The 72,089-nt window shown below is 32.5% G+C and overlaps 4 protein-coding genes and 1 long non-coding RNA gene across 5 annotated transcripts; 2 read left to right on the top strand and 3 right to left on the bottom strand.

Annotated features, from left to right (window-relative positions):
- Positions 1–21,721: 21,721 nt before the first annotated feature.
- LOC114381664 lies at positions 21,722–22,750 on the bottom strand. The gene is made up of 4 exons (XM_028340906.1): positions 22,679–22,750; positions 22,317–22,595; positions 22,005–22,109; positions 21,722–21,922 (listed from the first exon to the last, which is right to left on the bottom strand). Exons 1-4 carry the CDS (start codon positions 22,748–22,750, stop codon positions 21,722–21,724), a joined length of 657 nt encoding a protein of 218 aa, XP_028196707.1.
- A 5-nt stretch (positions 22,751–22,755) lies between these two features.
- On the bottom strand, positions 22,756–24,477 carry LOC114381663 (protein MAIN-LIKE 1-like). The gene is made up of 3 exons (XM_028340905.1): positions 24,319–24,477; positions 23,432–23,854; positions 22,756–23,337 (listed from the first exon to the last, which is right to left on the bottom strand). The coding sequence occupies exons 1-3, from the start codon at positions 24,475–24,477 to the stop codon at positions 22,756–22,758; spliced, it is 1,164 nt and encodes a 387-aa protein (XP_028196706.1).
- Positions 24,478–25,457: 980 nt separating this feature from the next.
- LOC114381006 (transmembrane emp24 domain-containing protein p24delta4-like) lies at positions 25,458–28,020 on the top strand. The gene is made up of 4 exons (XM_028340167.1): positions 25,458–25,831; positions 26,506–26,712; positions 27,106–27,182; positions 27,559–28,020. Exons 1-4 carry the CDS (start codon positions 25,613–25,615, stop codon positions 27,701–27,703), a joined length of 648 nt encoding a protein of 215 aa, XP_028195968.1. The 5' UTR covers positions 25,458–25,612; the 3' UTR covers positions 27,704–28,020.
- Positions 28,021–56,136: 28,116 nt separating this feature from the next.
- Positions 56,137–58,499, top strand: LOC114382182. Its single transcript, XR_003660204.1, has 3 exons — positions 56,137–56,210; positions 56,291–56,370; positions 58,281–58,499. It is a non-coding gene; the product is annotated as an uncharacterized LOC114382182 (long non-coding RNA).
- Positions 58,500–66,287: 7,788 nt separating this feature from the next.
- LOC114381007 (cation/H(+) antiporter 19-like) lies at positions 66,288–70,048 on the bottom strand. Its single transcript, XM_028340168.1, has 3 exons — positions 69,662–70,048; positions 68,255–69,256; positions 66,288–67,685 (listed from the first exon to the last, which is right to left on the bottom strand). Exons 1-3 carry the CDS (start codon positions 69,851–69,853, stop codon positions 66,438–66,440), a joined length of 2,442 nt encoding a protein of 813 aa, XP_028195969.1. The 5' UTR covers positions 69,854–70,048; the 3' UTR covers positions 66,288–66,437.
- Between the last annotated feature and the right edge of the window lie 2,041 nt (positions 70,049–72,089).

The following is a 72,089-nucleotide window of genomic DNA, read 5'->3' as shown; positions in this document are numbered from 1 at the left end:
TCAAGTTTGCATTTCTCTCTTCCCTTAAACTTCTTTTATTTATTTCTATTTATCTTTTGCTTTAAAGAAGTTTATTTTGAATTGTCTTTTGAGTAATTCATGTTAAGTGTGCATTGTTAATCCAAAAAGAGAGAGTGAAATTTTAATTGGGGAATAGTATTTGTATCTTAATTCAACCCCCATTCTTAAGATAACTGATGTCATTTGTCTAACAATAACTTAAAGAATATATATATATATATATATATATATATATATATATATATATATATATATCACATCACAACTCTTGTACGCAAAATGAAAAAAAAGACATTTTTTGTTGATACACTGAGGAGCCTTTTAATATGAAGAACCTAAACAAGATTTAAATTAAGGAAATGAAAAATTGATACACAAATAAAATTGTAGCTCGCCATATTTAAAGGAGGGTTCACTAAGAAGCTATGCACAAGTTAGTAATAAGTTCATTTGAAATACAATAAATCACACTAAAATAGGATTGAATAATGTGTTAGATAAACTTTAGTAGATTTTTTTTTGTAATGGAAGTGATTTGTTAAACAAAGCAATTTTCCAAGGACTATCGTCCAATAACAGGAAATTTTTTCTGAAGAAAACATGGATTGTTGTCTAGTGGTTTGCAAAAGATAATTCTTGATGTAAAACTTGTGTGCAATGATGTGTCAATAATATGCTTCACAAATACTTTGACAATCTAGAGGAGAGGAGTAAAACACTTAGTTTTATACTAGTTCACTCAACCTAAACTACGTTCGGTTCTACTTTACCAACCAATAAAGGTTTCCACTAATCAAATTAGATTACAACAAATATTCTATCTTGTCACTCCTGGCTTACAAGTATTATCTAGACCATTACTGGCTCACCCCTTAGACTTCCTTGAATTTAAGAACACCTAAGTATTATTTAGTCACTAAGTCACTCCTGACTTTCACAAACAATAGTTTGAAATAGAATCGGAGATTCTCAACACTCACAAAGCGTGTTTACAATGAAGATCTTAATATCAAAAAGTAGAACTTTGTAATATAAAGAATATACTCTCTAAACTTAGTGTTTCTCTATTGAATGTGTGTCTTGATCACTTTTCTTTTCTTGTTCATCTATTTCTTTCCGCAAGGTCTTGATGTCCTTTTACACTGAGAGATTTGTAAATCAATGACAAATCTTAAGTATTAAAAATATGATCGTTGTTGATCCTTTGTTCTCTATTTCCATCTATTTGCAGTTGATGCGCGTCTTGATTGATTTTGGATCAATACTTTCTAAATTTGTCCTTCATAGCTCAACATAACCATTGAACATATAAAAGAAAGGATAATATAGATTATCAAATATGTTCCTTTTAATACTATCATTTAACATGACACAAATTGATTTACTTTAATAAACATAGATATTTAGACGTGTGTTTGGATTCATTGAACTATAGTTAATTAATGAAGAACGATTACATCTTTTATCCAGTGGATGAGGCATGCAGATAAATACAAATCTTACCTTGTGTTGTTTCCATTGATCAATCCTGTTAACTTACATATAACCAAACAATTAACATAATTTATATCTTTGTTTTCATCAAAACATTAAGAGATGCATGGATCGTCCAATGATGGATCATCTAGTTCTAACATCCTTCAATTAAATTTTTCATAAGTTCCTTATTTTTATTATTTACTCTTAGATGATAAATTACTTATATTTTTAAGAGCTTCTTATGCATATGATTGTTTGGCCTAGTTTTTTATTTAAGGAGAAAAAATTGATAATAAGTTGGGTGTCAAAGACTACCTTAGAGTCATCAAAATGGGTCAAAACCCATGAGCCAACTTGGCCCATCACAGGTTTGGGTCAAGTTGAGTTGATAGAATTTATTCCATTCTATTTATGCAAAATACTAATCTAGTCCACCTAAGACCCGATCCTTTGGGTTGAACCTGTTAGAGTTTTGTGGTCTTAGTTCCTTTGTCCCACATCGCTTGGTTTGTAAAAACTTGTGTCTCATAAGTGTTATATATAGAGACACCTTGTAAGCTTTAAAATGTGCAAGTAACAAGAAAGTTTTCTTAGTGTAGCTGTGGATGTAGGTATATACATTGTGTGCCGAACCACATTAAAACTTTGTTTCCTCTCTCTCTCTCTTCTCCTTATTCCTTTCTCTTCTTCTTATTGCTATATACTAACATCTAGTATCAGAGCTTTTGGTTACTCCACGGGATTTCCTTAGTTTAGAGGAATTAGTGGGAGCAATGGCATTAGAAAAGGGGAAGGTGAAAATCGAGAAGTTCGATGGCAAAGATTTCAGCTTTTGGAAGATGCAGATAGATGATTATCTATATAAGAAGAAGTTGTATCAACCCTTATCAAGGGATGAGCCAGACGACATGAGGCAAGAAGAATGGAACTTGCTAGATCGACAGGCTCTTGGCGTGATCAGATTGACATTAGCCAAGAACGTTGCGTTCAACATTGTAAATGAGAAGACTACTGCAGGCTTAATGAAGGCGTTATCAGATATGTATGAGAAGCCGTCTATAGCCAACAAAGTATACTTGATGCGTTAGTTGTTCAACCTCAAGATGGGAGAAGGTAACTCTATAACTGATCATATTAATGAATTTAATACTATTCTTGCCCAGTTGGAGTCAGTGCAGATTAAATTTGAGGATGAGGTGAAGGCATTGATTCTATTGTCATCACTACCGGATAGTTGGACTGCAATTGTTACTGCAGTTAGTAGTTCTACAAGGGAGAACACATTAAAGCTTATTGACATCTGTGACTTGATCTTAAGCGAAAATGTTCGCAAGAGAGATTCAGGACAATTTTCTAGTCATGTTTCCAATTTAACATTGAGTACTAAAGGCAAAGGAAGGACTACCCAGAAGGGTCAAAATGGTCGAGGCAAATCAAAGTCAAGAGGGAAAGGTCAGACAAAATTTCGAAGTGACATTATCTACTGGAATTGTGACAAGAGAGGTCATTTTACCAATCAGTGCAAGGCACCAAAGAAGAACAAGATTCACAAAAATAAGAAGCGTGATGATGATGAATCTGCAAATGTAGCAACTGATGAATTTGATGATGCATTAATTTGCAGTTTGGATAGTCCTGTTGATTCATGGGTTATGGACTCAGGTGCTTCATTCCACACCACTCCCTCTAAAGATTTATTGTCTAACTATATTTCTGGAAGGTTTGGGAAAGTTTACCTTACAGATGGAAAATCTCTTGACATTGTCGGAAGAGGTGATATTGACATCGAGACCTCCAGTGGATCCCTATGAACATTGCACAATGTCAGACATATTCCTGCCTTAAAGAGAAATTTAATATCTATATGGAAGTTGGATGATGAGGGGCATTACACCAATTTTGGAGATGGAGCTTAGAAGGTAACAAAAGGCAATCTCGTTGTGGCTCGTGGAAAGAAGCAATGATCTCTTTACGTGATTACAGATGAGGATATGGTAGCAGTTACTGAGGCTGTCAATAATTCAACCCTATGGCATCAAAGACTTGGACACATAAGTGAAAAAGGAATGAAGCTTATGGCGACAAAGGGTAAGCTATCAAGCCTAAAGCATGTTGATGTTGGTGTTTGTGAACACTGTATCTTTGGAAAGCAGAAAAAGGTTAGCTTCTCAAGGGCAGGGAAGACTCCTAAAGTTGAAAAGCTAGAATTGGTGCACACAGATGTTTGGGGGCCAGCCCTAGTGAAATCTGTTGGAAACTCACGCTATTATGTCACCTTTATCGAAGACTCTACCAGAAAGGTATGAGTTTATTTTCTTAAAAATAAATCTGATGTGTTTTCTATGTTTAAAAGGTGGAAAACAGAAGTTGAAAATCAAATAGGTCTAAAGGTTAAAAGTTTGAAATTTGACAATGGCGGGGAGTATGATAGTCAAGAGTTTAAGGACTTTTGTTCAGAACATGGGATCATAATGATTAAGACAATACCAGGAACACTAGAGCAAAATAGTGTTGCACAAAGGATGAATAAAACCTTGAACGAGAAAATGAACTGTATGTGGATCCAGTTTGGCTTGCCTAAAGCATTCTAGGCAGAAGCAATAAACACAACAACATATCTCATCAATAGAGGACCATCAGCTCCTTTGAATTATCAGCTGCCCAAAGAAGTATGGTCTGGAAAGGAGGTAAAACTTTCACATTTGAGAATTTTTTGTTGTGTTTCATATATATTGATAAACTCTAATAGTAGAGATAAATTGGATCCGAAGGCGAGGAAGTGTTATTTTATTTCTTATGGATCTGACATGTATGGCTATAGGTTTTGGGATGACCAAAATAAGAAAGTTATCATAAGCAGGAATGTCACTTTTAATGAGAACTTATTTTATAAGGACAAATTTTTTGCAGAACTTACATGTGCAGGTAAACTGTCAAAAATTTCTGAGAAAGCAACACTTGAAGAAATTTTAGAAAGTGATGTAGTCAATAGAAACCAGATTACAGGCGTAGAGGTTGAGTCAGAACCAGAACCATCAACTCCTCTAAGAAAATCTAGTAGAATTTCAATACCGCCAGATAGGTATTCCCCTTCATTGCATTATTTGTTGTTAACTGATGCTGGTGAGCCAGAATGTTTCAGTGAGGCTACGCAGGGGAATGACTCTATTGAGTGGGAGCTAGCAATGAAAGATGAGATGACATCCCTTCAGAAGAATAAGACGTGGTCTTTAATTAAATTGCCAGAAGGAAAGAAAACTTTACAGAATAAGTGGGTCTATAGGCTAAAGGAAGAATCTGATGGTAGAAGAAGTTACAAGGCAAGACTTGTGGTGAAAGGGTTTCAACAGAAACAAGGAATTGATTTCACAGAGATTTTCTCTCTAGTTGTAAAGATGACTACCATCAGAGTTATTCTGAGTATTGTAGTTGCAGAGAATCTTCACTTGGAGCAATTAGATGTTAAAACTGCATTCTTGCATGGGGATTTAGAGGAAGACATTTATATGACTCAACCAGAAGGTTTTGAAGTGCCAGGCAAGGAGAATCTTGTGTGCAAGCTTCATAAAAGTTTATATGGCTTGAAACAAGCACTGAGACAGTGGTACAAGAAGTTTAATAAGTTTATGTGAAACTCAGGATTCAACAGATGTGACATGGACAATTGCTGCTACGCTAAGAAATATACTAATAGTTATGTTATCCTTGCCGTGTATGTTAATGACATGTTGATTGCAGGATCTAGTATGGCAGAAATTAACAGGTTGAAGCAACAATTGGTAAGAGAATTCTTAGAAATAGACTAGAAGGAATTTTGAAGCTATCTCAGGAGAAATATATACACAAGTTGTTTGACAGGTTTTACCTTGAAGATTCTAAGACCAGGAACACCCCTTTGGGATCTCATTTGAAGTTTTCAAAGAAGCAATCTTTGTAGACAGATGAAGAAAAATGTTACATGTCAAGAGTACCATATGCATTAGCAGTCTGGAGTTTGATGTATGCTATGGTGTGTACCAGACCTGACATAGCACATGTAGTAGGAGTTGTCAGTAGGTTCCTATCAAATCTAGAAAATGAGCATTGGGAAGATGTAAAGTGGATACTCAAATATCTAAAGGGTACTTTAGGGATATGTTTATGCTTCAAAAAAGGCAATCTCACTTTACAGGGATTTTCAGATGTAGACTTGGGAGGAGATTTTAATACCAAGAAAAGCACCATAGGCTACATTTTTACATTGGGAGGTACTGCTGTGAGTTGGAAGTCTAAACTTCAACATAGAGTTGCTCTCTTAACCACGGAAGCCGAGTACATAGCTATCTCAGAAGCAGCTAAGGAGATGATTTGGCTAAATAATTTTCTCAATGAATTAGGGAAAGAACAAAATAATGCTTCAATGTTCAGTGATAGTCAAAGTGCTATAAGTCTTGTTAAGAATCCAGTCTTCCATTCTAGATGCAAGCATATTCAATTAAGATACCATTTTATTAGGGAGTTGATAAATGATGGAGACTTATCTTTGCAGAAGATCTTAGGATTAGAGAATCTAGCAGATATGTTGACTGAAGTTGTTACAACTGATAAGCTGAGGCTTTGCATTACCTTAGTTAGCCTTCAAGGATAATTAAAGATGAAGGCGCTACACTAGGTAAAGAGTCGATGAACTCATTGCTTACAAGGAGCTGCTAGAGTTTGGAACTTAGACCCCAAGTGGGAGAATTGTTAGAGTTTTGTGGTCTTAGTTCCTTTGTCCCACATCGCTTGGTCTGTAAAAACTTGTGTCTCATTAGTGTTATATATAGAGACACCTTGTAAGCTTTAAGATATGCAAGTAACAAGAAAGTTTTCTTAGTGTAGCTGTGGACGTAGGTACATACATTGTGTGCTGAACCACGTTAAAACTTTGTGTCCTCTCTCTCTCTTCTCCTTATTCATTTCTCTTCTTCTTATTGCTCTATACTAACAAAACCCGTGATAGGATGGGTTCACCCACGAGGGTGAGCTGTGCATAAAATATTTTGGTCATGTTTCTATATAAAGATTTAATTTTGCCACTATGGTTTGTATATTTGGTATCAATATATGTATATCCTTGTTTTCTGATTCTAACTTTGAATTTGAATGAGCATCATTTTTAATTATGAATTACATTAAGGTTTATTATGTTATTTTAACTATAAAATTGATTTGACTTTAACTAGTGATACTAGTGATAAACTAGTCTGACTATAGATAAAACTCCTAACAATAGCTATCCTAGGGGTTTAAATAAAGGGTATAAACCATATATAGGAATATCTAAAATATGAACTTTAAGTTTCTTTGACATTGCTTTCCATTCTTTACCATATTTTCATCTTTAGACGTACAACTAGCTTTGGTGCCATTTTTAGACTTGTTAGACTTTATGAATACCCTTTTTGATTTACTCCAAGAGGCTCCTCCATTGCCAGAAATTAAAGTGAAAAAATGAAACATCAAACAAAAAATGAAACAAATAGAAATTCATGGCATTCACAAACCTTTGAAAAGAAGCATACATTTTTCCTTCCTTTTAAAATTTTCCAACACTTGTTTTCCATTTCTTTTTAGTCAACTTGATATAATCATATAAAAATGTGAACTAAATTAGTCCGAACTCAATTTTTTAGTTTGGCCTTGTTTAGTTCACATTTTTATATGATTATATCATGTACCATAAAAAGAGAAGGAAAACAAGGGCCAACAAATTTAAAAAGGAATAAAAAATGTTTTCTTCTTTTAAAAGGTTTGTGAATGACATGAATTGATATATTTTTCATTTTTTGTTTGATGTTTCATTTTTTTACATAATTTCTAGCAATGGAGAAACCTCTTGAGTAAATAAAAAAGGGTATCCATGAAGTCTGACAAGTCTAAAGATGGTAGCAAAGCTAGTAGTAAGTCTAAAGATGAAAATACAGCAAGGAATGGGAAGAAACTCGAAGAAACTAAAAGTTAATATTTTAAATATTTTTATTATATATGGTTTGTACCCTTTTATTTAAACACATGTGATAACTATTGTTAGAAATTTTATCTATAGTCAGGCTAATTTACTCATAGTAAGACTAGTATATATGCTTGTATGTTTTAAAGGTGCTAAATATTTATTTTTTGGAACATGTACCTTGTTTGGGATTATATGTAAATAATTTTATTCTAATAATTGTAATATTATGTTTTATGTTTTAGACTTATATATTATGATGTAGTTGGTGTATAAAACTTTCTTGTTATATAAAATATAGACACAGGTTATGGAAATACTCCCTACAATGTTATAAAGTGAATGCATGAAACATGTGGTGATGTCAAGTGGATCAGTTAGTGATCATTAAGAGGCATATATATATATATATATATATATATATACACGCATTAAATTAATTAAATCTCATCTTAATTCCTGTTTTTAGTTACAAATAATACATTGAAAGATACAATATGAAATAACAACTACACTAAGTTATTACAAAGCTTGAAGTGATAGTAATAGTAAATATCAACAAAAGAATAATCATAAATAAAAGTAAAAATGAAAAGCAATATAAAATCATGCATTCAAGCACATCAATGGAATCAAATTTGAGACATACAATAATTATAAACCTTAATTAAAACTTTAACATGCTTATAGAGAACATGTATACACAAGGGAGAAATAAAATTTAATAATAAACTCAAATCATGGTTCCACATTTTAAGACATGACATATATGGAGATGAATTAAACTAAACATGAAAAAAAAGAACTAAAGAAATTGGTGCGCTAATTGTTAAGGAAATAACTAACGAATTAGAAAATAGAACAACTAAACAAACTAAAAAAATGGTACATAAGTATGCGCAACTGTAGGGACTTTGATAAGTTGAGTGTTTTACCTACCTTTTGAATAAATACTATGAATCTAATTAAGAAGGAACTTTAATGATAAGGAGAAAAAGAAAAAAAAATACCTTTTTGAAAAAGACATTCACTAGGTAACTCGATGGAGTGAAACTATAGATAGATCAATGGCAAACCAATAATTTTATGGTAATAATAATAATAATAATAATAATAATAATAATAATAATAATAATAATAATAATAATAATAATAATAATAATAATAATAATAATAATAATAATAATAATAATAATAATAATAATAATAATAATAATAATAATAATAATAATAATAATAATAATAATAATAATAATAATAATAATAATAATAATAATAATAATAATAATAATAATAATAATAATAATAATAATAATAATAATAATAATAAATAATAATAATAATAATAATAATAATAATAATAATAATAATAATAATAATAATAATAATAATAATAATAATAATAATAATAATAATAATAATAATAATAATAATAATAATAATAATAATAATAATAATAATAATAATAATAATATAATAATAATAATAATAATAATAATAATAATAATAATAATAATAATAATAATAATAATAATAATAATAATAATAATAATAATAATAATAATAATAATAATAATAATAATAATAATAATAATAATAATAATAATAATAATAATAATAATAATAATAATAATAATAATAATAATAATAATAATAATAATAATAATAATAATAATAATAATAATAATAATAATATAATAATAATAATAATAATAATAATAATAATAATAATAATAATAATAATAATAATAATAATAATAATAATAATAATAATAATAATAATAATAATAATAATAATAATAATAATAATAATAATAATAATAATAATAATAATAATAATAAAATAATAATAATAATAATAATAATAATAATAATAATAATAATAATAATAATAATAATAATAATAATAATAATAATAATAATAATAATAATAATAATAATAATAATAATAATAATAATAATAATAATAATAATAATAATAATAATAATAATAATAATAATAATAATAATAATAATAATAATAATAATAATAATAATAATAATAATAATAATAATAATAATAATAATAATAATAATAATAATAATAATAATAATAATAATATAATAATAATAATAATAATAATAATAATAATAATAATAATAATAATAATAATAATAATAATAATAATAATAATAATAATAATAAATAATAATAATAATAATAATAATAAATAATAATAATAATAATAATAATAATAATAATAATAATAATAATAATAATAATAATAATAATAATAATAATAATAATAATAATAAATAATAATAATAATAATAATAATAATAATAATAATAATAATAATAATAATAATAATAATAATAAAAAAAAAAAAAAAAAAAAAAAAAAAAAAAAAAAAATAATAATAATAATAATAATAATAATAATAATAATAATAATATAATAATAATAATAATAATAATAATAATAATAATAATAATAATAATAATAATAATAATAATAATAAATAATAATAATAATAATAATAATAATAATAATAATAATAATAATAATAATAATATAAAGAATTGATGTATTAGGGAAACCACCAAAGAAAGAAAAAAGTAGTACATGTTGTACTTACAACGAGATTGAGGTTTCCTTCTCCTACTTCTAAGATGACATATCCTCCTCTTTTTGCTTCTCAGTGTAGGGATTTGCTTCATTCTCAGAAAAAAGGGATATCTGTAGAGACATTCTGATGCACAAGTCAAGCATGAGTTCTAAGAGCAGGTATAAGATAGAGTAATGATAATAGAGTGACTAACCTCTTCGTGGTGACCCTTTTACATACTGAGAGTTTATCTCTTATTAAGGAAAAAATAATATGAGATTACCTGATCTATATCTGGAGCGGATCCTAAATATTGTAGAGATATGCTGATCTTTTCATTTATTATTTTTTTAATTTTTGTTGCTTTCTTGATTTTGTTATTTAAGTCAATCCCTGTGTGGTCGACATATGCTTCATGTGGGTGGGGGAGTCCAAGAGGTACTTTATCACCCCTTGTACACAATCCACCCAAGGCTCAAGTCGATAAGGATGAAAAAACTTAACTTTCATCATATATAATGAGGACTAGATACTCTTTTTTCTCTTGTTGTGGAAGAGGTCCTAGAAGTACTTAGACATCCCTGAGATACATGTAGTCAACCCAAAAAAATGAAAAAAAAAGGGGCAAGGGAGAGTGTTATGAACTTAGAAAAATTGAGTGTTTCAACCTACCTTTAAAACAAATGCTATGAAGTAATTAAGAAGAAACTCAAACAACATGGGTGAAAAAAGTACCTTTTTCGCAACAATCACAACTTATTGGCAATAATGGGGGAAACGCCTCATTGATCAACAACACACCAAAAAAACTTGAAATCTTATGGTTCTAGACAATACAGGAATAAAGAGATAACTCTAGAGGAAATCAAAGAAGTATCAAAGTGAAATGCGGAATCGGCAACAATGTATTGAACTAGTCATGACTTAGGGTTAGGTAAATGAGATTTTATATAAGGGGAATGGGCCAACCTTGGTCCAAGTTCGGAAGTGCAACAACTCAAGACCCATTGCTATAAATGGCCCAACAAACTTTCAAAAAAAATATATAATTGTATAATAACTTATCTATAATATTTTTTTTAAATAATTAAACTAAAATTGTGATTTTTTTTTACATTTTTATATTTTAATTCAAATTAAAATGTGACACATCATTTAAAAATATCAATTTGTTAGCTGATAATTTTTCTTGTGTGTTAAAAGACCTTGGTATCATGTCACATAATATTTGTAGGCAAGTTTTATCCATATCTTGTGGTTTAAATTTTTCTTATTGTTTAAATGAAAATCTTTGGCTTAGTTAAAAAATAATATTATTTTACACTTGATATAAAATAAGTCTTTAAACGAGCTCACGGGTCAGGCAAGCTATACAAAATTTAGGCTCAAGCCTAAAAAAGTAAGCTTGTGACAAGTAACAAGTTTAGACTAAGGCTATAAAAATATAAAAAGGTCAGGTCTAAGTATAACTAAACACAACTATTATGGTATGATTTAATTAATTTGTGTGCATATGAATATATAAGTAAAACAATATCTTTTTTTATATATTTTTATATTTAATATACATATATTATCATTGCATTAATATAGTATACAGAATAAATGTAATAATTATATTTGTTATATAAAAACTATTTTACATAACATTAAATATTGCATTTTTTTCAATATAGTATATTGGTTAAAATTAATAAATAATGATAATACATACATATATATATATATATATATATATATACATATATTAAAAAAATATTTGTATAATATACATATATTATCATTACATTTATGGACTTCAATCAATATACTATACTATATAAATGCAATAATAAATGCTATATAAAATCTAATTGTATTTATATATTTAAACACATATTAAATTAATTAAACCATAAAAAAATTAAATTAGTTAAATCTTATCCTAATACTTATTTGAAGTTCTATTAAATTGCCCAGGGGTTAGATTTAAGGTGTTATGATGTTGGTTTTACCATCTTACAATATTTGTAATACACATTATGTTTTGATTGGAATGATAAGCTAGATTACAATATGTGTAACAAATAATACATTGGAAGACATAACATATAATAGTAATTACCAGTAAGTTACAAAGCTTGAATCAATAGTAATAATAAAAATCAACAAAAGAGGAACCATAAATAAAAGTAGAAATGAAAAAGGAATATAAAATCGTGAGCACATCAATGGGTTCAAATTTGAGATATACAATAATTAGAAACCTTAATCAAAACATGTATATAAAGAACATATATATACAAGGGAGAAATAAAATTTAATAATAAAATCAAATCATGGTTTCACATTTTAAGACATGACATATATGGAGATGAACTAAACTAAACATGCAAAAAAAAGAACTAAAGAAATTGGTCTTTTAATTGTTATGGAAATAACTAAGAATGAGAAAAATAGAACAATTAAACAAATTGAAAAAATGGTACATAAGTATGAGAAGTGGTAGGGACTTGGATAATGAGTGTTTTACCTACCTTTTCAATAAATATTGTGAATCAAATGAAGAAGAAACTTGAATGATAAGGAGAAAAAGAAACAAAACACATTTTTGAAAAAGATCTTCGCTTGATAGTTGGAGTGAGTGAAACTATAGATAAATGGCATGCCAATAGTTTTATGGTATAATGGTTGAAGAAAAAATGAGAGGAGAGAAAACTCAAAACAAAGCAAAGCAATCAAATTGAAAAGAGGAACCAACAATGATGAACTAGAGTAGTGAAAACTTCTGGTTAGAAAAAATAGATTTTATATGGAGGTATAAAAGTAAAATCAACATAAGTAAAGGTTTTGTTTGGATAAACTTCTCTAGAAGTACTTATAGGAGAAGAAAATAAAAGAAAAAAAAATGAAATCAGTTTCTTTATAAGTTATGAATAACTTATGTATAAGCTAATTTATAAAAGTTCTCTCATATAACTAATCTAATAGATGATTTTTATCTTATCTTTTAGTTAATTTTAGCATATGGAGAAGTTCATTTATTTTTTTTCTTCTTATTTTTCTTTTCCAAGAAGTGATTCTTGATAACCTTATCCAAACTAGCCCAAAATATTAGTTTTTTTTTTTTTTTTTTACTTTTTTGGAATGGTTTGACATTTTGACATCTTACTCATCAATCATGAAAGATTGATGATAATAGTAGTAAAAACATGTCAAAGTGAAATTGAAACTAAATAACACTAATTAAAATGTGAAATCAAAACTATTAATAGAAAATTAGAAAAATGTCAAAAAAGGAACAATCTTATTGGATCAAATACATGAAACAAATAATACATTGAAAGACATCAATCATGTGTTCATATTTGAGGTATAAAATGAACAAGAAATTAATATCAACTTAAGCTTTAACATTCTTACATTTAACATAAATACATAAGGGAGAATAACAATAATGCAATTTTCAACAATAAAATTAAATCATGGTTTCACATAATAAGGCATGACAAATATGAAGTTAAAGTAAACAAAACATAAAAAAATAAAGAATGTATTAAGGAAACAACCAATGCAAAGAAAGAAAAAAGTAGTTGTACTTGCAACGAGGTTGAGGTTTCCTTCTTTTACTATTAAGATGATATCTCTTCTTCCTGGTAGATACTCTTGTTGTGGAAGGGATCCGAGATGTACATGGACATCCATGAGACACATGTAGTCAACCCCAGGAAAATGAAAACAAGGGCAAGGGAGAATGGTATGAACTTGGACAGCTTGAGTGTTTCAACCTACCTTTAAAACACATGCAATGAAGTAATTAAGAAGAAACTCAAACAACATGGGTGAAAAAAGTACCTTTTTTGCAACAATGTTGACTTATTGGCAAGAATGAGCAAAACTTTTGATAGATCAACAACACACCAACAATTTTGTGGTCTTATAGTTCAAGACAATAGAGGATAGAGAGATAACTCTAGAGAAAGACAAAAAAGTGTTAAAGTGAAATGAGGAACCGATAATAATGCATGACTTAGGATTAGGTAAATGAGATTTTATAGGGGGGGGGGGGGGGTTAGGGCAAGCCTTGGGCCATGTTGAGAGGTTTCATAACTCATGATTCATTGCTATAAGAGGCCCAACAAACTTTCATAAAACTATATAATTGTTTAATAATTTATCTATATTATTTTGTTTTTTAATAAACAAACTGAAGTTGTTATTTTTTTTCACATTTCCATTTTCATTCAAATTAAAATGTGACACGTGATTTAAAAATATCACTTTGTTAATTGTTAATTTTTTCTTGCCTGTTACATTTGTTAATCCTTACTCAAATTATTTTGACTCATTGTAACATAACAATATGTAATAGATATGTGATAATATACTTAAAGTATTCCTTGTAAAAAAACTATTTATTTTTTTAAGAAGTTAACTAACACAATTATAAAATCAAAATATAAAGAAATTAAAACTAAAATATGTAAGTTTTAATATGAAATAATACTTTGTCGATGATAGATGATAATGACGGAGCTAGAACAATTTCTTTAAGCGACCAATGTAAAAATTAAATTTAATTATAAATATAGAATTAATATTTTAAAATATATAAATGAATTTAAATTATAAAAAAGAATGTGTCAAGTTTCATGTAGATTTACTCGAATCCGACAAAAATGTAACAAGAATTGGGATGGGTTTAAAAATATATAAACTCAACTATTTTAAACCTAAATTTGTCCAAAAGGCTATGTGGATGAGGAGAGTCAAACCCACCCTCAACTTGGCATGTTGTCATGCCTACCTTATTTATAGATATTTTAGTGTATGTAATCTTTTTTGGAGATGTAAATTGAATGATAAATGATAACATAAGAGTAAATTGAATAAAAGTATGAAATATTTTCTTGGGATTTGTAAAAATATTTTATTTATTTAAAGCAATAAAATATTTTTTTTATAAAACTACATGTCTATTTTGTAATATATATATATATAAACATAAGAGGACCTTATTAACTATTTTGTCTCAGGTCAATAAAATCTCAAAACTAGCCCTAAAAAAGACTTTATCTTGTTTGGTTTTGTTTTGATATCCTATAGTGTGGATTGATAATTCCAAAAATTAGAAACTTATTCATACATAACTTTTTCCTTGACATTAGTACTTAAAGCCGTCAAAATGGGTGAAAACTCGAGGACCAACCCAGTTCCCTAACAGGTTTAGCCTAAGTTGGGTTGGAAAAATTTAGTCTATTCTAAGGGACATGCTAGGTGCACCCAACAAATTTTTGAATGGGCAAAATTGCCCTTGTGCCAATTTGTTCATCCGGAAGAAGGTTCTTCCATATAAACTACCGAAAGAAGTAATTCTGGGAGTTCATATGGAAGAAGGTTCTTCCAGAAGAAGAACTTCTTATTCTGGAAGAAGAACCTTCTTTCGGAAGAAGGTTTTTATTGGAAAATATTTTTAAAAAAATTAATGGGCCAAAACTCGAACCCAAGATTTTGAGATTATTATGACAATGCTCTGACTAACTAAGCTAATGAATCAATTATGTTATAAAATAAATAATATTAGTATACATAAATTATTACTATACATAATTATCACTAACATTTCTAATGCATATTTAATGTGCATGTAAATTTGAATAATAAATATTGTGACAATTGAATTGAATTTAAATCATATAAATATTTATTGTGCATATTTAATGCGCATGTCAATTTGAATAATAAATATTTACTTATGTAATCCGTATATTTTTAAAAATAAAAAATATTTATTATGACAACATTTTATTTGTATTACAAAATTTAATATATATTAAATAAATATTATTTATTTTATAACAACGTGAATTAAATATGCATTAAATTTTATAATAATAATCCGAATTTAAAAAAATATTTAATGCAAGCTTTGGTTTTCTTTAAATTTTAATGACAATTTTTCCCCTGTCTTGTTTTTCTTTAAATTTATTGCGCCTGCTTCTAGTTTTACGTTTCCTTTGTGTTTCACTTTCACTTTCGTCCTGTGTGTTGGATGGTTTTTACAAGTTTGTTGGAAGTAGTTGTTTGGTGAAGGTTAAATATTGGTCGTTTCTATCGTAGTTGCTCTTCTTATTCCCTCGGAGGTACACATTTTATGGATTTTTTTTTTGTATTTTTTTTTTGTGTTCATATGTTACAGAAGTAGTAAAATGTTGAGGAAGGTTATTCAATAAAAACTTCTTCCGAAAGAAGTTCCTTCTTCCGAAAGAAGCTCTTCCAGAAGTTGATGCTACTTATTCTGGAAGAAGTTCTTCCGTAATAAGGTGTGTCAGCTTCCGGAAGAACCTCTTCCGCTATGCACACTGCTTCTTCTGGAAGAAGTTCTTCTGGAAACTGTATTTTTTTTAATTTTTTTGGAATTGTGTTTTAAAATTTGTGAAAAAATTAATATATATGAATATTATAATTTATAATATTTGTATTTGATAATAATTTAGGTATATTATTAAATTATTTAGATAAAATAATTGTATTTTGTTGTAGTAGTAAAATGTTTTATTAGTTGTTAGTTATAGTGTTAACTTTAGTTTAAGTAAATAATTTAGTTTTAATTTAGTTTTAACTTTTGTATTACTTGTGTATGATGCATAATTTAATAATATGTCGTTAAGATGGACGAAGATCAATGGACGTATGACTATATGATGTCACAAGAAGTTCATATGGATTATGATAATGAAGAAGAATGTGGTGTGAATGAACCACATGTTGATTGTTCGAATGCTTTTAATACCTGTCCGGTAATCATGTTTATTAGTTTGAGTCATTTGGTTGAACGTATGTTTCGTATAAAAATTAATATGTCGGAGTTGCGTTGTAGGTCTTTGGTACTCGAGATGATGTTTTGCAGTGAGCTCGAACAGTTGCCCATGAAAATGGATTTGTTGCAGTGATTATGAGGTCTGACACAGATACTGGTAGTAGAGGAAGAAGTTCATTTGTGTTAATTGGGTGTGAAAGGAGTGGTCTGTACAAGTGTAGGAATAAAGAATTCGTTAGAAGAGACACTGGGAGTAGGAAATGTGGTTGTCCCTTCAGGCTTCCTGGGAAACCAGTGCATGGAAGGGAAGGTTGGATGGTGAAGTTGATTTGTGGGATTCACAATCATGAATTGGCCAAGTCCTTAGTTGGACATCCATACGCTGGGCAATTGACTAAGGATGAAAAGAAAATTATTGCTGATATGACAAAGTTGATGGTGAAACCAAAAAACATCTTGCTAACATTGAAGGAGCACAATGCCAATAGTTGCACCATGATCAAGCAAATTTACAATGCAAGAAGTGCATATCGTTCTTCAATAAGAGGAGCTGATACCAAAATGCAACATCTGATGAAGCTTCTCGAACGTGATCAATACATTCATTGGCATAGATTGAAGGATGAAGTTGTAGTGCATGATCTATTTTTGGTGTCACCCAGATGCAGTAAAGTTATGCAATGCATGTCATTTGGTGTTTTTTTTTATAGATAGTACCTACAAAACAAATAGGTACAGAATTCCACTACTTGACTTTGTTGGGGTGACACCAACGGCGATGACATTCTCTGCTGGGTTTGCATATCTGGAGGGTGAGCGTGTTAATAATATTGTATGGGCTTTGGAATGGTTTCGAGGTCTATTTTTAAGAAATGATTGTCTCCCTATTGTTATTGTCACTGACAGAGACCTAACACTGATGAATGCAGTGAAAATTGTGTTCCCGGAGTGTACAAACTTGTTGTGCAGGTTTCACATCGATAAGAATGTCAAGGCGAAGTGCAAATCTTTAATCGGTCAAAAAAATGTCTGGGACTATGTGATGGATAACTGGGGTACTTTGGTTGATTGTCCGTCGGAACAACAATTTGCTGAGTCCCTTCAGAAGTTTCAAATTGCTTTTTCATCTTGGCCAATGTTCGTTGACTATGACACATGGATTATCCCTCACAAGGAAAAATTTATTACAGCCTGGACGAATAAGGTCATGCACCTAGGCAACACAACAACAAACAGGTATTAAAATCTTATTTTTTTTCTAGTAAGGATTATTAATAAATGGTATTTAATTGTTGTATATTTTTCATGTTTGTTGTGTATTTTAAATGTAGGGTTGAATCAGCTCATTGGGCTCTAAAAAGAGTATTACAAAATAGCCTTGGAGACCTGTGTAGTGTTTGGGATGCCATGAACAACATGATCACGCTGCAACACGTTGAAATTAAAGCATCCTTTGAAACCAGTACGCATGTGGTTGAGCATGTATTTAAAAAAAACCTTATACAAGAGGCTTGTTGGAATGGTTTCAAGGAATGCTTTAAATGAGATTATTGGCGAGGTTGAACGTCTACGTTATCTCGGCAATGATCCCTCTTCTTATGGTTATGTGATGAGAAGCACACTCGGTCTTCCTTGTGCATGTGAGCTTTCTAGGTATACTACTGGCAGCATCCCAGTGGATTCAAACCATATGTTCTGGAGGAGACTTTGCTTTTCAGACCAAGGGTTATGTGAGGCCGAAGTCAGCATCAAGGAAGAGATTGAGACCATATCTAAAATATTTGAGGAACTTGATGTGTGTGGCAAACTAACTCTCAAGAGTAAACTTTGAGATATTGCATACCCTGATCATAACTCTATGTGCCCTCCTCCGTCAAAGGTCAACACTAAAGGTGCACCGAAGAAACCGATGAAAAGAAGTCAAAGATCCACAAAGCGCGATCCGTCTTACTGGGAGTATGTTGATGCTTTTCATTCTCTTCAAAGCAAAAACTCTTCCGTGAAACGTAGTGCATCATCTTCTAAACCGTCGAAGCCAACAAGGATCATCCCGATGTTGGATCAATTTACGCCATTTATACAGGATTTCATTCACAATGTTGTGGATGTGAAAGTGGACGGTAACTGTGGATATCGGTCCATTGCCAGTTTATTAGGTATGGGGGAAGATTCTTGGCCGTTGGTGCGCAACAAATTGATTAAAGAACTTGGCAGATGGTCGCATGACTACACCAACCTCTTCGGTGGCACAGAGAAATTTGAACAATTAAGGCTGTCCCTACTTGTTGATGGGTTTTCAAAGGTATGTTTTTAGGTTATTTTTTTAAGAACAAACTTTAAATAACTTAGATGTGTATGTTTGCTTGATTCAGGTTAGTGTGAACAAGTGGATGGATATAAAGGAGATGGGATATGTCATTGTATCACGATATAACATCATCCTTGTGCCGTTGTCTCGAAAACAAAGCATGACATTTTTTCCTCTTAGAAATCAACCACCACCCGATTCTTCTGTGCATTGCATGATATGTGTCAGTCACGTGTTTGGAAATCATTTTGTTCAGGTACATTGAAGGTAGTTAATCTAAGAATTATGCAATTACTTCCCTGGTTCATTTGAGTTAATAATGTTTGTTCACGCACAATAGGTTTATTTGAAAGACCCCTGTCCTTTACCGCCTTTAGCGTTGTTGTGGTCAATCAATTGTTATTCTCAAGCAAAGCAGTGGACAACTCCATATATTAGTAGAATGCAGCAGTACACAAGTTTGATGTCATTCAAAAGAGACTATGTCGGCCTAAATGAAGACTGAAAATGCATTATTTATCTATTTGTATTCATTATGCGATGTAATTTGTTGTAAGCCATTAAAGGGTAATTATTAAGTACTCATTGCGTTAAGAAAAAAATTAGCTGGTGCAACCAAAATCAATTATGCATGTACGATACATCGTTGTCATAATTGACAACACATAATGATATGCATGCGTATTAAAGTTTGAGCGTGACATGACATTGACTTAGTAGAAAACATAAACACAAAACATGTTCACGCGTGTTCTTTTATAAAAAAAAAAGTGAAGCAATCTGTTGGTGAGAACCATGTAATAAATCACACATTATCTTGCTTTCACATACTCTCCCAATTGATACACAAAGTATGACATTTTTAGCAGAAACTAGCTGTCAGATGATTGTCAACTCAAGGTTGGGTTTCATTTTTCCAATTGGATCGATTATTCACAATGATAGTGGGGTTTACTTCCAAACTTCCACTCTGGTGCCCATTCAAGTACCAAATAGCTGTGATTTTGTAAGCCTAAAAACCATAATACACAATACCCTTTAGCTAATCGATAAACAATTTTTGGATGAAATTCACTACCGCCAGCCATTCACCCACACAGGTAACCAAATTTGCTTTCAATGTATGCAATTGATAAACGATGACGATGTCAACATATTGTTAATGTGTAATGATCAATTTTCGTGTGTTGGTACGATTGAGTTATTATGCACCGTTTGAAGAATACCAAATGAAGTAATAAACTTACTTGAACGCACTACGACCCCTACTCATGATGCGCTCTTGTATTACAACGGGAGATGGAACATGCCACCCCAGAACAAATTTGTAGGATACACGTTCACAGGAAAAAATCCAAAGAAATTTGAAATTCCTTCAGGATGTACCCTCGATGAACTGAAGGATTTGATAAAGCAAATTGCACCTAAAGGGATTCCCCCTCATGGAATTCATGAATCACAAGCGGTAAGACAATTGCTTTTTCGACAACCAGGACGTTTTGAGTATTCAGATAAAATTATAAAATATGAAATTAATGAGCTGAAAACCGATGATGAAGTGCTGAAGGTGTTAGTACAGTCTAACTACTGGAAAAAATATGGGCCAATAGAAATTTTAGCTGTTTTTACTAAACATGGTATGGAATTCGAAGACGATGTGGATGCCACATCACTAAACGACTGAATGCAACATTTTTTTTTTGTTTTTAATGTAACTTTTATCTGTTTGTTTACAGCGTGTTTGAATTCCATAATAAAATTGAAGGGTGGAAATCCTTTTTTTTTTTAATTTCGTGCTTGTTTTCTGAAGTGTTATTCGGTAGAATCGGCTTACGATATTTTTTTTGGCTTCTTTGATGTCCAAACATGAGAAATAGTGCCCCTTGAATGTCTTAGGTGACTCACACATAATTTTAAAAAGCCCCCAAACATGGGTACTTGAACATGTTTGAAGGCTCCAAATCCTATTTTTTTTTTAATTTCGTGCTTGTTTTTTGAGGTGTTATTCGGTGGAAATGGCTGACGATATTATTTTTTTTGGCTTCTTTGACGTCCAAACATGAGAAATAGCACCTCACAAATGTCTTAGGTGACTCGCGCATAATTTTAAAAAACCCCCGAACATGGGTACTTGAACATGTTTGAAGGCTCCAAATCTTATTATTTTTTTTAATTTCGTGCTTGTTTTTTGAGGTGTTATTCGGTGGAACCGTCTGACGATATTATTTTTTTTGGCTTCTTTGACGTCCAAACATGAGAAATAGCACCCCTCGAATATCTTAAGTGACTCGCGCATAATTTTAAAAAAACCCCGAACATGGGTACTTGAACATGTCTAAAGGCTCCAAATCCTATTTTTTAAAAAAATTTAGCTGTTACTTTAAAACATAAACATTTAGATATCTTATTTTTAAAATTTATAATTTTAATCTCATTCTTATGAAGGAAAGTCATCATTTTCGGAATCGGAATCAGAATCAGTGTGTCATATAGAGTACAAAAAAAGTAAACTATATTAAACAAAAAAGTGTAACAAATACAACAAATGATGTCAACTACAAAACATAAAAAACATCATCAATGCTCTGTGCGTCGTCTTTGTCGAGCCCTAACACTTCCATCTGCGCTGGCAACCCCTTGGCGATCCTCAGGCAATCTTGCATGATATCATGTAACTCTGTCCCTACAGTGACCATCCTAAGGTTGAGCACACGCTCCAACCTTTTTGCGATCGCCTCACAACCTTTGTAATCATCCTGTGTCAGTCATAAAAAAATTTATTACAAAATTTAAAATAAATAACAATTCATCAAACATTAAATGGGCAAACAATCTTACCACTGCACGTCGAGGGGGGTCAAATGCCACTGGAACCTGTGGGATGTCCGGCTGCATGTAGTCCTCATGGTCTGGGGCAGGTGCATGTCTGGGCTGGTCACTTGCCTGAGTCGGTATCATGAATGGGTGAGATATTTGGAAAAATCACTCCATGTAATCCGTAGATACCTACCCAGACACTACACAAAGGTAACCCACAGCTACTACGTGGTCCAAGAAATGCATCCACCTGTCATCTATATCATCATATGACAACGAAGCGCTAACAGGCAGCTAAGGGATGCTCTGAATGTACCCAAACTGGTGTAGCACCCTCTCTGGTTGAATTGTGACCGCCGTAGGACCCCATTTTAGCTGACCCTGGAACGATGAAATCAGCTCAAACCCCCTAACCCCTCGATGGTCACTATAAGGCAACCAGCACACGTCTGTGACTGTCAAAGCATCACAATGTGCCCGGTACAACGCTCCTATAATTCCCTTCATATGAGCCTTCATCGTCAGCCACCGGGAGGCACGAGGGAACGTCTCCTCATACGCATCATCGGTGACGCACTGATGCACACTCGGAAAATGCTCATAGATCCAGCACTACAAAAAAAATTAGGTTAACATAACATAAAAACATGTTTACATCATAATCCAATGTAACATATTACGAACACAAAATTTACCTGTAATAAAGTAAGGTACCCCCCAATCTGTCGTGTCGTGGTCCTAGAAGCTTCATCTAACTGGTCATACATATGAATCAGGGTCGCAGCTCCCCAGGCATACCCCCACTTTGACCCAGGTCGCGAAAAGCCTCTAGATGTACCACATGAACATTTGTTGCACTCTTGTTAGAAAAAAGAGTGCAACCGACCAGGTGTAGTAGATAAGCACGAGCTGCTACAATCCATCGTCGTGCCTGACATCTCATTTCATAGATCTCCTGAACCCATGAGAGGTGTACATATGCCCTGCGCGCTCGTATTGACTCGGCTCTAGCCTCCTCACCAGACACCTCGAGCAACTCCATCAACAAAAATACCGTCTCATCCACGGAAATAGCCTCGAAGCTGTGGAAAGCGCCACTGATAGGGAGATGGAGGAGTGACGACACATCATCTAGTGTGATCGTCAACTCTCCTACTAGAAGGTGGAATGTGCTGGTCTCCCTGTGCCGCCTCTCCACAAATACGGATATAAGTCCAGGATTGCCGATTACAACTGTACACTCGATCAATGGACTTAATCCTGTGGTGACAACCAGGTCTTCAATCGCAGGCACTGGCCTCCCAATTAATGCCACCTTCCTCCCATGCGACACCAACTTCAGCTTAGGACGCTCCTGAATTGAAGTACAAATCATTCAAAATACACAAATATCAAATTTTTTTAATGACAAACAAATCAAGAAGAAAAAAAGTAAGAAATTATAATACCTGTCTAGTCCAAATGGCATGTGCGACATGCTCTGCAAATGAAGTCGGAACTGATGGGTCACGGGGCCCACCAGGGAATCCCTCATCAGCATGTGACCCCTTAGCACCATCACGACCTAAGTCCTCTACAATAGTCGCATCTACGTCCGCGATCATCTGAGGCGCATCTTCACTCATCTGAGCAACATCGTCAGCCACATGAGGGACATCCTCAGTCACCTGAGGAACATCCTCCGCCATATGAGGAACATCCTCAGTCACCTGAGGAACACCCTCATCAATCGTAATATGTACTCGTCGCCTACTGGCTGATGCAGTAGGCCTACGCCTCTGGGGAACATCGATTGCATCATGCTCATCATGTCTACCTCTGCCTATAACCCTAGCTAAAGCATGACCTAAACCTCGTGTTCTAACCATGATCTGCAAATCATGAAGAACACATATTTTTTTGGGTCAAATAAACTATTCATATAATTAAAAACCTACATATATTGACATAAATCTTCAGCTTTACGTTATAAACCCTAATCACACTACCCTAAGCATTGTTGACTACCCTAAACCAAACCCTACACACTCAACCACTAAACAAATATCTTACACTCAACTAGGTCCTAACCCTAATACCAAATTTTTTATGCAAATACAAAAAAAAACAAAAATTTAACCTAATATATAATATTTAATTAATTTTTTTACTTACCACCATGAAATCATAAATATTTGAATTATTATAAAGAAAAATTAAAAAAAAAACAAATTCATTTATAAAAAAACAAAACTAATTTTGAAAAAAATTATTCCTTCTTCCAGTAGAACAATTTGTTCTACCGGAAGAAGGTTCTTCCGGAGAAGCTACCGGAAGAACTTCTTCCGGAAGCTACCGGAAGAAGTTCCCCGGAAGAAGTTCTTCCGGTAGCTTCTCCGGAAGAATTTTTTGTTCTACCAGAAGAACCTTCTTTTGGAGAAGCTACCGGAACAAGTTCTTCTGGTAGCTTCTCCGGAAGAACTTTTCTTCTATCGGAACGGTTGCTCTTCGCCATTTTCAGGCGATTTCCATGTCTTCTACCCTAAAGCCATCATCTCCTAAACTAACTAAACAGTTAACCTACGAGAGGAGGGGAGATAGGGGTTACTAACCTTGACGACATAAACGCAGCAACGGCACCACGAAAGCTTCGCAGCAACACAACAATGGCAACTTCAGGTGCAGAGGAAGAAGGAACGAAGAAAAGAAGAAAAAAGCCAGAAAGGTGGGGAAGAAAACAAAGGCAATGCGTTTTGTTTTTAAATTTTAACTTAAGGACAATTTTACCATTTCAAAAAATTACTGGATGCACCAGCAACATTGCTGGATGCACCTAGCATGCCCCCTATTCTAATTATGAAAAAACTAACCCAATCTACCTAGGACCTGACCCTCTAGGTTGAATCTATGATGGATCGGATTGATCTAGAGTTAGAATTTCACAATACATGTTTTGATCATGTTTCTATATATTGATTTAATTTTGTTCCAATATGTTTTGGTCATCGTGGATGGAAGGATGACAGCGGCAGGCAAGAGCGCAATGAAGGCGAGGCCTTGAGAGAGAGTTGAAAGTCACCCCAAACCCTAATCTATGTATATTAAATGAAGGGGCAAGTTAAGATTATCATAAAGTTGATTTTTATTTTATTTGATTTTTTTGAAAAGTTAACGAAAGTTGGACGCCGTTACAGACAAGAAGACAAAAGTAATAATGTTATAAAATGAAAAGATATTAAGTGTAATAAGTCTAAATTTTGAAAGGTTTGTGTAATTAACTCTAGTATGAATGTGATAGAACTCTTAAATTTTACCTGAATTTGTGGCCTTAATGCCAAAACGGCACGTGGCACAAGACAATGTTTATGTGGCACCTTTCCTTACATGGACTTTCCTTCACAAACGTGATTGGTCGATACAAAGCCATGTAGGCAGCAAATGCGTCACCGCCACCAACTTCTTTTTCAGTTTTGACCAAAACAACACAAACTTAACTTCTGAACCTACCCACACTCTTGTCTCACTAAAAAAGTTAAACACTGAACTTTTCCTCACCCAAACGCAAGAGACATTACAATACTCAAAATTTGACAAATTGCAGATCTGCTCTGTAACAAGACAGTGTCTGATTCCAAGGTCAACCTTCGCCAATGGCTAGGGACAGAAACTCTCGAATTGGAATTTCTGTGGTGATGTTGTTATGCTTCGCGGCTCATTTTTATGTGTTGCCCCTGGCAGAGGCTGTGTGGTTAACACTCCCCACTTCGGGGACTAAGTGTTTGTCTGAGGAAATCCAGTCAAACGTTGTCGTTTTAGCCGATTACTATGTTGTTACTCAAGAGGGTGGGCTTCAAACACTTTCTGTCAAGGTATGTCTCATTAATGTTCCCAAATCCACATGAAAAGTCCATGTTTTTATTTTTATTTTTTATCCAGTTTGGTTGGTTTAGAGTTGCTGGCTACTTCTCTTGTTGTTTGATTCCTTATGCATTGAAATTGGTCTATTAGATAGTCAATGTGTGTGATTGGATTCACGTTGAATCATATAGAATTATGGAGAAACATAGATTAATCCGATTTTGTGTGAATATTCTTATGTTAGGATATTTTGGTTCTCATATTTTTCAAAAATTGCTGAATTCGTGTCTTTTTATGAAACTTAGGAAATTAGGATCCAGAGACGAATTTCGCCAATTATAAAGCATTGGTAGATCAAAATTTTCGTTTTAAAAGTATATGGCTTAAGATCAATTTTGACCAAAAATTAAAGGACCTACAATGCATTTAACCCAATTACTAAACTTCACAAATGAAGAAACCTGCATACTTTTTGGTACATTCGATACTAAGGTTGGACACTTCTGAAATTAAACAAATTTCTCAGCTGATTTGTTGCTCACATTCCCTGTTGCAGATTTGAGAATTGAGATCTTCCTTCTCTTGATTCCTAATGTTGTGAAATAAAGACGTTGGGTTATAAGGTGTAACTGAATATAGTTTTAAAGGGTTCATGTTGCTAATTTGATTTTGTTTATTTTCCCAGGTAACATCTCCTTATGGAAATAACCTTCACCACAATGAAAATGCCACACAAGGACAATTTGCATTTACAACAGCTGAGAGTGGGAACTACGTCGCGTGCTTTTGGATGGATGGTAAACATCAAGAAGAAGCAACTGTAAGCCTTGACTGGAAAACAGGAATTTATGCCAAGGATTGGGAGTCTGTTGCAAAGAAAGAAAAGATAGAGGTAAACTAATGAAATTCATTCATGTTCTGTCATTGCCTTTGTAAGTACAAGAGTTTTATAGGGATATCTAAATGAATCAATTAGAAATCATTTGGGTGTGTCATGTGTTTGGTAAAATTAGCTTATAAACTAGCTGAAAACTAATTATAAGCCTGCAACTTATTATAAGTCTGCATCGTTAAGAGCTGAAAAGCTGAAAGCTTACAAGTTTTAAGCTACAATAATGGAAATTTATACAGAATCTGTGATTGAACATTGTCGTAAAAAAACTCATACTATTTGTGCATTATTATTCATTCGGTAATAAATAAAACTTGTACATGTTTGTGGTTCATTTTTATTTTAATTATTATTAAATAATTAATTAGTTTAATTTTTCTGCTTTGGTTTAAGGGTGTTGAACTTGAGCTCAGGAAACTTGAAGGAGCAGTGGAGGCCATCCACGGCTATCTAGTTTATTTGAAGGATAAGTAAATACTATCTCGTTACACTTTATGTTTGATTTTAATTTGATCAGAGTCTTAGTTTCTCATAGTTGATGTGAGGCATTTATGAACTTAGGCTCTTCTTTATACCTATAAAGTAAGGCTCTTCAAAGTTACAACCACTTAAATATGTATCATTACTCCTAAAAAATATGTAACCAGTCCATATGAGAAAATGTTTCTTCATTGAAGTTGAGTAGTTTGGTCTCTTCCTTAAAAACAAAAGGGCCATTTGTTTGTGCTACCCTTAGCAAACAAGAAATAACTATTTTGCATCTAGTCCTGCACAATAACTGCTACAAATATGCTTGAATGTTGATTAGAGCATTTCAGAAATTCATTTTCTTGAACTTTGTTGCAGGGAAGCAAGGATGAGGGAAGTCAGTGAAAGAACAAATGGTAGAGTGGCTTGGTTTAGCATCATGTCGCTTAGTGTCTGCATTTTGGTTTCGGTATTGCAAGTGTGGTATCTGAAGCGCTTTTTTCTGAAGAAGAAACTCATATAGTTGTTGCTTTCTCATGAGCATTCACAACACAACATTTTTACTCAAGTTTTGGACAATATAGGATGATTTCTATGTTGTATAGTTTTTCATTTGTTGATACTTATCATGTATCATTAGGGGTACCCCTTCAAGGGAATGTGTACTTCGGCGTTAAATTACATAGATATGCTGATATGCAGAATTGAAGAGCTGTTCTATTGGGGCTAATTACAAAGGAACGAGACTGATTTTTTTTTTTTTTTTTTTTTACATTAAGCATCAGCTATATATGTGACAGTGAATCTCTTCAATATGTCACTTAAAAATATTATGCATCATTTTCAAAGTCTTTGTTGCAAGTGGATTCTCATGACCGGAAGCCCATATGCTTAGTTATGAAAAAGGAATAGACTTGGGTGGGAGTTGCTACTGGCACTACCCATGTGGGTGTTTTTTTTAACATTATCCCAAAAATACCCTTTTGACAAAAATACAATAAAATAATAATTCTATTGTTTATATGGAGGTGGAAAAAATAAAGCATAAGCGAAACATGATTCCTTTGTATAGGTTTTTTTACCCCAAATGACACATTAAAATTATGAATCCGTTGTGTCCTGTTTGCTTTATAATGGAATCATGTTTTGATTGTGTATTTATAAAAATACATTAGAAAAGTTAAAAGCAGGTTAGGACTAACTTTTAATACCATCTTCACCTTTATCCTCAATGTCACTATTTTGACCATCCAGACTACACAAAAAAAAAACTACATAAGCAAACAAATCATAAGGGAACATATAACATAAAAGTGAAAAAAATAGAAGCCTCTGAATATAAGAAAAAAAAATAGTTTTTTTTATTCATTACTAACAATTAGTTTTTTTATTACTTGCATCCATTAATAAAAAAATATATTTTATTATGTAATTTAAAATGTAATGTGTTTTGCGAATATTTTTTGAAAATCATTTTCGTATGTATCATTATAGACTCCTCTTTCTGTTTTTTTTTTATTGTTTAAAAAAAGTACTCCTACTTCTTCAAAAAGGCTAACTTTTAGGTATCTTCTACAAGTTCTTCATACTCAAGTCTCAAGCTAATCTCGTTTTTTTTTTTAATGATTCTGAACTTTTTATCTACATTTTTTCCTACTTCGTCATCTAAAATTAACCTTTTATTATTCTGATTATTTATTGTTTTATCATTTAGACTTATCATTTTTTTTCTTCTTATCAATTTCTCTTTTGATACACCTAAAAGGACAGAAAAGTTGGCATGTGGTTATTTTAGTTTAATCAAAGTTCTTTTTTATACAAAAACGATGGCTTGTACACGATTCACCACAAACATATATTATTTTTTATTGTAATTTGAAGAAAAAAATATTTTCTTACATGTTGTTTCCATTGTTATTATAGCTTTGCATCTTGCAATCCGAAGAAAAAGATAATTTTATAACGCATTTTAAAAATTTGTATTTACATTTTTTTTCTTCTAAAATTAATCTTTTATTGTTATGACTTATTATTTTTTGGTTATCTAATTGATTTTTTTCTTCTTCTGATTGATTATTGTTTTGTTCTTCTGGCTTATTGTTGTTTTTTTTTCTTATCAATTTCTCTTTTGATACAAAAATGACGGTCTGCACGTGATTCACCACAAAAAGGTGTTTCTTTATAGTAATTTGAAGAAGATTTTTTTTCCTTATATGTTGTTTCTATTATTGCTATCCTTTTTATTATTTTTTTTGCATCCCTCTAACCTCATTCTTCTTATATTATATTTTTAACGCATTCTTAAAATTGTATCTACGTCTCCATCTTTTTATTTTCTTTCTAAAATTAACCGTTCTGACTTTTTTTTTTTATTCTGAATGATTTCTTCTTCTTCCTCTGGTTGATGGGTTTTGTTATTGTTCTGATACTTTTACTTCTTCTTATCAAATTTTTCATTAGATATGAAAATGAAATTTGTACATGACTCACCGCAAAGAAAATGATATTTTTTTTACAGTAATTTGAAAATAAATTCAAAAAAAATTAAGAATATTTATTCATTTTATCGTTTTTATTCACATATAAGATTGATAATCCTTTTATATAATTAATTAATATGAGTTTTTTTGTTAATTATTTTTAAGACTCCCGCATCACCCATGTTGAGGCAAATGTTAATCTATATGAATGTTTCTTCATAAGACGATATAAAAGAAAGACCAAATTTGTACTAATCTAACTTTTTATTCAAAGAAGTTACTGATTAATTATTGTCATATCCTAATTTTGTCTGAGGACTATCATTTGCTAAAGTTTTTATTCTTGCTAGTCGAATTGAGTTGCTTGACACCAGTTTCCGACAATACAAAAGGTTTTTTGACATTTCGGAAAAGAACATGAAAATACTCAAAGGAGAGGGCAAAATGATCATTTTAAGGCTTTTTCAGACCCCTGGCTTGCCCAAGCTAGCCTCTGGCTTGCCTAGGCCACCAAGATAACTTCATGGTGAAGTAACCAGCTCGCCTGGGAGAGCTACCTTTGTCCTAAATACTTTGTTTTGCTATAAATAGGCATGAGGGGACTGAAGGAAAGAGGTTCCAAGGTCCAAAGGTCCAGAATTGAGAGAAAGAAAAGAAAAAAAAGAAGGAAGAAGAGAAAAGGAAGCTAAATTGCCACCAAATCGTGACTGCAATCGATTTCTACATTGTTCTTCGTTCGTTCTTCGGTTGTTCTTTGTTTGTTCTTCGGTCTTCGTCCGGTTAGTGTTTGCTTTTAAGAATTTGAACTTGATTCATGGACCCCTAGGGGTCTTCTTTATTGTTTTGTGCATCTTCATCTCCTTCTCCTATCATCAGTAATCGCTTTTTTTTTTGTAAAGTAAGTTTTAATCGATCGTTAGTGCCGCAATTCATCTTTAAGGGATTGAAGGTTAATAAACAAAAAAAAGAAGCCAAAATAAAACCAACTCATAAACTTATTCATTTCATAAAAAAATCAATGGATCGTTTCAAGGTCCAACACCTTAACGATTCTCTCCGTCTTTCAAACTTGAGAAAATCGTTTCAAGGTCCAACGCCTTAACGACTCTCTCTTATTTTCAAAATCAAAAGATCGTTTTAAGGTCCAACGCCTTAAATGACTTTTGTTCGTAATTAAAATCAATCTTTCAAAATACATAAAAAATAATGTAACACAACAAACTTTCAGACTTAAAGAACTACGTAGGTTTGATTTCCTCATCGCACCTAAGGATGCGTAGGAGCAAGGGCAACACCCTTGTCGACCCCAAAAAATTAAAAGCATAAAAAACATAAAAAGGGAAAATACATAATTTTGAAGTTATGATTTGCACACTCAATTAAAGGTTATTGTCCCTTGTGACGGACACGTGGGGTGCTAATACCTTTCCCGCGTGTGAACAACTCCCAAACCCTCATTTTCAAAATCCGCAGACCTTTGTCTTTTCTGATTTTTCTAACGTTTTCCTCGAATAAATGTTGGTGGAGACTCTGCTCATTTTCTCCCTTGGAACAAACGCTTTGGCCCATCTGTTTTGGCCTTTTTACGCCCCTGTCGAAGGGTAGGTTGCGATAGATGACAACTCCACTGGGGAATGTTAGAGAGTTAGGCCATTCAGTTAGTGTGCAATGTTTTTATCATGACTTCCTCTTTATTTATGTTCCCTTTTCCTTTTATCTTTTGTTTTGTCCATATTTGTATATAACCTTTGCTATGTTGTTATGTTTGGTGTGTGTTTGTCTATCGATTACATTCATAGTTAGAAATATTTTTCCTATGCACATGGCACCTACACCTCGCACACACATTGAGATATTAGGCCCTATACCCGGGTCTATGTGAGCCATAAGGTGTGGAGGTTGATATGTGGTCATGCTGGGTCTCTGACTCGCTTGATGATAGTGAAATCTCATCTAGAGTTTTTCTCTTTTGGTGATGCATTGTCGCTGATAGTCCCTATCGCCACAATGTATTATCTAAGAGGATGATATATCTAGAGACTAGTAAAGTTACATGAAACCACCCTTGGGAATTATCACTAGAAGTGGACTTTTGGATCCTTTCCATTAGGTTCCTAAATTAGGGGGCACATAGCAAACTTATTCTGGCGTATTCCTTGATTACGTCATGCATCTCTTCATGGCATCATAATGGGCATATGGGCATATCACTCCTGCATCATATTCATTCATTGCATTTGCATTATCATACACCTTAATTTATCATGCTTTTGTTTTTCCAATTGCATATATTCTATTTCCATCGTTCGCATGTCATGTTCACTCATGCATGATCCTTGCGCTTTCCTCTACAAAAAAAAAAGAAAAAAAAAAACAAAAAAGGAACAAAAGAAAGCGACAATGAAGCATGGAAGTTGACGCAATCCTACCCCGCAAGGGCATTGGATAGAAAACTCCAAGTAGATTGGACCAGAGATGCAAGAGAAGACCTTAGGATTCTCATGAGCCTTAGAGCAGATTTCGGGCCCATGTTCTAAGTATGAGCCCACTTATCTTTTTACATATTAGATTAAGATTTCATCATTTTTGGACCTTGTATTTAGGTCTCCATAATGTAGGTAGGGTACCCTAGAAATATAGGATTTTTCATCCCTTGTATTTTAGGGCACCTAGACTAGTTTTTGTATTAGGGGTAGTTTTGTAATTTCACATGTATTAAGTGAATATTTGATATGTGTTGGAAAATAAATTTAATTGAATTGGGAGAAGCCCAATCCAATTAAATTTTAGAGGGGGGTGAGCATTTGCTTGCTACACCCCATTGCCATATCATATAGTTACACTTTGTGCATGTCCTTCATGCTTTACATGCCACATGACACCTAAGCACACTTAGTGGAGAATCTAGGACTTGATGTTGGATTAGTGGTGAGCTTCTTCTAGACTCATCTTCTCCTTGAAGTGGCGTCTCCTCCCTCTCTCCTTCTCCCTCCATTCTTCTTCTCCTACCTCCAAGCTCTTATCCATGGCTTCCTATAGTAGTGAGCTTCTTCTTGACTCATCTTTTCCTTGAAGTGGCATCTCCTCTCAACTCTTCTTCTTCTCCCTTCCGCTGCCATTAAAATTCAAGAAGAAAAGAAATCCATTGATGAAGAAGATCCTAGGCCTACAGGCTCCAATGGAGCTTACATCATGTGGTATCAAGAGCATCTTCATCTAGGTGATGTTCTTTTGCTTCCTCTATCTTTTTGTTCGGTGAATTCTCTTTAATTCCTTGTTCTTCATCTTATTCTCCATGTATATCCTCCATTGTCTTGTGGTTTGGTGCTGTTTAGAGTAGATTAAAAAAAAATAAACCGATTAAATCTTAGATCTACACTTGTTCTTGCATTTCTATGGTTCAAATTTTGTAGATCTACTCTTGAATCATGTTTTTGTGTTGATTTTAGGTTCTATCATTTTTCATTCATAATATTCTTGTTCTGAACTTTTAGATCTAAATTTTCTTCCAAAATATTGATTAGAAAAAAAACACAAAAATCTAAGTGTAAATCACTTAATCCATGTTGTCTTAGAGTCATGTTTAGTCATAATAATTGTCACATTATGTTCTAAGTTTGTGTTGAATTTTTATTTTGGTGATTGAATTCTAGATACATTTGTTCATGTATTCTTGTCATTCTTAGCCTATCTTTTGAATTTTGAGTCTAATTCATGCATGTTATTTAATTCATAACATGTTCTAAATCAATTCCTAGAAGTAGTCTTCTTGTTGAACCTTTTTTTGTTTTCAAAGTTTCCTACATGATGCCTATGATGAAGTTGAGTTGTGGTGCTGAGTTGTGGCTGGATTTATGAATCAAAATAAGTCTTAAGCTCTCTCGAATTGTGTTATTCAAGATAATTGAGCATAACCAAACACAAATTGCAACTATCCAAGCCTTAAGCAACATAAACACCACTCTTGATTTCTAGGTTGAAATCGCTGGTACTGGCAGCTTGAACATATGAACTTGTATAAATTACTGGGAATTGGTCACTTAGAATTTTGAGCTGAAATATTTACTGATTTTTTTAGGCATCTGGAAAAAATTATAAAAAAAGAACCAAGCGATTTGGATCAAAGGAAAAAATAATAAAATCACACAAGTTGACTGAAAAATCAGTGTCCAGGAAAAAAAAAGTGAAAGGGAAGTGTGCTTGTTGTTTTGTGGAATTGTTGACAAGGGAAAACCATAAGGGCACAACCGCCATCATGTAAAAAATATTAAATCCTCAAGAACCGAATGTTTGGCTTTGCAACTAAAGAATTTCAAATTAAATTAAAAAAAAGAGAAAGAATTCAAATTGAGCATTGGTTTGAGGAATTAAGTTGAGAATCAAATTGAAATAAAATTAATTGAATTGGGGAAATTCAATAATGAGAAAACTTCCAAGATTAAGAGTTCACACCATGACTTTCTATTGATTCTATTGACTAAATCTTTTTTACTTTTATGCTCTCATTGGTTCTCTATGAAGGTGAATTAACTTAAGATAACCTTCATTCACATTCAAGATATGAAGTTGTATCTAGTTGAATTAACTCCTACTTTTTTGGTAGCTATGTTCAAATAAACCCATTAAGTTCCTAGTCAATTCTTGAGTCCTCAAAGGGTTAAAAATACTTTTGTATTTTAATTCCTAAGTTCCCTCCTTATGATTCCAAGAATTAGGTTCACCTTTAGGTTCTTCCCCAAACATCTAAACCTATGAAAAATAGTGATCAAACAACTAGCACAAATAAATTCAATAGGAAAGAAATCAAGAAAAATCCAACAAAAAACATAAAAAATTACTTCAATTAAACATCAATAGGGTCATGGGCTAAGCCCCAATCCTAGAATAAGAAAAAACTACCCACTTATAGCATAACAAGAATAAATAATGAATAGTTTATTCAAAAAGAAATTAAGAATTAAGTTAAACTATATTTTTAATTATAAAAGTTAACCAATTATGGAAATTCATGAGGAGGAACTAAATTAGTATCTCTTAATAATAATAGTTACTTAGGTGGTCAATTTCTTGTTGCAGTAGAACCCTTTATGAACTAAATGTTTTAAGGGTTTACTATATTTTTTTTGTCCTCAAACTTTGAGAATTTTTGTTTTTAGTCCCTAAACAATTTTTATTTTTTTAGTCCCTTAACTTTTACTTCATCATTTATTTTAGTCCTTTAATGAGAAAAAACTTTTAAGAAGCAAACTCATAAGGTTCCTTATCCTAAATGTGTTTTGTTTAGGAACGTGTACCTAATACACCTTCAAGGAAAAACTCATCAATGAGCTCCCTTACAGAAGATATTTACAAACTCTCTATGGCGAGATGAATTTGGTTCTAAGGTCCTAAAGAGTCTGGGCTAATGAATATTCGTATCAAAAGCTGATGATATATATGTAAAATTTGGCTTTTGATCTATACCCTTTTATATCCTATTTTCCTTTCTAGAAAATAACTTTAGTCGTACTTTAACATTCGTAAATAGAGTCGGGAAGATGATTGTTGCTCATTTTGTTAAGATTCTTGGAGGCCAAGGAGATCTGTTGTGAGTTGTCTTCATCAACATAGTTGGTTCCTCCTTCCTTAGCTGGAACAACTTGAACACAACTTAAATTCAAAATTATGGTATTTGGTGCATGTTGTTGTTAGTGGCTCATGACTTCTTTCTTCAACACAGTCATTGGTTTTGGAACAGAAAGTGAGTATTTTGTGGGTTAGTTTTCCTCCCTTTTGTTACCACTGTAGATATATTTGAAACTTCATTTCTTGTCTTTGGTTGCCTTGTTGATGTAGGACTTGTTGTTTGTGACTAGTTCTCTCTTCAATTTGGTTTATGTCTCTAGAAGACTTCATCGCTATAAATGGCATTGCCTCAGTACACTATTGCATTGGATTTTCCTTTATAGCTTTTGGTGCGACCTTCTGAACTGTGTAGACACATCTTTCTATACTATGATCTTATGCATTGCATCTTCTAATGATCCTTAAGAGTTAAGTCATGTGTAGCTTCTAATTGTGATGAAACTTTTGCTTCTGTTGCTACATTAGAAGCTATTAGAATCTTGCTTGCATATGTTGAAGTGACAAAAATAAAACAAAAAGAGGGGGTTGAATTGTGTTTTCACAAACTTAGACATTTTTTTATAACAACTTCTAATTATTATATATGCTTACAAATCAATAGTTCAAAATGAAGAACTGTTTTGAGCTTATAATAAATGTTCAAACAGTTTATGGAAAAAAGGTTTTTGTTAACTGAAAACTTTGTTTCAGAAAGATGGTTCATTGCCAAAAGTTTGAACTAAAATGTTCAATTGTTCATTTCCTTTTAAAAGAGTGCTCAAGCTTAATGAGTTTGAAAACAATAATGTGATTTAGTAACTAAAAAATCAGTGTTCAAGCAAAGATAAAGGGAGAAAAAGATGCATAATGTTTTTTATACTGGTTCACCTCAACTTTAGGTTACGTTCAATCTACATCCTTCAAGATGAGATTTTCCATTAACACAATTAGTTATTGCAAGACTAGTCAATCATTGGGTTTCAACAACTTGTCACCAACCAAACTGGGCTTCAAACCTAGCCAACACCACTAGACCAATAACCCACTAGTTTACACCTTGTGAGCCACTTGTTAGACTTTACAACAGAGTTTTGTGTTTACTTGCATAAATACAAATTACCCTTACAAAAAGGGATTTTCACTCAGGAAATAAGCTAATGACACTTCTATGTATTAAAGATTACACTTCTTCTATGTATGAAAGCTTACAGATCTAGCACAAATGCTTTGGTTCCAAGTGCCCTTGAAGCATGTCTGAGTAGATGAGCCAGGATTAAAAAAGTATAGAAATCCTCTGAGGGAGAAACTAGGATGGTAATTTGTTCAATTTCCCAAGCAATCTGCAAAACCATCATTCTAATCAAATTACGGAGGTTCCACTACCCATTCCGAATGAAGAGATCCACTATGGAAAACAAAGGGACAAAGGCTTGATCAAGAAAGTTGGGAGACGTGTGAATCAGTTGAGACATCTGCCTATCCCACCAAAATTTGATGCTAGAGCCATCACCAATCACCCGGGTGTTGTTTGGAGACACTAAAGAAAGAGATTCTCTCACTCCAAGCCAAATAGAGAAGGAAATGTGATTGGGATTATACTTTCACTTCTTAAACACTCTCGCATTCAGTAAATAGGTCGAATGCACTTGCTGCGAATGGAAATCAAAAGTTAATTTGGCCATTGCAACTTTGTTAATGATTTTTAGAGATCGGATTCCAAGCCCACCTTCAGAAATAGGTTTACACACTTTTTTTCCTTGCTACAGTGATAATCTTTATGGTCATTATGTCTCCAGACCAAATAGGTTTCTAGTCCATTTTTCAACGTCATTTAACAAAGAAGTTGGTCAGGCATAAATGGTGAAGTTGTATAGTAACATATTGTGGATAACAAAATTTACCAATTGCGTTCGCCCCATAAGCGGGAGTTGGTCCTTTCCATTTGGCCAACTTGCCTTTGATCTTGTCTGCAATAGGTTGAAGCTGGGCTTTTCTTGGCTTACCCTTGAAAATTGAAACTCCCATAGAGAAAATGGGGGCTGCTTGTGATGCTAGAATTAAAGTCTAATAGATCAGCTATAGTTCTGCATCTTGAATGGTTGATGGCACTGACAAAAACCTTTGATTTAGCTTTGCTAATAACCTGGCCAGAAGTAGCTTTATAGAGATTAAAGAGTTGCATAAGATTAAGGACATTATTGATTGTACCACTGCAAAAAATCATGATGTCGTCAACGTGCAACACATGAGAGGGAAATCTGACACTTCTCGGACTAGCCATGAGCTTAAGCTTTCCTTTTAGAATAAGCTGAGAGATCCCCCTACTGAGCACTTCCTCGACAATGCAAAAGATAATGGAGGAGAGGGAGTCACCATGTCTCACTCCACTAAGAGAAAGAAGCCAACAAATTTTTCATTGACCGAGATGGAAAGCTTAGCTGAATGTAGGATAACATTAATTGATCCAAGAGAAGAAGGTTTAGTTGAAACCAAAAGCTTTAAGAGAATGCAACAAGAAATTCCAGTCTAAAGTGTCAAAGGCTTTGATAATGTGTGTCTTAAGGGCTAGATTACCACTGAAGCTGTTTTTGTCTAATAAATTGATTGCTTCTGAAGTTAAGCACAAGCAGTCTTGAATATGTTTAACCTTGATGAAACCTCTTTGCTGCTGAGAGACAATTTGGGGAGCAACTAGCCAATTTATCCCCCCAAAACTTTTGTTATTACTTTGAACTGAAAATTGGCAAGTGTTATGGGGCAAAACAGCTCAACTCTATCAGCTTGAGGGACTTTAGGAATCAACACCAAAACACTGGAGTTTAAGTTAGGAGCCATCCTTGCTAAAAAAAATTGAGGGTTGCTTCAAAAACATCAGACCGTATTATATCCCAATAATGCTGGTAGATATGACCTCCGAAACCATTTGGGCCCGGGGCACCAACACCATTCATTGAGAAGACAACAACTTTAACCTCTTCCAGGGAGAGCAAGTTAGTTAGCATAAGATTATCCTCTGCGGAAACCAGATTAGGGATGACTTTGTCGATCAAACCATTATCAGCCGTGTTATTATTGGAGGAAAAAGGTTAGAATAATAATCTAATATTAAATGCTCAATGTCATCAGGATTGTAAATGAGGTCATTATCTTTTCACCACATTGTAATTATGTTTGTGGTTCTTTTGATTTTTTCAGCCAAGTGGAAGAAGGCAGTGTTGCGGTTTCCTTGGAGGAGCCAATTAATTCTAGCTTTTTCTTTCCAGAATTCCTTCTGATTAGCAAGGGCTTGTTGAAGAAGAATATAAGCTTGCTTCTCTTGGAGGACAAGATCATCTGTAGGCCCTTGACTAGAAATCTGCAGTTGCATGTCATCCATGGATTTCAATGCATCATCCACGTTAGTGTGTTGACATTACCAAAGGTAGATTTGTTCTTTGAGCTTACTCTTCAGAATCTTCAGCTTTTGAGATTGAATCAACATAGGGAAGCCCATTATGGTTGTCTTCCAGACCTCATAAATGATCTTACGACAATCAGTATTCCCTGCCACTTCTGAGTTAATGACTGGCTGACTGGGAGAAGCATAGTTTCTTGGCTTAGGGGAAGACGAATTCCCCTCAGTTGATTGCAGTCTGCATCTTCTTGATTGGGAAGGGATGTGCCTTCTAGAGGGGGAGTTTCCTACAGTGGGATTGCCCTCAATCTCCTTGTCTGAAAATATATCCTCTTAGGAACTAAACGTTAACCAGTGCTTAAAAACTAACCGAAATTAATGTAATTAAAATGATTATGAATTAGAGCACCAGAGTTTATAATGGTGTATTTATATTTATTTACCATCATGTGGTTGGTTCGAGTGAAATTAGACTCGATTCCTTTAAATAAAATTTTGGATAGTTTAGAATCATTACATCAGAGAGAGTTTAGTTTGCAAAGCTCCCAACAACGGGTGATTTTAACCTCTCATTGTTGGACAAGTGGCCTCAAAAATGTTAAGAAGGGGGGGTTGAATTAAGATTTTGTTGGCTATTCCTAATTGAAAATTTCCCTTTCTTAGATATTCCCTAGATTCAATTATTTCTTTAATTATAAGTTACTCAAATAACAACTAAGGAGAAGTAAACTTAAAAGAAATATAAACACAACAGAAAGTAAAAGAGATTAAGGAAAGAGAGAATGCAAAACTGGATTTATACTGGTTCGGCCACAACTTGTGCCTACGTCCAGTCCCCAAGCAACCCGCTTGAGATTTCCACTATCCTTGTAAAATCCTTTACAAGCAATAAACCACAAAGGACTTCCCTCTTTTGTGTTTAGTGATTACAACCAATAAGTTATTCCCGCTTCTTGCAATGAACCCCAAGGAACTTTGGTCCCTTGTGTCCAGTGATAACAACCAAGAAGTTATACGCACTTCTTGCAATGAACCCAAAAGACGTTGGTCTTTTGTGTCCAGTGATCAACCAAGAAGCAAATCCTGCTTCTTGCAATGAACCCAAGGAACGTTGGTCCCTTGTGTTCAGTGTTTGCAACCAAGAAGACCTTCTCTTGAAAACAATCACCAAGAGTAGGTCTCTTGAAAAGCTTTTTGTAAGAATGGAGGAGAGGAAGAAAAATAGAATAGCACAAGTTTTTGCCCAATGAACTTTTCTTGACAAAGCAAGTGTTGAACAAAAACTCTTAGAAAGATGTTGAGAATACTGTTAATCAATCTTTTGAAATTTGTGTCATGGTCACATATTTATAGTCATTTGATGGCTTTTGAAGAACCATGTTTAAAGTTATGACTCTTGGCGAAAACTAATCACTTTAAAAGTTGTGACTCTTGTAGAAGCAAAGCTTCATGGTGAATCAAAGGTGATTCAAAGGTGTTTTGATGATGACAATGATGATAACAAAAGATAATGACAAAGGTGATGACAAAAAGCTCAACGATCAATCAAAGAACAACTCAAGTGAATCAAAGATCAATCAAAGAACAACTCAAGTGAATCAAGAACAATTCAAGAGTTCAAGATAAGAATCAAGAAGGATTCAAGACTCAAGAAGAAAGTTTAGAGTCAAGAATAAAGATTCAAGGTTCAAGATCTCAAGAATCAAGATCAAGATTCAAGACTCAAGAATCAAGAGAAGGCTTAATCAAGATAAGTATGAAAAGTTTTTCTCAAAAATTGAGTAGCACATGATTTTTCTCAAAACATGTTTACCAAAGAGTTTTTACTCTCTGGTAATCGATTACTAGATTGTTGTAATTGATTACCAGTAGCAAAATTGTTTTGAAAAAGTTTTCAAATTGAATTTACGACGTTCCTATTAATTTCAAAAAGTTGTAATCGATTACAATGTTTTGGTAATCGATTACCAGTGCCTTTGAACGTTGAAATTCAAATTCAAATGTGAAGAGTCACATCCTTTCACATAAAAGCTTTGTGTAATCGATTACACTTATTTGGTAATCGATTACCAGTGACTGTTTCTGAATAAATCAAAAGATGTAACTCTTCAAAAAGGTTTTGACTTTTTCAAATTGGTTTTAAGTTTTTCTAAAAGTTATAACTCTTCTAAATTGTCTTCTTGACCAGACATGAAGAAGCTTTGTTTTGCATTTTCAATCAATTCATTCATTCTATCAATCAATCTTTTCCAATTCATTCTTTACACAAGCAAGTTTTCCACATTGATTTCTAAGTCTCTTTGAACTTCTTCTTCTTCTTCCTTTTGCCAAAAGCTTTCCAAAGTTTTCTCTTGTGCTATTCATCTTTTTCATTCCCTTCTCCCTTTGCCAAAAAGAATTCGCCACGGACTAACCGTCTGAATTCTTTTTGTGTCTCTCTTCTCCCTTTTCCAAAAGAACAAAGGACTAACCTCCTGAATTCTTTTGTGTCTTCCTTAATTCAAAACGACACATACTGAGAATTCTTTTGATTCTTCCCATTCCCTAATACAAAAGTGTTCAAAGGACTAACCGTCTGAGAATTCTTTTGTATCCCCATTCACAAAGTATCAAAGGTTTAACCGCCTGAGATCTTTGTCTTAACACATTGGAGGGTACATCCTTTGTGGTACAAGTAGAGGGTACATCTACTTGGGTTTGACTGAGAATAAGAGAGGGTACATCTCTTGTGGATCAGTTCTAGTGGAGGGTACATCCACTAGGTTCAAAGAGAACAAGGGAGGGTACATCCCTTGTGGATCTTTGCTTGTAAAGGGATTTTTACAAGGTTGAAAGAAATCTCAAGGACCGCAGGTCGTTTGGGGACTGGATGTAGGCACGGGTTGTTGCTGAACCAGTATAAAAACTCTTGTGTGTTTGTTTCCTTCTTCCCTACTCTTTTACTTTCCGCTGTGCATTTAATTTCCGCTTTTACTTTCTGTTAAGTTTCTCTTCTACTTCATATTCTCTTAACAACATAAGTAAAAGCCTTAGAAGAGTAATTTTTTAATTAGTAAAGGTTTAGGAACAATTAATTCAACCCCCCCTTCTTAATTATTCTGAGGCCACTTGATCCAACAACTCTTGGCAAAAACTAATCACTTTAAAAGTTGTGACTCTTTGCCAATTTATTTTTCAAAACTAGTCACTGGTAATCGATTACCGTTATGGTGTAATCGATTACACAGTTTATTTTATCAAAGGTTGTGACTCTTCATGTTGAAGTTTAAAATCCAATGTTCAGAACCACTGGTAATTGATTACAAATATTGTGTAATCGATTACACTATTTTAAAAAATATTTTGTCACAAGCTATGACTCTCGAGATTTGAAATTCAATGTTCAAAAACATTGGTAATCCATTACATGCCCATGGTAATCGATTACTACTTTGTAAAATAGTTATAAAACTGTTTTGGGCTTCTGGTAATCGATTACTGCCTTATGGTAATCGATTACCAGAGAGTAAGGTAAAAGATTTTTCATTGAAAAATTCTTTTGGACAAATTGTCTTATTCAATCTTTTCTTTGAAAAATTATTTTTATACTTATCTTGATGTTTTTCTTGAGGTTCTTGCATATCTTGAGTCTTCTCTTGAATCTTCACTTGAATCTTCTTGATTTCTTTAATCTTGTTTGAATGTATCTTTTTAAAAATCTTTGGCATCATCAAAATAATATTGGAAGCTTTGCTTCTACAATCTCCCCCTTTTTTATGATGACTAATCCTGAAATCAAGAGAATATATGCAATATTTGATCTATCGTTCACTCATCTCTTTCTCCCCCTTTCTTTTTGAATTTGTGCTTAATTTAAGACTCAGTAAATAATTTTATGTCTTGATTTCTAAAATACCCATTTTTCTCTCCCCCTTTGGCAACATCAAAAAGCCAAAGTGCGTGAAAAAATAAAATCATACATAAATAATTTTAAAACATACAAAACATAATTTTAATAACATATTCATAAATTTCAGTCATAGTCATATATATCAACAAAATAACCAAGTTTAAACACATCAACTTAATAACCAAGTTCAGTCATAATCAACTAAGTACCAAATAAGTAAACAAGGTAACCAAGTTTAGAAAATAAACAACTAACATAATGTCATAAGATATAGCCAGATACACGGCAAAGAAATATTAATCTAAATCAATGAATGCGGTGGTGGAAGGTCGAAGCATTGACGGATGAAACTCACATCCTCCTCAAGCCGATCAATACGAGTATCCATGTCTGCAAATCGTGTATCAATGCGGCTTTTCAGGGAGTCAAAACGCTCACCGACATACTGTGTAGTCCATCCATTCTATCGAGAATGCTTTGCATAAGGGATGAAGAGTCATCCCTCTAAGGAAGTGGTGATGGAGAGCAGTTCTCTGCTGCCTGTGCAAGAACGTCCTTCTTCACCCAAGAGCCATCACGCTCTTTGCGGTATCCAAAGGAAGTAACTACTCCCGCCCTAATAGAAAATGATTTCTTGACTTGAACAAATGTCTTAGAGTCAAGAGGGACATCGAAATGACGCAAGAATAGAGTAATTAGATGAGGATAAGGAAGGGGTGCATTTGATCGCAATGCCTTTTGCATGCGATATCTAATAAGGTGGGCCCAGTTGATTTGACGACCGATAAGTAAAACCCATATGACAACCATGTCTTCCTCAGAAACCTGAGCAAGGTTAGATGACCGAGGAAGAAGGATACACACAATCAGATAGTGCATGATGTGACATTCAAATGCCAATGATCCGACAAATAATCTAACGGTCATATCCAATTGATTGGTGCAAACCAACCTGCGGGCATCATGATTGGAGAAATCAAACTTCCAGTCCTCATCAATGGTGCCCTCAAATGGTACACCATCACTAGACAATTGGGTTAATTGAAAGAAAAGGGATTCATCAATAACCATTTCAATCCCATATACCTCAAAAACTAGAGTACCCTCCTGAATTTCTAAATTTGAATAAAAAGCTCTAACTAATTCAGGATAGAAAAGAAGTTTCATAGACATGAATTGGATTAACCCGAAGTTTTGAAATGCTTGAAAACAGTCAAACATTTCATCATCAAAAGACTTCAAGTCAAGAAACTTAGGTTCTAGTATAGAACGAGAGGAGAAAAAGGAAGTGTACCGGATACGTTGTTCTTTCAAAGAAAACAACGTGGAAGATGAAATGGAGGGAGGAATTGGTGTTGTCAGCGCTCTAGAGGCTCCGTGACTTCGAGTTCCGGTGGCCGCGGATGAGGTCAAAACACCCTTTCTTTTCTTTGATGATTCTTCCATTTTAGGAGTTTTTTTTTTGAAAGTTTTGATTGGTAGAGTTAAAAGAGAATCAACAATGATGAAGAATGGGCTTTGTGGGAGGTGATTAGGTTAAGAAGTGAGAAAGTTATGCGAATTTTAAGTTTTGGGGGTAAGGAGTGCCGCAGAGAAGAAGAAATGCAACTCTGCATTTCTGTCTGCTTCGTATTTATATGAAGAGATGAGTTGTAATTGATTATAACTTTCTTGAAATTGATTACATAATCGATTACACAATTCTTGTAATCGATTACACATACTAGTAATCGAATATCAGAGAACTAAACACTAAATACTAAGTATCAAATAACAATAATCAACACATATCATGGTAATTCTTTACTTAATTCAATTATTTTAGCATATCAACAAAATTTAATCATATCAAAGTATACATAATCAATTTAAGCATAATCAATTAAAAATTCAATCAATCATGTATATTCAAATTTTTTAAACTAAATATAGTTAATTAATCATAGTAAATTTTAATATAATCAAACAGTTTCAACAATTATTTTCTATTAGTCACAATAATAACTTAACTGAAAATACTAATCATACCTTAATTCATAGAGATAGTTTAGATGCTACCTCTTTTGAGATTTTACTGATAGTGTTGTCAAGAAGATGTTATAAAAGACAATCTACATTTTTGAGAGTCATCCTCCTCACTTTCATAGTTCTTTGTTAAGAGGTTGATCTGTTCTTGCTCTGAGCCTTCAGATGAATCATTATCGTCCCAAGCAATGTAGGCTTTCTTAGTCTTCCTTTCTCCATAATTTTTCTTTTCAGTTTTCTTAGTCCATTTCTCATTTGTTGGACAATTTGCCTTTATATGTCCCGGTTGATTGCACTTGTAACACCTTGGCGTTGGAGAAGTCTCTTGTGATCCCTTATTTTGATTGAAATTTTGAGGTCTTTGATTTCTTCTTGTTTTGATAAATTTGTGAAATCTTTTCACAAAAAGGGAGAAGTCTTCTTCATCATCCGAGTCCTCGTTGTCAATATCTTTTTGGAAGGAGGATGAGGCTTTAAGTGCTATTCCCCTTTTTCTTTTGTCACTTTCTTCATTTTAATTGAGTCCTTGCAATTCCATCATGTTCCTGCAAATTTCCAAATAATGTGGCAAGAGACATACTAGATAGATCTTTAGATTCAGCAATGGCAGTTACCTTTGGCTGCCATTCTCTATTTAGACATCTTAGAACTTTATTTATTAAATCCTCATTTGAAAATGTTTTTCCTAGTGATGCAAGATAATTAACTATGTGAGTGAATCTTTTCTGCATATCTTGTATGTTTTCACTTGTTTTCATCCTAAAAAGTTCATATTCATGGGTTAGAGTATTAATCCTAGATCTCTTAACATCAGTTGTGCCCTCATGTGTGAGTTGAAGTGTGTCCCACATCTCCTTGGCATTTGTACAGTTTGAGACTCTAAAGTATTCATCTATTCCTAGGGCAGAAGTAATGATGTTTTTGGCTATAAGATTATATTGAACTCTTCTTCTATCTTCTTCAGACCATTGATCTCTAGGTTTTTCTATTGTTGTGCTTCCATCTTCTATGGTGGGTACATAAGGTCCTATTTTTATGGCTTCCCAAATGTTTAAATCTATTGATTCAATGAAGATTTGCATACGGATTTTCCCATAGTGATAACCTTCTCCATTAAAGATAGGAGGCCTATTGATGGAATTTCCTTCTGGGAATAAGAAATTTGTTGAGGCCATATTTCTTGAAGTTTCTAAACTTTCTACAAGAAACCTGCTCTGATACCACCTGTTGGACAAGTGGCCTAAGAAAATTTAAGAAGGGGGGTTGAATTAAGATTTCGTTGAATATTCCTAATTGAAAATTTCCCTTTCTTTGATATTCCCTAGATTCAATTATTTCTTTAATTGTAAGTTACTCGAATAACAATTAAGGAGAAGTAAACTTAAAAGAAATATAAATACAATAGAAAGTAAAAGAGATTAAGGAAAGAGAGAATGCAAAACAAGATTTATACTAGTTCGGCCCCAACCCGTGCCTACGTCTAGTCCCCAAGCAACCTGCTTGAGATTTCCACTATCCTTGTAAAATCCTTTACAAGCAATGAACCACAAAGGACTTCCCTCCTTTGTATTCACTGATTACAACCAATAAGTTATTCCTACTTCTTGCAATGAACCCCAAGGAACGTTGGTCCCTTATGTCTAGTGATAACAACCAAGAAGTTATACCCACTTCTTGCAATGAACCCAAAAGACGTTGGTCTTTTGTGTCCAGTGATCAACCAAGAAGCAAATCCTACTTCTTGCAATGAACCCAAGGAACGTTGGTCCCTTGTGTTCAGTGTTTGCAACCAAAAAGACCTTCTCTTGAAAATAGTCACCAAGAGTAGGTCTTTTGAGAAGCTTTTTGTAAGAATGGAGGAGAGGAAAAAGAATAGAATAACACAATTTTTTGCCCAATGAACTTTTCTTGACAAAGCAAGTGTTGAAAAAAAACTCTTAGAAAGATGTTAAGAATAATGTTAATCAGTCTTTTGAAATTCGTGTCATGGTCACATATTTATAGTCATTTGATGGCTCTTGAAGAACCATGTTAAAAGTTGTGACTCTTGGCAAAAACTAATCACTATAAAAGTTGTGACTCTTTGGCAATTTATTTTTCAGAACCAGTCATTGGTAACCGATTACCATTATGGTGTAATTGATTACACAGTTTATTTTATCAAAGGTTGTGACTCTTCATGTTGAAGTTTGAAATCAACGTTCAGAACCACTGGTAATCGATTACAAATATTGTGTAGTCGATTACACCATTTTGAAAAATATTTTTTCACAAGCTGTGACTCTTGAGATTTGAAATTCAACATTCAAAAACATTGGTAATCGATTACCAAAATAGTTTTATAACTATTTTACAAAGTAGTAATCAATTACCAAAACAATTTTATGGTAATCGATTACCAGAGAGTAAAAACTCTGGTCAAAGATTTTTCTTTGAAAAATTCTTTTGGACAAATTGTGTTATTCAATCTTTTCTTTGAAAAATTCTTTTTATACTTATCTTGATGCTTTTCTTGAGGTTCTTGCATATCTTGAGTCATTTCTTGAATCTTCACTTGAATCTTCTTGATTTCTTTAATCTTGTTTGAATGTAACTTTTTAAAAATCTTTGGCATCATCAAAATAATCTTGGAAGCTTTTCTTCTACACTCATTGTCACGAGAGACTTACAAATATAAAAGTGGGATGAAAGGAAAGATAAACGGATTGAAACGGATCGGTCAGAGCTCCAAAAAAAAAATTTCCTTGTATTGGCTTCTTTCCTTTTCTCTACTTTTCTGTTCTGCTTCTTCTATGGTTACTTTGTGCTTAGGAAATCAAATGTTTCATTTCTTTTTATATGCTTCACCAATTGATGGGTCAATCATAACTTTTCTATGCGCTTAGCGCAACACTCATGTTGAGCGCATATGTCCAACTGGATCAAGTGACCACACGCTAAGCCGCAATATGCACGCTTGATCGTGATAGTTGCCTTCTAGTGTGGCTTCTTGCGCTAAGCAGCTTTTTTGGACCGAGCGATTATAACTCACCACTGGAGAATCCCCTTGAATCCTTATTTCCCTAACTAGGGAAGTCCACCAATAGAGGGCATACCTTTGGAAGCTAAGGGCAGCCAAAGGAACCTTCCCTTCCTCACTTGTATGATGGCAAGCAAAGGGTTGCTCAACCTTCATTTTCCAATCTAAATAAGCCTCTACATTGTCCTTGCCGTGGAAGTATAGGAGGTTAATGTTAGCCTCTTGAGGCTTTCTTTCCTTTTTTTTCTCCTATGGGAGTGAGGTCTAGGATGTGACCTATGCCTTCCTCCATAATAGTCACTAAGTTCTTCACATAGGCTCTTGCAAAAGTCATGACTACTATAAGAGACATATTTTTCTTTTATTAACTCTTTCATTATTTTTCCTCTTTCTTCATCTCTTATTTGTTCTCTCTCATCTTGATTTATTTCTATCCTCTCTTTTCCTTTTTCTTTTCTTTCTAGTTTTTCTTGATTTATAATTTTGGTCCAAATATATAGAAAATTCAGTAAAAATTTCAGCTCAAAATTCACAGTGACCAATTCCCATTAATTTTTACAAGTTCGTATGTTCAAGCTGCCAACACCAACGATTTCAACCTAGAAATCAAGAGTAGTGTTTATGTTGCTTAAGGCTTGGATAATTATAATTTGTGTTTTCCTATGCTCAATTGTCTTCAATAACACAATTCAAGAGAGCTTAAGGCTTATTTTGATTCATAAATCTAGCCACAACTCAAAATCCAAGATGTTTTTGAAAACCCAAACTTAACTTAAATTCAACAAAAACTTTTTTCAGCCCATAGAAAATATGCTCCTTTACATTTTGGATATTAAGTTTTCCAAAATATAAAAAAAGAGCCCTGTTTGATTTGTATGGGGGCACAAGAAGAAACATCCCTTAAATTTATACTCTTGTGAGATTTGAGTCAAGTAAGATATGAATTATCATTCTCCTTTGAAGCACACAAATTAGATTAACAATAACAAAAAAGAAAAATTAATCATTTTCTAAATACATTTTTTTATGTATTTAATATTTAATAGTTAATAACTCACTTGGTCTTTTAACTTTATATTTTAGGTTATAATTTGGTCCTTATTTATTAAAAGTTGTAAACTAGTCTCTTAAGCAATGTCTTTTATAACACATATATATCATTTTCGAAACATTGATTTTTTTCAATTTTGAGGCACAACTTTCAACCTTTTTATTAATTTAAGACGTGAAATTTGTTCCATTAGTTTCACTTGCATAAAAAACTATGAAGATCAACTAATGTTTGAAACAAAAAGGATCCTAATACATGATGAATATCACCTAAAAAATGGGTCTCCCAAGCAACAAAAAGGGATTATGTATATTAGATTTTTTAGTTGTTTAACTGTTCATCGGATATGCTTAATTTGATACAACTTTCATCTTGTTTATGTCATTTTTTTTGCCCAAAATTAGTTAGGTTTCTTATTTTTCATGTGTGTGAATCAAATAGGACAAGTTTCACATCTTAATGTTTAATGCTTAATTTAATATTTAATATTTTTCATGTGTGGTGAATGTATAGTATTTAATGTTTAATGCTTCATAGTTAATATTTAATCTTTAATATTTATTATTAATATTTAATGTTTAATGTTTAATGTTTAATGTTTAATGTTTAATGTTTAATATTTAATATATAATATTTAGTCTTAATATTTAATATTTATTAATTAGCATTTAATATTTATTACTTAATATTTAATATTTATTAATTAGCATTTAATATTTATTACTTAGCATTTCTTGTTTATTGGTTACTATTAAATAATTTAATAATATAATATACATCGATAAAATGGTTTTCTATCTAAAATAACATTAAGGCAATAGGCGAATGTTTAATATTTAATATTAATGTTTAATATTTAATGCTTAATATTTATTTCTTAATATTTAATATTTATTACTTAATATTTATTTTTTAACAATTAATATAAATAATTTAATAATATAAATATACTTGTATAAAATGGTTTTAATTTGAATGAAGAAAACTTTGTTAGGAACTCAATTTGCTATTTTTTTCTCTTCCTTGTTGATATATTTCTCTCTGTTAAAATAGAAAAAGAAGAAAAAAAAAAGAGAACATAAAAAACACTCCTAATAGTGTGCTTGAAAAACCAACAAGGTTAAAAGAGGTTTTAGGAGGGTGAGTGTGTTCAACAATTATAAGACTCTTGAAACAAAAGTTATGGCTTCTGAAGAGAAAAAGTTAGAAAATCAGCTTTTAAAAGTGGGAAACAAGCTCTTAAAACCTCCATCATCTACCAATGGTCTACTCTATCTTTTGAATGTAAGCAACTATTCACTTTTTTATTATTTTTTTTTTGTGTAATATGCGTTTTCATTATGATTTTTCAATTTGTAATTTTTTTTTGCATCATTTGTTCGCTTATTCTATTAAGGTTTCAAGAATCAATTTTCAGTCGTAGGTGATATGTTTGTTGTGTGTTTCTTGAATGGTGGTGTTGGCTTTGGTTTTGCCTTAATTAATAGCATCACTTTTGTTTGTAATTGCCACTATCTAACCAAAGTGCCCAAATCTACCCTAATTGCACCACTTTCAAGGTTTTAATCACAATCATGATTTTTTTTTTGTGTACCTTAATATTGTGAGAAATTGAGGTAGATTTGATCCCTTTGGTTAGATAGTGGAAAATATTTATGTTTTTCCTAATGGTTTATACCGACTTTTGCTCCTTATATATGCATGATTTGTAAGCTATTAGGAATTCTAGGATTTTTAATTGGAGAATAATTTGTTTCCGAAATGTTCAACAACGACACCATAACTGCATCACTTCCAAGGTTTTAGATAATGATTGCAAATTTGTTATGTTCCTTGATTTTGTAAGAAATCGTGAGTAAGTGTTTTATATTGCAAGAAACTATGGGCAAATGCAACAATAATTCTAGTGATGGACTCTCAAACTCAAGAACTTAATGTTGCAATTGAAATTGTAGTCACAAATCATTTTTTAAATCCTTATTATAAATTGTTACAAAAACATAAATATTCTTTAATATCCAATAGAAGTGATAAAGGATTTTAAAAATAGTTTGGAAGTGCAATTTTGATCATCAAGGTTTTTGGGGTTTAACCATAATTATGGTCATTAGTCATATTTACCTGTAATATCAAGGAATGTGACAATAATTGCAATATAAAACTTTGTTTTATACAAATTTTTATTGTTTATACTTGATCCATAATTTGTTTGTAAGTTTGATTGATTTTTTAATTTCAGAATAATTTGTTTGTAAATCTTGAATGGTGATGCACGAGATGAAGTGTAAATACATTGAATTCATAAATTAACTTAATGATAAATGAGTTTGGTAGATGAATTTATTTTTAAATGAACTAAGGTTTAATTGAAATAATATTTAATCTGCATTGTGTTGAGATGGGTTGCCTTTGACATTAATCTTCTTGATTGTTCATGTCTGCATAAGGAATTGCAAATTATTTTAGATGTTGGCTAGAATTAACTAAATAAGCTAAACATGTGGTATAATTGGGAAAATTGAATTGAAAGTTGATCTTGAGTTTATCATTTTTTATTACACACACACACACAAATATATATATATATATATATATATATTAAAGTTTCATGTAATTGCTTGTGTTTCTCTCACTTGTTATTGTTTATAAATTCTTTTTTTTTTGCATACCTAATACATAAGTACTCATCTTAGATGTCTAGTTTGAGATTTTTCACCCTTATTCACTACATTCATAACTTTTTTTTTTTTTTTTCTGAATTGCTGATGTTGTATATATGTTTTTTGGGATAATTTTTACAATTAGTTTAAGTATTTGAAAATCATTGTTTAACTTTATTTGTTAACTAGTCGCATTTTCTTAGTACTACAAGGGTTTGAAGTACTTTTAAGCTCAATAATGTCTATTAACATTCATGAAAGTCTTAAAGTGTACTTTTAACATTATGAATGACCAAAATATTAATCACATTTCTTGATCTTACTTTTCTTAAAAATAAATTGCAGCGGGTTAAGAGTCTCTTAGAAAGGGTTGAACAATCACCAACTAAATCTTTACAGGATGCTCTATCACCATCTTTGAAAGCGTTAATTGGTGATGCCCTTTTAAGGCATGCCGATATTGAGGTTAAAGTTACAGTTGCCTCTTGTGTAATTGATATAGTAAGAATCTCTGCACCTGAAATACCTTATGATGATGATCAAATGAAGGTGTGTACAATTATATTATACTACAAGTTTATTGATTTCTATCGTTATGTTTACAAAGTATATATGTTGACTTTATGGATGTCATTTTCGTGCAGGAGGTCTTTCGATTAATTACATCATCATTTGAAAATTTACATGATAAGTTAAGCAAATCATATACAAAAAGGACTTTTATTCTTAATGTTGTTTCAAAATTCAGGGTATCCATGATAATGTTGGATCTTGAATGTGATGATCTAATTTTGGAGATGTTTCAGCATTTCTTGAAGGAAATAAGGTAGGAATTGTTGCATACGAGCCCAACATCAAATGAGATTTTGATTCTTTGTTATCATTTTTGCTTTATTTACTTTATATATTGTATAATCACTAAGAATATGATCTACATAGTTATATTCGGTGCGCAATTGCTTTAAATGTGTATTATTAGGGTTAATGTTCCACCTGGTTCTATATTGATCTTAATGTTTCTTTGGTGGTTTATGTCTCTCCTTCCTTTTATGTAACATTAGTGTGATATTATTGCACTCAATCATTATATTCTTGGTAGAATGTGAAAAATATTAGAGAGGTAGCTAATTGAGTACAATTAGTTAAACTTTTGATTATAGGAATTACATTTATAGTAGTAGCTGAAATTAAGTGTGTTTTTTAATTATTGTTTGAAGTTAATATGAATTAATATTAGATTTGATAATTATAGTGTGCTACATATTGATGCTTATTTTATATGCATTTTCTTTCTTTTTTCTTAATACCATGCAACTCATGTATTGATTTGAGAAAATGATATCTTCCATACTTTTAAGTTAGAAGCAAAATTGGTGGTCATGGTTCTAACCAAGTACGCTTGAAAATTTTAGGTATCATCATCCAATGAGTGTTTTTTCAGACATGAAATCCATAATGGTCCATACTTTTGAGGAAAGTAATGATAGCTTCCCAACAAACTTGCTTTCTCCAATCTTAGCAAGTGTAAAGAAAAACAATGAGGTTGGAGTTGGCAATTGTTTCTATGCAAATATTAATTACAAAATTGAATCATTTTTCATTGTCAATTTCTTATTGTAGTCATTCTCTCTATTAATGATTCAGGAAGTTTTGCCAATTGCTCGAAGGTTAGCGGAGAGTGTTCTTGAAAGTTGTGCAACCATACTTAGACCTTATTTAAAGCAAGTAGTGAATACATTGGGTATTTCCTTGGATGATTATAGTGATGTTCTAGTTTCAATATGCCAAGAAAAAATTGGTAGCTTGAAGCAAAATGATGAATTTCTTACTAACGATCACATGGTAAATTTTCTTGTTTACATATTAATTTGTAAATATTTCCTAGCTAATAAAATTTCAAGATGAGATGACTTGTGATCAACTTTACTTTTGGTTTAGGAAGATGAAATTGAATCAAGAAAAGAGTTAGTAGAAGAATCAACACAGGTGTATTATTTTATGTCCATTTTTTCCTTTTGTTCTATATTTATCCTCCAATGTTGGATATAGGAATATTTCAATTTTTTATTATGATTGATCAAGTGTATGAGAATTTGAAAGAACTTGCACCACCTCAACAGGATAAACCTATCTCTTTAAAATTGTTGGAGGCTTCTAAGAGTTCAAATCTTACTATTGAGAAGGAACCCAAGAAATTGATTGACTTTAGAGAGGGTACTAAGGATATGGATAAGGTATTTTTCATGCATGCTTTAAAACTTTTTAGAAGTTATTATCTATTTATATCATTCAAACATGATATTAGGTTTATGTGTGTATTTTTTTGAAAAAAAAATCATCAATTAATCAACTAATCTTTAGAGGAACCTCCCAAGACAAATTTGAAGTGAAAACACTTTCCTGGAAAACATTTTTATGTATCATGTTTCTATGTTTATAAAATTATGAAGAACTTCATGTTACATTCATTAGAATGCTTTCCCTTTTGGAAAATCCTTTAGGCAACTTTGTTTTGTATGGTAGACTTCTATAAAAATCTTATTATATTGATAATTTTCATTTGTTAGCAGTTCCAAAACCTACAATTTTGACTATTTCTTCCTAATTGTGAAGTATCTCACTTTGATGGCTAATATTCTTGTTGTTATCTTAGATGTCTAATACCAAAGCATATGGTGCAAAACTTGTTGGTACACGTGTTAAGGTTTGGTGGCCAGATGATAAAATGTAAGTACATGTGCTTTCTTTATTTTGTGACATGTGACTAAGATTTTTTGTAAAGCAGGGACTAAAGATAAGGAGTGTTGTATGTGTGTGTGTGTGCATGTGTGTGCACACTCAAGCATTTACTTGTAACTTGTACATGTTGTGTACCTAATCGCATAAATTGTTTCTTCATTGGTATGTTGTTACAATATCTTTTAATAGTGCATGTATGTATTCGCTCAAGCATTTACTTGTAATTTATTAATTTTGCATATTTGGCTGACAAGTATGTGGTTGCATGGTCTTTTAGGTTTCTTATCCATATTAATGTTAACTTGGGTGGCAATTACATTATAATTCTATTTAAATGTGCACAGACACACATATGCACACTCACTCACACTAGAGTTTGTCGATAATGAAGCCATCATTGTGGTTGTTGCCATTTTCCATAAATTGTAATTTTTTGCACTCAATTGAACATATTTTTATCCTTATAAAAACAAGGTAATTTGTTGCGCACACACACAACACTATCACATGCATATTATTTCTATAATTACATTACGTTTTATTTTGGGTGAATTAATAGTATAGAAATATAAATTATATATTCTTGTTGACACATAACCTTTTGTAGGTTTTATGAAGGTGTTGTCAGTTATTTTTATGCCCCTCGTAACATGCATAAGGTGATTTGATAGCTCTACTATGATCTCTATACCCTCCATTCTTTTATATGTATCATAGTAGAACATTTTAACTTTTGTTATATTGCTTTACCCATTTTAATAATAATGTGTTTTCTACAACGGAAAACTCAAAATTGCTTAATTAATTATATGTTTAACTTGTCATTACCACTATCCTTTTTATTCTCTTATAATAATTCTCTCTATTTTAGATTGTGTATGATGATGGTGAAGAGGAATATGTAATTCTTAAAGAGGAAAAATGGAAAATAATTAAAACTAGTGATAATCTAGACACGGTGAGTCTCTCTACCTTAACCTTTATAGATTTTTCCTACATGTCTATCATTGACAAATATTTCTTTTGACAGGGTGAAGGAACTTATTGCACGTGTCATGATGCTTTGAAAGATTTGTAGGTGTTGCTTATTATTGATATCATTTAATATAAAAGATGTTTCTTTCCTTTTATTTTTTGAACAATTATCTTAAAATTATTTTGTTCTATGTGTGTTACCCTTTTATGAATAGTGCTGGCTAGGGGTGTTAAAAAAACTAGTTTGAATTGAACCGGATTGTAACCGAACCTAAATCGAATTGGTTTTTTCTCGAACTAGTTTAAGAAAAAATGAGTGTACTATTTTATAAAACCAATTCAGTTAACTGAATTATTTCTACAAAACCAGTTTAGTTAACCGAATTGATTTTTATTGAAATATTTTTTATTTGAAATAAATAGTTCAAAAACTAGTTCGAAATTGATTTGACTCTTAAAATCGGTTTAAAATTGGATAAAAATTAGTTTAGTCTAGAACCAATTTTTTAAAATTAGTTCAGTTTTGAACTAGTTTTTAAATCAATTTGACTATTTGAAATAAAATCGAACCGATTAAAATAGTTTGAAACCAATTCGGTTCGGTTTTTTTACCGAACTACATTTTGACACCCCTAGTGTTGGCATTTATCCATGATCTATTTGGTTGGTTGTTTTATTGTTGTATGTACAAATATGTTTTAGCCTATGCTTCAAGCATAATTAAAAAAATTCCTCATATGATTTTTCCTATGGCATAGTTTTAAGCAAATGATTTGAATTTGGTTTTCAATTTGTCAATTCAATTGTGGTGTTGCTATGTTGTGTGTTATGATGTTATAGCTATTATGTGTGCCTATTAAAGTTAAGCTATTATTTATGCAAATAGAAAACACCACAAGAATAAAAGCCTTGTGTAATTTCATGTGAATGTGGTTATTAATGTTGAGTGCAATAAAATCATTGACCTTACCTAAACTATTTTAAAATTTGAATAGTATAGTATATTGAGCATTGCTTTAGAAATTGGGTTTTATATCATAAAAGATTCAATCAGATATGACCAATTTATTTTTGTATGTAGTGATTTTGCTTTGTAGTTATGTATATATGTTCATCTTTTGAGTTTGACCTTCCTTAGTTCACATTTTTATATGATTATATCAGGTCGCCTAAAAAGAGAAAGCGAACAAATAGGTATTTTTCTTTTAAAAGGCTTGTGAATGACATGAATTGGTATCTATTTGATATCTCATTTTGTTTACTTTACTTTCTAGCAATGGTGGAGCCTCTTCATGTAAATCAAAAAGGGTATCCAAAAAGTCTGACAACTCAGATGATGGCAGCGCAACTAGTCGTAAGTAGAACATGATTTTATTAATTGCATGTATAACTGATTTAAGTTAATTACAAGAGTAAATACTCATTTTCATCCCTGAAAGTGTGGGGCACTGGCAAATTCATTTTTGAAAGATGAAAAATTAAAATTTAGTCCCTAAAAGTGTAAAAAATGCAACAAATTTAGTCATTTTGATGACAAATTAGTCCATCTACATTTTGATTAAGGCCACGTGAGCAAACATTTTGTGACATTTTTGTTCCGACATGCCACGTAGGCGGTTTCATTAACGTTAGTGGATGAAAATTAATTAAGGGGTGAATTTGTCATACTTTTTACACTTTCAAGGACTAAATTTTAAATTTTATCTTTTAAGGACGAACTAGTCAGCAGAAAAAAAGGCTATTTACCATTAATTTAATTTAAAATCTTGAATGAAATTAATTAATCAATGTGTATTTGGTGATTTATTTTTATGTGTATGTGTTTGGTGAGTTTGAGTGAGTTTGAGCCCAAGAGGATGAGTTTTGGGTCATGAAAGGTATAGGTGGTGTTTTTAGTAGAATCATGGGTGTGAAAGGAATTCTAAAGTTTTTAAAACTCATCTCTAACCCTTGCAAAGTATTAAACATTGTCACAACTCTCACTCACACTTTGTTCTTCTTCCCTTAGTAAAACTCATTCCCTAGAGGTTGGAGAGCTTGATTCATTTCACTCAAAAGGATTTATTTTTCTTTTGAAGTCCCACAGCTGAGCTTTGAAGTGGTGACCTAATCTTCTTCTCACCTTGTTCTTCACTTCATTTTCTTTCTCTTGAAGCAACCAAGAAGGTTCCATGGAAATCATTAGTCGTGATTCAAATTTATGATTTGAGGGTGTTTTGGGTTTGGTTTGTTGTCTCCATAGTATTAGCAGATAGTTTGGTGAAGGAAAGCTTTTCCTTTGGACTCAAAGCTCCCCCTTTTGTTTTTATTTCTTTATAAAGGTAATTCATTTGAATTTTAATAGGATATGGAAGTTCATCCTAACTTTGAGATGATTTTTGATGAGTTGTTACTTCAAAAATGATTTTTTATTGCTTTGAATCTGGTAAACTCTGTATTTTGTATTGTTGAGATGTTTGGGGATCTTTGGGAAGTCATTGGAAGGTGTTATGCCCATTTGAAAGCTTTAGGGACATTCCACTTAAGTAGATGAGCACATTTTTTTTTCTAGGCACATGATATTTCGGTGCCAGCTTAAGTTGCCGGTTAAGGCCAACCTTAAGGTAGGTATGCTAGGTACAACTTTTCTTTAAACCATGACTTCCAAAGGTGATCAATTGAGTTTTTGATTTATCGTATGAGTAATTATAAAAGGTTTAAAGCTATATTAAATTAATATAATGTAATTTACATTCATATAAGGTTTATGGTATTTTGAGGTTAAGAACCTAGTGTTAGAGGTTTTTGTGGTGGCTAATGTCAAATGGGCCTATAGAATAGACTGGTGAGCGTATCCCTATAGAGGTTAAGGTCTTTACATGCCTTTTTGAGGTGATTCACTACCCACACTCATTTATTTTCGATACAACCACACTACCTCCACAATATTAACTCGAGTCTCCCCCAATGATTAGAGAGTAGACTATTTTAAGGGGCGCTAGCATAATTCACTCAAAAGGTGAAAATATCTTAGGTAAAGTGTCAACATGGCATAATGTAAATCATGAATATATGCATTTGAATTTTATGACTTCAAAAATGCTTGTTTGATTGATGATTAGTGGAAAAAAATGTTATTGATGCTGATGGTTCTCAAATATCTTTGGAAGTTAAATATTTATATTTATGTATTCCTTTGTATATTATGTATGTTTTTAAAATAATCAGCATACCCTTGCTTTTTTGTTGAACTGTCATGATCATTTTACTTAACTTGCTTTACAGGGAGTAAATAATGATGTAGCTTTTGAGGAGCATGTCAGTCATGGTTGAAGTGGACTTGGGGCCAAGGTTTAAACCTCGGTCTTTTGATTTGATGTCGTAGTAGGGGACCAACTTAGGAAATAGATGTCATCTTTTGGATATGTTGTATTTATTGCCTTAAGGGAACCCTTAAACCTTGATTATTTGCTTTCAATTGTAGTGCTCTATAACACAAAACCATTATGCTTTGAAATATATCCATCACGGAATTGATGTTTATGTGGTATGTTTAGGTTGCAAAAACTTATGAGTGTTTTCCTTAATTAAATTAATTTAAGAGATTTAAAAGAACTTAAAATGGATCTTTCTACATGATAGTTTAAAGTGTTTCATGAGACGACTTGTAGGAGTTGTATACATAAGGATATTTTTTTATGTGGCTTGTATTTTTCCTTTCAAGTTTTGATGTACTTGTATGCTTCAAGGGTGCTAATAAATATTTATTTTTTTGGAACATGTACCTTGTTTGGGATTATATGTGAAGAGTTTTATTCTAATAGGTGTAATATTTTGGTTTATGTTTTAATTCATGTACTCTAATGTAGTTGGTGTGTAAAACTTCCTTGCTATATAAAATCTAGACATAGGTTATGGTAATACACCCTAGGGTGCTACAAAATGAATGCATGAGATTACATGTATAGTGATGTAGCCAATGAATGCTTAACTTGTGGAATTGTTGACAAGGGAAAACCATAAGGGCACGACCGCCATCATGTAAAAAATATTAAATCCTCAAGAACCGCAAGTTTGGCTTAGCAACTAAAGAATTTCAAATTAAATAAAAAAGAGAAAGAATTAAAATTAATCATTGGTTTGAGGAATTAAGTTGAGAATCAAATTGAAATAAAATTAATTGAATTGGGGAAATTCAATAATGAGAAAACTTCCAAGATTAAGAGTTCACACCATGACTTTCTATTGATTCTATTGACTAAATCTTTTTTACTTTTATGCTCTCATTGGTTCTCTATGAAGGTGAATTAACTTAAGATAACCTTCATTCACTTTCAAGATATGAAGTTGTATCTAATTGAATTAACTCCTACTTTTTTGGTAGCTATGTTCAAATAAATCCATTAAGTTCCTAGTCAATTCTTGAGTCCTCAAAGGGTTAAAAATACTTTTGTATTTTAATTCCTAAGTTCCCTCCTTATGATTCCAAGAATTAGGTTCACCTTTAGGTTCTTCCCTAAACATCTAAACCTATGAAAAATAGTGATCAAACAGCTAGCACAAATAAATTCAATAGGAAAGAAATCAAGAAAAATCCAACAAAAAACATAAAAAAATTACTTCAATTAAACATCAATAGGGTCATGGGCTAAGCCCCAATCCTAGAATAAGAAAAAACTACCCACTTATAGCATAACAAGAATAAATAATGAATAGTTTATTCAAAAAGAAATTAAGAATTAAGTTAAACTATATTTTTAATTATAAAAGTTAACCAATTATGGAAATTCATGAGGAGAAACTAAATTAGTATCTCTTAATAATAATAGTTACTTAGGTGGTCAATTTCTTGTTGCAATAGAACCCTTTATGAACTAAATCTTTTAAGGGTTTACTATATTTTTTTGTCCTCAAACTTTGAGAATTTTTGTTTTTAGTCCCTAAATAATTTTTATTTTTTTAGTCCCTTAACTTTTACTTCATCGTTTATTTTAGTCCCTTAATGAGAAAAAACTTTTAAGAAGCAAACTCATACGGTTCCTTATCCTAAATGTGTTTTGTTTAGGAACGTGTACCTAATACACCTTTAAGGAAAAACTCATCAATGAGCTCCCTTACAGAAGATATTTACAAACTCTCTATGGTGAGATGAATTTGGTTCTAAGGTCCTAAAGAGTCTGGGCTAATGAATATTCGTATCAAAAGCTGATGATATATATGTAAAATTTGGCTTTTGATCTATACCCTTTTATATCCTATTTTCCTTTCTAGAAAATAACTTTAGTTGTACTTTAACATTCATAAATAGAGTCGTGAAGATGATTGTTGCTCATTTTGTTAAGAGTCTTGGAGGCCAAGGAGATCTGTTGTGAGTTGTCTTCATCAACATAGTTGGTTCCTCCTTCCTTAGTTGGAACAACTTGAACACAACTTAAATTCAAAATTATGGTATTTGGTGCATGTTGTTGTTAGTGGCTCATGACTTCTTCTTTCTTCAACACAGTCATTGGTTTGGGACAGAAAGTGAGTATTTTGTGGGTTAGTTTTCCTCCTTTTTGTTACCATTGTAGATATATTTGAAACTTCATTTCTTGTCTTTGGTTGCCTTGTTGATGTAGGACTTGTTCGTGACTAGTTCTCTCTTCAATTTGGTTTATGTCTGTAGAAGAGTTCATCGCTATAAATGGCATTGCCTCAGTACAATATTGCATTGGATTTTCCTTTATAGCTTTTGGTGCGATCTTCTGAATTGTGTACCCACATCTTTCTATACTATGATCTTCTGCATTGCATCTTCTAATGATCCTTAAGAGTTAAGTCATGTGTAGCTTCTAATTGTGATGAAAGTTTTGCTTCTGTTGCTATATTAGAAGCTATTAGAATCTTGCTTGCATATGTTGAAGTGACAAAAATAAAACAAAAAGAGGGGGTTGAATTGTGTTTTCACAAACTTAGACATTTTTTTATAACAACTTCTAATTATTATATATGCTTACAAATCAATCTTTCTTTTTACAACTATTTTTTTTTTGTAATTAATGTACTCCTAGCACTAAATTATTAACTAGAATTTGTTTCAATGGATTCCAGCAAATTAATAGGACTAGTACAGAGAAAGGAAAGAAAGAGGGGGAAAATATGAATCTTTATTGATGATGTTACAGTCCACCAAGATTTCAGCAAAAGATAGAAATTTCAGCAAAAGATTAAATGAATTTAAAATTTTAGCACTTGCATCAACTACGAAGTACAACATCATTGATTAGTGTACTCCATAACAGGTCTTAAAGGATGGAAAAGAATACCCAAAAAAAGAAGGTTGCAATAGTTGCTTTCATTTAAAATTTCTATTTACATGTTTCCATTATGTGTGTATGTGCATACATGTGATTTCTTATACAACACACACATCCATCTTGCAAGCCCCAACACTATTTAGATTCTCCATGCCGTTGAAGTGCCTGATTTTGCTCTTATGCAGTTGCCAATTATTGTTATTATTCTTAAGAACAACTAAACTTATACAAAATTCAGATTACCATTTCAAACATTTTTTTAAAGTTATGACTGAAATTTCTAACAATTAATTTATTCCTTCCAACAAATTAACGAAAACTAATTTTAATAGATTCATGCAAACTAAATCAAATTTTGTCACACCATTTAACCTTATCAAATTTCAATAAATATTAATGATGTTTTTACATGTGCAGTAATGCTTCATTCAAGCAAACAAGATAGAAGTTTCGGCAAGATTCCTTTAAAGAACTCCCAATACATGCTTCATATCTGCAGTAATATTAATGAGTTCTGGTCTTTTGGGATATGTAATATTAATGATGTTTTTACATCTGCGGTAATGCTTCATATCAATCTAGCTAGTAGCTTACATCATCATGACTCTCATGCATAGAAAAGAGCGAGAAAGGGACTCTAATCTTACAAAATTAAAGCTCACGCGCTTCTTGCAGAGCATATGTTAGAGAAGAAAATCAAGTCCAAATATATAAAAAAAATGTGAAAATGATCATTGAAGAGAAATAAGTCACGGGTTACAAGTCAACAACCTCTAGTGCATGCATCACAAGAATCATATAACCTCTGGACTTGGAGTTGATAGAAAGTAGTAATATATACCCAACATTTCGAAAGACTTGTGCAAAAACAAAAACTTTCAATTGGCAAATGATGGAGACCTTTTTTATTCACAAGTACATTCCACGCCGGAATTGAACTGAACTCTGTCAAATTGTAGCTATTTTTTTTTTACTATATATATGTATTTAGCATGAGGAAGTTTTGTTCAATAAAAATGTTTGTGTATTAATGTATCTAACTCACTCAGTTGATTGATCAGATCCACAAATATTGTAAATTTTGATACCTATTTTTAATTCGTGCATATAAAAAAAAAAAAGACCAGAACATAACCCAAAAGACCAAAACTCCCAATACATAACCCAAAAAGAATAAAAATTCAGTCTACATATCACAGGCTCATTCAGTCCAAATTCACATTTTAGGTCAAATGCAAGTTGAATCTTCAGCAAAAATCTAAAACAAGCATACTCAAATAGTACATAAATTACTATTGAGCAAAAAATTAGCATAGAAGTGTACATTGGAGTTGTAGTTGCAGTTGCAGTTGCATAGTAGTGTATTCACATTGGTGGTAAAACATGCTTTCCACCATTTTTCTTTAAATTTTTTAATAACCTTCCTAATGCTACAGAGTTGCAGTTGCAGTTGCATTCACATTGGAAGTCTAATGACACAATAAACTGCCACATGTACTTCCTAACACTCAGTCATGTAAGTTGCCGACATGGTGCACCCACAAATACAACAACCTCATGCACTGCTAGAACTAGCATATCTTCTAGGCTCATGCTGAGACAAACAAATCAAACATGCTATGCTAGTTACAGGTGTTTGATAGCATATCTTCTAGGCTGAATGCATGATCATATCATGAGGCATTATCAAACACAGTTTTTTGTACGTCAAATTATATGCACACTGCATGAAATTTGCATAAATTAAGTTTCTAGTCCCCACAACCCTTCAAGATCCTAATACACTTTCTTTTTCATAAATCCAGAAGGTAGGACCCCTGTTATCTACAACGTTGATTCTTAAGAAAATTCTCTAAGACAACACCCCATATGTCATTTGGTCCCATGACTCCTATCTGTGATGTCCCATTTTCACTAATAATTTAAGTACCCAATTAATGGTTTTTTGCATATCTTTTTATCTATATATATTCATGGCTGCAAGCATTAAGGACCAACACAAATCATTCGCATCATAAACTGTTCAAAATTCAAAATTCTCAAGACTTCTGTTAAACCATTCTCTACACAAATCAATACGACCATGGGTTTTCGTTTACCTGGCATCAGAAAGGCACCAAAAGCGGTGAATTCACCAAAAGGCTATCTTCCTGAGTTGGAATCTGCTTGCTTCGTCTAAAATTCAGGAACTTGTACCATCCTTCCTGAGTTTACTGCACATGTCAAATTTCCTAATAAGATGCATCAGATACTTTTCCTTAGTTTAAGCAAAGACAAATACAGGAACTCATACATCATTCATTGGTTTAAGCTTGATTCTACATAAGATACTTTTCCCACTTCCTGAATAATTCTGTTTGTCATTTGAAAGATGTAAGTAGTGTTTTAAATGCCAATTAGCGGCACATAGCAACTGATCCCAAAAACACTGCAGCAAGATAGCAGATAGTTGTTGTTCTAAAGATTTTTATATAGTTTATTAAATGAATACTACATACATATAAATTCAGAGAAATGATAAAAAAAAACTCAAAATTCATGACATTAACAATAAAAAGTCATAAGTGTCTTAAAACATACAAATAAAAAACAAAAATGGCAGCAATTGTTCTGATGTACTGCCATATATCCATTATCCACAAAAATAAAGCTCACTCTATGAAGCCAATGCCCCCCAAAATTGAAAAGGACCAAAAAGCTATATTTTTTTTTTTGAAAAGAACCAATTACTTGAAATGCATGTCATGAAAATATTTTAAACCTAGTTTCAAATTCAAATAAGAGGCACAAAATGCAATCTCCCTAGTCCTTAATTGGATCCATGCCATCAAGTGCTCACTATCCCTACCCACATGTGAATGCTACTGTAACTTCAGAGAATCAGAGTACTGCAGTGGTGTTTGTAAAACCCCACTAAAACCATACATATGCTTAATTAGGGTTCATACAAACCTGATGGATTAGGTTCAAAATTTATTAAATAAACTGTAAGAACAAGATTAAAATTATTTAGAGAAGTCCCAACTAATTAATCGTGTGGTGGAACTATGTCAATTAATTTTTGAGCAGAAGAAAAACAGTGAGATCTTACCTACCTTTTCATGTATTGCTGCCACCCTCCTCCTAAACAAGCTTCCATGATGAATTCCCTTAATTCCAAACACACAAAAAGAAATGGTGGCCCATTTTGTGAGAGATAATGAAAGGAATTATTTAAATTTTCTCTTGAAAATGAAAAAAAAATACACCGTGCAATCATGAGTTGGTTGTTAGAAAATCAATTTCGAATGTTAGACACATCTCAATTTAATCATTCTCTCAAAACATAGTGAACAACATTTTAGGTCAAAACACAATGACACAAACAATCGAAGAATCGTGACAGAGATGTACCTCAATGACAGTGACTGAGAGTGAATGGAAAGACACACAGCTTCAATTTTAATTACCTGAGTTAGTTAACATCGATTAGTTAAATAATCGATGTTAATATCAAGTCCTTAACAATTTTAATATCGGTTATTTAAATAAACTAACTCAACTTATTTACAAAAATGTCATCATATTTTTCTTAACATCGATTTTTTAAAAAATCGATATTAATAGTATAATGTTAAATCTACATGTTTTAGTAGTGGATATTTTATATGATTTATTATAATTCCAATAAATGTCACTCCATCAAGCCATAAGACATGATTGTGTTTAGAAAGATAATGTGTTATACATGTTTGGTTCTATAGTAAAAACTAAGGATTTTAAGAAAACGAAAAAAACAAAGAGCTATATGGACTGGTTAATAAGCATATAACTGATATAATTAGAGTAACTTTTCAACTGTTGAGAACATATCCAATATGCAGATAAAATTCTAAGCAACATTGTTTAACCTTTGTTTTTTCATTAGAGTAAATGGCATACATTTACTTATACATGCACCATTGCTTATATAAGCAACTTCGCTTCACCAAACTTATACGGTAAATAATATACCATATCTTTTGATTCAAGCATTGTAGAACCCAAAAAATTAACTTGAACACTCAACTTAGCAACATTAGCATTAAAGTAAATTTTGTGTAGAGTTCTTAAATTTATGTATAATTGTAAGACCCACAAAATTAATATAAACAATCTATTTAATAAGCAATCTGATTTCATAGATCCTCTCAGATAAAGTAGATGTTATTGCACCATTACTCTTAATAGTGACGTGAGTTTTTAAACCTAATTGGATCAAATACTATACAAGTCTTCTTTTATGAATTTCCAATTTTGGATGGACTTCTTTTATATGTATGCCACGTGTATATCTTTCTGCTATTTCTTTTATCCATTCAAAAAATTTAATTTCCATTGCACATTACAGAAAATTTCTCACTGCTATAGTAAGCTATAGAAGACTGCCAAGAGTGAAGACATGAAGGTCTCAAGGTGGACAAAGTGTAAAGAAAGCCATTCTCTTGTATTAACAGTACACAAAAGAAAAAATAGTGTGTATGGTTCTAAATTGCGGTTACAGTCGATCTTACGGTTATGTTGTGATCCTTGACAAACCATTATGTTGCGGCCATGGTCTCAATGAGGTTGCAGTCGGTTGAAAAGCTTTTATGTTGTGACTGTAATTGCAGTTAAAGACTGTAATTTAGAACCATCTGTGTGTGCATGCATGCAATGACAATTGTGATTCTGTTCATCATTGTAAGCCGGGCAAGCAACACCTTAAGCCCAAACAATTTTGGATGCAGAAATGGAATCTCAAGATGCAAGGTGAATTCATATTTTTAACGATTCAAATTCTCAAACAAGTCATCTCAAAACTTCATATACTTACTCTACCTGTTATATTAATTTGTAAAGCCAACGTCCAGAATTAGTAAACCAGATGTAACCAAATAACTTTTATTACTTATCAGGTTTTGGAGTCAGTAACTCTAGAAACTACTTTAACTGATGCTATATAGCCAAGGTTTTAAATATCGGTCACGGTCGCGTTGCATGCAGTTTCATCATGTTTGTTGATATCGTGGCAAACCGCGGACAAATCCAAATTTAGGTCATGGATAATTAAAAAAATCTTGACGTTGAGGCCAAAATCACAGTGGAGGACCATTTTTCAAAACCTTGGCATATATCTGCATCTCTACTACGGAGAATGTGGTGGCGTGTCTGGCATGTTCAAGTAATCAGAAATCTCCATAACCAATGGATAAACATCTGTTTTGGGATTGTATTGCTGAAACACTATAACTGATGCAGAAGTGGAGAACTCAGAAGAAGCCAAGTAGCTTCCAACAGGACCAAGTTCAGGGCAATCACTTGTGTCTACCAAAGGTACCACCGGGGGCATTCTACCTACCAAAATTAGATTGCTCTTATTCATCTCCCTCATTGTTGTCAGAATATCTTCTTTGCTTTCTACCAACCTTTCCTCATACATTATTGATTCTGCATTTTTGCAACACACACCTAAGAACTCAGACCAAAAGTGCTCATCCTCTTGTTTCTCTACATCAGTGGTAGTTCCTTCAGCCACTTTAATTACCTTTCTATCCTTGTCTGCTGTTACACCAATCAATTTGGCACCAAAGGCCAATGTCATCCCAGGTGGAACTACAAACTTCACAACAGTGATTGAAACACCAGGATGCTCAGCCATTCTCATCCCATAGGCGAGTGCTTCGCGGTCGTCTCGCCCACCAAAGAAACCTACAACAACCTTGTATGACACATCACTGGCTTGGACTTGGCTTGTACCACCAAGGCCGCGATCAACCAAGATTCCGACTGAGCAAGGAGCATGGCTGAGAACTAGGCCGTTCATCGCGCGCAACGAGTTTCCTACCGACTCCATTGTCCCGTCGAAGCGTTGGTGTTTGTGGAATGGGAGGAATATGATTGCTGCTCTCTTTTGGTGCGCACTGGTGCAAATGTCTTCATGGATGTTGCTGAAAGCTGATATGGCTGTCATAGGGCGAACATTGACACTACTTAGATGGCCATAAGCCTGAAATGCAATCACCACTTGGTCTCTATTGTCATGCTTTTTGTTCCAAAAGGGCATGCCATTGTTGCGCGCCGTATGAACCATTGTGATCGCTGATGGTCGCTCCGAGAGCTCCATCAAGTGCATTGCATAGACACATAGCTTTGCCCTCTTTTTGGTTCCTCGTGATGACTCTATTAGATTGATCAAGGTGGGAATATTGCGGGTACTATGGAAGCATGCCAACACTCGTAGCTCGGTGTTAGGATCGTTGCGTTGAACTGTTTTATGCGTGTAACGTGATCCTGTCCGAGCTGGTTTGTACACTGCCATCACTATTGGGGTCGTGATGAAAGTGGTGAACAATGCCATTAATACACAAATTGCAAATGCTTGGTCGTTTAGTACCTGCACATTTTGCAAGAGATATATGATTGATTAGTTTCAATATCAAACTGAATGATTTTCTGGCTTTTGTTAGAGTAAACTATCTAATCATCATCTCTGAGAGAGCCTTCGTGAAATTACACAAATTATTCCTCTTTTTTCTGCTCCTACACTAATCTCTTAATTCTTTGAAAAACATTAAGTTGTATTCCCTACAAGATAGGGTACGGTAAATGTTAAAAAAGCATGAAGAGTTTGTGTCATTTCAAGAAACCTCGAGGTGGATAGTGTAGTTTACTCTTTTTTATTCTTTTAAGGCTCAAATATACTTTTCTTTCATCCAATTTAGTATTTATTTTATTTATTTTCGATCTTATAATTTTTTTTAGTCCTTATAAAATGTATTTATTTTATTTTTTATCCTTAAAGTAATGTAGATAGCGCTTTGAATAATAAAAAAATATTTTAAATACTGAAAAAAAAATATCATCTAAAGCACTTTAAAGATAAAAACAAAACAAACATATTTTATAAAAATTATAACAAAAAAAATAATTTTGCAGTAATGAGCATCAGATTTTACAAGATACCTTGCGATCCTTGCCAATGTTGAGAACAATTAGCTCCACCAAGCCCTTAGTGTTCATGAGAAATCCAAGGGCCAAGGCTTCTCTAAAAGGAACCTTACATAACAGTGACACCAGGAATGTGCCAATGATCTTTCCAAAGCAAGCAGTGAAAATAACAAGCACTAGCATACCCCAAGAAAGAGCTCCACTTATACTTGCCACATCAGTCTTCAAACCACTTGACACAAAATAGAGAGGCAAGAAGAGGCTCATCACAAGGTCCTCTATCTTCTCAATCAACGCCCCTGCAAAGGGACCATCCTTAGGCATAACAATGCCAACCACAAAAGCTCCAAAGAGCGCATGAATGCCGATAGTATCGGTGATGAAACCACAAGCCAGGACTAGTGTCATGGTGATGCATATGTAGATCTCCTGCACCGGTTCGCCCTCGGGCGAACGCTTAGCCATCATTCCAAGTAAGGGACTTATGGCAAACATAGCAAAGAGGACAAAGCCAGCAGCACAAAGTATAACCCATAAGGAAACAAGTGGGGATGTGTTGGAGCCAGAAAGTGCTATGGCAAGTGCAAGTAGTATCCATGCTGCAACATCATTGATAGCAGCTGCTGACATTGCTATGCGACCGACATTGGTTGTGAGGAGTTTTAGCTCAGCGAGGATTCGCGCAAGGACGGGGAATGCGGTGATCGAGAGAGCAACACCCATGAAAACAAGGAACGAGGTTGGATTAGCATTCTTCGATATGGTGGCTCGAAGCGCATATGATGTGCCAATGCCAAGTATAAAAGGGAATGTGATGCCTGAAAGAGCAATGAATAAGGCCTTGTGACCAGTTTTGCGTATAGAACGCAAGTCAAGCTCAAGACCCACCAAAAACAAGAAGAATAGAAGACCAATGTTGGCCACAGTTTCAAGCACAGTTAAGCTTCTCTTGGGGAAAATTGTGTTCAGGAATTTCTCACTCCTTCCCATTGCAGATGGTCCAAGTAGTATTCCTCCCTGCATTTATTTTCCAATGCAAGATGCATCCGACCCCACATTAAATTTTTCCATGAATTAGAATAAGAAAAAGAAAACATTAAGAATCCGTTCCATAGAGTGAAAAGAAATGAAAAGAAAGTGAATTGAAATAAAAAAATTTAAATTAAAGAAGAACGTAAAAGTGTGAGTCCTACATTATTTTACTTACTGTTCATTTTTCTCTATTTTCACTGTTGTTCTCTTCAAACAAACACAACCTAAATGGCCATGATCACATTTTGGAGATTTTGAGAAAAACAAAAAAAGTGACTCAAAAAGGCTCATTTTTTAAAATAAGCTAGGCATTTATTCATTAAGAAAAGAAAACCATGAAATCTAATTCTTATTATGATGTCTTATTAGCAATACGAAAAGAAAACTTACAATGACCTCTGCAATTACTCGGGGTTGTCTCAGAGGTTTGCAAATGAATGCAAGGAATCTGGTAAAGACCACAACCACACATATCTGGAGGATTAATAGGGGAAGCGCATAATCCAAGGGATTTTCATGTTGGAATGCCCCATTGGACGTGGCCTTCATTGGTGCTGGACATTTTGAATCAGGACTCGCCATAATTCAATTGATTGCGTGTTTTGTTTCACGTTTGGAATGTGATTTTTCACCTTTCAGATGTGATTGTCAGAAGCTAATAGTTATAACTTTCACATCCTAAAGGTGATTTTATCTATTCTTAATGTGTTTCCGAACATGATGTGATTCAGATTTCAGACTATGAAATGAAACACTTGATTCATGTAGACAGAATTAACAATAGCTTCATTTCTTTATATCTGCTATGTAATGTAAGTGAATGGAAATCTTGGTTTATAAGAACGGAAATACACTTGCCAATTATGGTACGTAGCAGAGGCAGATAAAAAAAGTAAGAGAAGGTATCACATTAATTGGAAGCTGGTGATGAATTATGAACACACACTAACGCAAATTCTGCTGGATGGTGATTGGAAAAGGCAATGAAGCTTCGATGACTTTACTCCTTTGCTATATATAGTACTATAGCATGTTTGTCGACTTTTGTGACACCAGGGCATTGTCTTGTCCTAATAGAAAATATAAAACAAATTTGTTATATATTTAATTTTAGGGAATCTTGAAAGGTTTAATTTATTCGTAAACGTTGAAAACTTATTTTAAGAATATGGGTTTATCTAGTTATTAAAGACGTATGGCATGCAAGGGAATTAAATGATAAAAAAAAATGACATTCAGGGCCACAATAGTGTCCTAAGCACAGCCGAGGTGGACGACCGTCCAGGAACATACTTAAAGATGAGCATAAAAAATTTTAGACAAAATTGTATTTTTTTGTCTCTCAATTTATCTTCAGTTTCAGATTTGGTCTTCAAGTAATTTAATTCATAAATTTGATTCTTTTATTTTGTAAAATCGTGCAATGTTAGTTCCCCAGGTCATAATTGGACGTTGGACGTTAACAAGTGATGTTAACGGTCACGTGTCACGTTCTTATTAGATAATAACCGTCACGTGTCATGTTCTGATTAATCAATAAAAACAATAATTCATTTCATCTTCTATGGAGTTGATATCCAATTATAACATGACATGTGACAGTTATCATTCAATAAGAACGTGACACATGGTAGTCAACATCATTTGTTAACGGTCAATGGTCAATTGTGGCTTGGGGGACCAACATTGCATGATTTTACAAAATAGGAAGACCAAATCCGAAACTGGAGATAAACTGGGAGATCAAATTTGCAATTTAGCCAAAATTTTATTATTTAGTCTATATAAATATTAAAATAAAAATTTATATATTTTTAAAGATATATTAAAATTTTATTATGAATTATTGTCAAAAAAAAAATTACTTACAAGTTATTCTTGTCGCTTCATCGTATCGAACTACTTAAACACTATTATGTAGAACATTTACAATGCACCATGTCATTCGTGACCTCTCATAATTTGTGTCTTGTTCTCTCTAATGGTGGAGGGGTATAACAACTAGGGGCTTTCATCATGTGAATTATGATTGTTCAATTGTGACCTTTCGTGCTCCGTTGGAATCTTAAAATCCAACTATGAACCTCTACCCATTAGTTGTCATGATCTACTGTATCACAAGGACAATATCCAGATAATTATATGCGCATGATTTTCTAGATTCCCCTGAGACCCCAAAAATATCAGGATCAACCCTCATAATCTCCACTAAAAAAAATATTTGCATTTCATTCTCTTTTATTCAATATGACATCGATGTAGTGTATTCATTAGCTTTACTTATATCTAATTTTTGCAAAGTGACGGGTCATTATCTTTAGTAAAATCTCTTATCCATCCACAACTCTAGAACTTAATTGAGATCTTACATAAGAAAATTAAACATAATTTTACTCATACCAACAGCTTATTGATATTGATAATCCATTCTCTAGCAATATCTTTCTTTTTTTCTAAAAAAAAATATAGATATCATCAAATTCAAATCAGATACGCTTTACAAATAGCCCTCTATTTCAGCATTACTCATCAATCATTTAAATATTATTCGTAGACCTTTAATCACCCCGTACTACGCCACTTGACACATGCATTTGTAAAGCGTGGCTATACTTAATACTTAAAACTGAATCAGATTCTAATACAAATTCTATTTATTTTCATAGTGTGGTTTAGCATGGTAATTGGTATAAATGGTGTTGGTTCTAGTTATAAATTATGTTACTCTTAATCTGCACAAGATCAAAAACAAGCAAAACACAGAAAATACAGCAAAGCAATGCACAACAAAGCAAGAACCCAAAGATTTACGTGGTTC

Source organism: Glycine soja, chromosome 13, assembly GCF_004193775.1.
Source record: "Glycine soja cultivar W05 chromosome 13, ASM419377v2, whole genome shotgun sequence".
Taxonomy (NCBI): Eukaryota; Viridiplantae; Streptophyta; class Magnoliopsida; order Fabales; family Fabaceae; genus Glycine; species Glycine soja.
This window is presented reverse-complemented; position numbering and strand designations above follow the sequence as displayed.

What these genes read in the sequence shown, in the direction of transcription:
- LOC114381663 (XM_028340905.1), bottom strand. Translation starts at nt 24,477, where the DNA reads ATGGCGAAGAGCAACCGTTCCGATAGAAGAAAAGTTCTTCCGGAGAAG. An exon ending in CTTCCGGGGAACTTCTTCCG is followed by an intron (nt 23,855 to 24,318) that starts GTAGCTTCCGGA and finishes CATGATTTGCAG; the next exon opens with ATCATGGTTAGAACACGAGG. An exon ending in ATGCCATTTGGACTAGACAG is followed by an intron (nt 23,338 to 23,431) that starts GTATTATAATTT and finishes ACTTCAATTCAG; the next exon opens with GAGCGTCCTAAGCTGAAGTT.
- LOC114381006 (XM_028340167.1), top strand. Translation starts at nt 25,613, where the DNA reads ATGGCTAGGGACAGAAACTCTCGAATTGGAATTTCTGTGGTGATGTTG. An exon ending in CAAAGAAAGAAAAGATAGAG is followed by an intron (nt 26,713 to 27,105) that starts GTAAACTAATGA and finishes CTTTGGTTTAAG; the next exon opens with GGTGTTGAACTTGAGCTCAG. An exon ending in CTAGTTTATTTGAAGGATAA is followed by an intron (nt 27,183 to 27,558) that starts GTAAATACTATC and finishes ACTTTGTTGCAG; the next exon opens with GGAAGCAAGGATGAGGGAAG.
- LOC114381007 (XM_028340168.1), bottom strand. Translation starts at nt 69,853, where the DNA reads ATGGCGAGTCCTGATTCAAAATGTCCAGCACCAATGAAGGCCACGTCC. An exon ending in GAGTAATTGCAGAGGTCATT is followed by an intron (nt 69,257 to 69,661) that starts GTAAGTTTTCTT and finishes AAATAAATGCAG; the next exon opens with GGAGGAATACTACTTGGACC. An exon ending in ACATTGGCAAGGATCGCAAG is followed by an intron (nt 67,686 to 68,254) that starts GTATCTTGTAAA and finishes CAAAATGTGCAG; the next exon opens with GTACTAAACGACCAAGCATT.
- LOC114381664 (XM_028340906.1), bottom strand. Translation starts at nt 22,750, where the DNA reads ATGTATGACCAGTTAGATGAAGCTTCTAGGACCACGACACGACAGATT. An exon ending in TCACAATTCAACCAGAGAGG is followed by an intron (nt 22,110 to 22,316) that starts GTGCTACACCAG and finishes ATACCGACTCAG; the next exon opens with GCAAGTGACCAGCCCAGACA. An exon ending in ACCCCCCTCGACGTGCAGTG is followed by an intron (nt 21,923 to 22,004) that starts GTAAGATTGTTT and finishes TGACTGACACAG; the next exon opens with GATGATTACAAAGGTTGTGA.